We start from the raw sequence: 54,916 nt of genomic DNA on the forward strand, positions 1-54,916 counted from the left end.
TTAAAAGATAAAGAACCACAGTTGTTTTGTTGGACTACAACTCCCATAATCCCTGGCCATTAGCTATGCTGGCGAGGCTTGATGGGTGTTGGAGTCTAATAGCCTCTCCATACGTGCATTATCTGGCTCACCGCACCCTAATAGCTGCGCAGTTTAATTGTCTTCCAATGATTAGAGGGGGTGAAATATCTGCTTGCTTTCTCTGTATCATGCATAAGTCGAGTGTCTTTGACTTAAGAAAACCATACAATAGAGCACAGTGGTTTTCCCGTTACTGGGAGCAGGGTGGGTTGGAAGACACAAAAGACAGAGCGACTTGTGTTCAGATGATTGTCACGTTGTCCTGACTACTCTAGCTGAACGATGGAAGTACTGCATAATAGCAAAAACAAAACAAACAGATGGCACTCCTCCCTCTGTGTGTTTGTATGGTACCAAGGTTGCTGGTAACCATTATGCAACTGGCAAGTGACTCAGAGAAGGTAGCCATCATTTTCCTCCACAGGGCTCGCGTGGGTGTGTATTTCAGTGAAAAATAATAATACCAAAGTCCACCTGCCTTGGAACATCTTTCCTGAGTTTTCCTTTGCATCCAGCTTCCCCTTGTACAGCTGAATCTTAACACATACAGGGGGGACCTGCAACATGATGTTGCAGCATAGAACACTATTGGGTGTTTCAGCCTCTCAGTCATTTCTGTTTCCAAAACGTTGTAGCTCCATTCCCAGGGCTAAGGATGAGCAAATATATAAACTTTTGTTCATGTGTTTCTAATTTTTACAATTTTAAGTTCAGCTCTCCATATTTCCATATCAGTTTGTGCTTTAAAAAAAAACCCTCGTGAAAACTGATTAGCATTTTACTGTATCTCCTAATATACTCATTTATTTTCCCTAATATAAGCCATTTTTGTGTGCTATTGTCCCTAATGACTGCCAGTGATGTGTGGATGGATTTATCTATATCAATCTAAATACATTCTCCAACAGTGGCTGGAAATATGCCTATGAAGCTGGGAACAGAAGATGTCTGCAGCCTCTTCTCCACATCTGGTTGTACTGAGGTAAGCTGCCATTGCAAATTGAGGTTCCATTAAGCTAGCAGAGCCTAAGGCTGGATCTACACTGATCTGTAAAACGCGGTTAATAAAAAAAAGTTACATTGCTCTCAAATGCAATTTCCCATTGACATGTCACTGCTCTACAGCGCCCTCTAGCGTCACATTTTTATAATGCATTTTTGCAGATATAAAAAGCAAAGGACCACCTTCAATTCTAAGCTTTTAATTCAAAGAACGAGAACAAAGCATAAACCACAGTCCCTTGTCAACAGAGGGCTATAAACGCAAGTGACAATGTATGTGTGCAGCATTCAAAGATCTCCTAAGAATATCAAAAGGCCTTGTTACACATTGGTTTAAGTGACACATTTTTGGGGGGTGGGGTGCGGGGGGCAGAGGAGAAACATTTCCAACATTAGATACTGGTATATTGGCAAAATGAGACCGAAGGCAGTGGGGTGAACCTCATCAAAAACACATCATGGACAAAAGAAAGCAGAAATTTCTAAAACCGACTGCTGACGAGGACACTGGGATCCTGTGGAGATACCAAGAGAAACTAAAGATAGCCAGGATATAAGCAGAGGACCAAAGCCCAGGGAGAGGCACCTTCCAGCATCTTAAGCACAAATGATGGAGCTGCCGCAGGGTTGGTACTGCCAGGCAATGGCCAAGGCCCGCATTTTAGTCCCCGACTCTGCTGCTGGTCTTTCTCCTCGCTGTCAGCACTTGTCCTGAGCGAGAGAGCAGCAACAGGATCAAAAAGAAAACTTCCAACATGCAAATAAAAAAGGCTCCCATTTGTGGTTTAGTGCAACCATTTTTGGTTTTAAGGAGAAAAGTGGCGTTTGTGGGTTTTGTTTCCCGAGAAAAACTGGACAGCCAGCAATTCCTGCTTAATGTTATCCCGCTCCCTTTGAAATCCCAGTTTCATAGCTTGCAAGGAGTTCAGGGCTAAGTAACTCAACGGTCCCAGGAAAGACCTCCTTGGAACAGGGCTGGGCTGAGCTTATGAATATTTGAAAGCCTAGAGCGTTTTGTTTGGGGGGGCGGGGACACTGCCCCTATGCATTTCAAGGTGGTGTAGGGAAATTTCAACAGCAGGGTGGAAAACTCATCAGCATGACCCCAGCAGCTCCATGCTGCTGAGCACAGTGTTTAAACCCCAGAATTTATGCTATAAGGTGATGGGAGCTGTTTTGAGGGACGTGAGAATCTATATAGGTTGGCAGCAAAGCGGATTCTAGAGGAGTGCAAGTTCTGTGCATCCCTCCACCCTAAAAAATGTCACCACGCCGCTCCAAAAATAGCCAAAATGCCACACACACAAACAAACTTTTGCGGAGGACCACAAAAGAGAGATGTTTTGCCACAGTTCCTTTGTTGTTGTGACAAATTCATTTACTGCACTTCCGAGCGTCCCCCACAAGAAACAGTCTAGTATGGCCAATCATCTTGCAGAATCAGCAGAATCTACCTATCCCTGCTTGAGTTTCAGGAGCAACTTGGAGCGGGGCGTCACTTATTAGTCTTCAATCCAGTTTACTTAACACTACAGGAAATGGGAGTTCTAAAGACAGCCTCCTTCCATTTTGTGCCCCTCTTGGAATACAACTCGTATCAGCCCCAGCCAGGTTAGCCTATGGTCAGGGATGATGGGAGTTGTAGAGGGCTGAAGATCTCCATTCTAGGAGAAGAAATCAGAGCAGGGGGAGGGTGGGGGGCTGGAAGAGGAGAGGTTTTATTTCCCAGACAGCTGATTGTAGAGCAACGGCACATAGTTGTCCCACTCGGCCTGGTAGCATGTTCCTGCCACGGGGGGCCCCAGCTTATACTTCTTGCGGAAACCTTCCACTTTGAAATTGCCCCGTTTATCCCCGGACCGGTTGCTGAGGATGGGCTCGTTGCATTCCAGCTCCTGGGCTTGCTCGTAGACCAGCCACACGTAGCGATGGAGCCCTGCAGCGTGCGAGAGAGAAAACAAGGGTTGCGCACTTGCGTCAGGAGGAAGCGATCGCGAACCTCCCCTCCATCACACTCAAGTCACAACCATCCAGTAACAAAGTGGATCCCAAAGTGGGTGGTGTCACCCCTGAGGGGGCAAGGGATTACCTGGGGGGGTGCTTAGAGGCAAGGGGAGGCAGGAGGGTGCTGGGAGGTGTAATAGTTTATCAAATTTTGAAAAGCTGGTATCACTGGATCAAGGCCATTAATTCTGCAGAATAAAACTAAATCGTTTGGATTTCGATGAAATGTGCAACTCATTGTTACTGTTTTGAATTTTATTACAGTGGTACCTCGGGTTACATATGCTTCAGGTTACAGACTCCGCTAACCCAGAAATAGTGCTTCAGGTTAAGAACTTTGCTTCAGGATGAGAACAGAAATCATGGTCTGGTGGTGCGGTGGCAGCAGGGGGCCCCATTAACTAAAGTGGTGCTTCAGGTTAAGAACAGTTTCAGGTTAAGAACGGACCTCCGGATCGAATTAAGTACTTAACCCGAGGTACCACTGTGTCTTCCTTAGAGGGTGATGCAAACCACTATTCCGAATAATGCTTTTTAATAGGGTAGGGGGCACTGGCGATGAGTTTATCAAACCAAGGGCCCAACCTTTCAGGGGGGGGGGGAACATGGCAGTAACATATGCACAGGATTCTGATTTTATTTTATTATTTTGCAAATAATTTTTGTTGCATTGTTGTAACAAAATACAGTCGTATCTTGGTTCTCGAAGAAGGCATTCCACAAGGCAGGCACCACTACCAAAGGCCCTCTGCCTGGTTCCATGTAACTTTGCTTCTTGCAGTGAGGGAACAGCAAGAAGGCCTTGAGAGCTGGATCTCAGTGTCTCAGGCTGATTGATGGGGGTGACAGGGCCGAGGCCGTTTAGGGCTTTAAAGGTCAGCACCAACGCTTTACGGAAATGTACTAGGAGCCTGTGTCCTTATGCTCTTCTTTCAGCCATGCAAATTCCTGAAGCAGAATTGTTTAGCTTTGCAGCTTTTCTTCTGCTGTTTCCAACCTGCCCGGATCCAACGGGTCTGCTTTCCCCCGCAAAAGTGCAAGCTGAGTCAAGACACTCAACAGACCTTGCCTTAAAGCAATGGGGCCAGCATTGCTGCTTGCTTACCTGTTCCTTTAGGTGGTCCAGATCCCACGTAGTCCGACAAGACGGTGCCGCTGCTGATGTCATTGCCTTTCATATTGACCACTAGGAAGTGGTGCCACTCCCTAGAGAGATAGAGAGAGAGAGAGCGCGAGCGCGCATACATCTGCCTCAGTTTCCCCAGAGTAAATCTTGCAGGAACACTAAAAAATTAGACCCTCAAAGCAGTTTAGTAAAAACGTAAAATAAAACCGAGAGGAAAAAACCACAAACATACTTTAAAACATACAAAAGTAAAAATACTAAAGAGATTAAAATTAGCTCAAGTTTCTAAGCATCCGGGTGGACTTGTCTCAACAAGGTTTTAGCAGGAGCCAAAAAGAGGGCAGTGAAGGTTGCCTGCTTGATGTCAATAGGCAGGGAGTTCCTATTCTTATACCTAGTCTTATACAGGTCCTGCCAGATGCTGATGAGGCTCTTTCTGATGGCAATCAATCAAGCCTTTACTGCCCTATTACGTCAGGCTTATGCAGGCCATCAAGCAGACATCTAATAGTTAACCCATTTCCAATTTTAGTTTTTTAAAATAGTATTTATTGCTTTGTTTTTATGTATAATGGATGTAAACCACTCTTTTTCATGAATAGCGGCATTGTTCTTATATACAAAATATAAATAAAAGGTCTTTGTCAGGCATTGAAACGGATGGTTCAAATTTTGCAGCGCAGCCACAGACATCTCTGCATACAGGAACAAGTGCTGGGATTTGTCTACTATAGAGGTGAGGTCTGCTTTTCCCTTACCTCCAAGGGAAGACCCCCTGCAACCTCCAGATCACCTATCAATTGCCTCATTTGACCTTGAAAGGTAAGAAATCTTTATATATTATTAAAAACAACAACACACTTCTTTTCTGCAAATCCTGGCTTCCCTTCTGGATCAAATCTGGCATGGAAATTCTGGATCTCACAGCCTGTCCCTCTCACCTGAACTTTGGGTTTTTCCTGCTGGGTGCATCGGGGTCAGTAAGGACCAAAGTGTAGAGCTTTTCTGCACTGCAGTTCTCCCAGTCAATCTTCGTCGGGCGATTCTTGACCTGCCAGAAACAAAACGGCAAGACCTTTAGAACCTATTCAAAAATATAAAAACGAAGACAACACATTCACCATCATCCAGCCAATCAAACCATGCCTTAACCAAAGTCACATTCACACAATACCTTTAAAGCACTATGACGCCAGCAGCAATGGCTCCCCCCACCAAAAAAATCGGGGAACTGTATTTGTTAGGGGTGCCGAGAAATTCAAGGAGGCCCCTATTTGACCCCAAAAAGACTCCTGAATTTTTTTGATATTGATGCTGCATTTTATGTTGTATTTTATGCTGTTTTAAAGTCACATTTTAATCAACGTTTTATATTTGCTTTTAGCCGCCCTGAGCCCAGTTTTTAAACCAGGAAGGGTGGGGTATTATTATTAATAATAATAATAATAATTCTGCTCCCAGAGCTACAGTTCCCAGTGGTTTAACCATCAAATGCTCTTCACTGGGAACTTTGAAAACTGGCAGGGGCCTCCTACAACTCTCAGCACGTTTAACAAACTACAACTCCCAGAAGTCCACAGGGGACAGTTATATACAGTTTTCCTGCAGGGGCACCAAGCACAGGCCTGCAGCTGGGATTCACTTAGTTTAGGGATGAGGATCCTGCAGCCCTCCAGAAGTTGTTAAGAGCTGCAATCCTGTCATTGGACTGACAGGAGTCAGCTGGGGTTGATAGGAGTCAGAAGATCATGTGTTCCCAACTGGGAAAGAGAGAGAGGTAAGGCTGGATTTTATCTAGGGGAACTCAGGGACAGCCCACCTGCCATTGAATATGTGGTCATTCAAAAGTGCACCACTGGGACTGGTGCTTTCTGACAGCAAACATAGGAAGCTGCCTTCCTCCTCCTCCTCCTCCTCCTCCTCCTTCTCCATCTTCTTCTTCTTCTTCTTCTTCTTCTTCTTCTTCTTCTTCTTCTTCTTCTTCTTCAGCTTCCTATGTTTGCTGTCAGAAAATACCAGTCCTGATGGGATACTTACAGAGTATACCTAAAAGAACACTGTAAAAATTTAAATTCTTTGGCAGGTTTGGAGTGACCCCTGCATGACAGTAGGAAATTTTACAAAACCAATACAATTGAGACAATTTAGGAGAGACAATGGAACGTGCGCAGTTGAAAATGCAACTTAGGAACCACAATGGGGCAATCGGAAGTCATAATGGAATCTGTTACGTATGAATCTAAATTTTCTTTTTGGTAATATGAATCGATTTTGGATTGTTTTTGTTGATTTTTTTTCTTTGTAAAATTAACAAAGCATTATTTTTTTTTAAAAAAAAAAACATCATAGGAAGGTGCCTTTTACAGAGTCTGGCCATGGGCCCATCTTTTTCAAGCTTGCCTGCACTGACCGGCAGCTGTTGTCTAGGGTTGCAGGCAGGGTGCTCTCCCAGCCCCACCAGAAGATAGGAGGGATTAGAACTTGCGACCTTCTCCAGGGCCGCAGTCAACTTAGCCGCAAGCAGCAGCAGCTCCGCACCGCTCCCGTTGCCGGTGACGCCTCTCCCGGAGGGTGCAAAGGGCGGCTGGCGCCCGTGCGCTGCTCCCCCTTTGCTGCACGCCAGTCCCGGCACGCGCTCCAGGGGCTCCGGCAGCAGCCTGGCATCGGAGGAGGCGGGGCAGGCCAGACCCGGGCAGGCCGCTTGCAAGTTCCAGCCTCCCTCCTCGTCCTATCCTATTTCAGGCAGATGCCATATTCTCAACGGTTGCATTTTTGGCACAACCCCTCCGCCCCTTAGGGAAAAAAACCAACCCCAAATCTTATCGTCCTGTCTATTCTAAAGGAATCTCTCTCTGAAGCAGCGAACAGATGGATGGCAAATTAAAAAAACCTCACTGTCTTAAAATAAATTGCAGAACTGACGCACACACACCCTTCCAATTGGGATTCCTTTGCCCTCATCCTCAAGTGCACAAATTCCTCGGTGGAAGCAAAAAGCGCTCTGCGCCTTTTCGAAAGCAAGGCGCTTTTAATTCTTAATTTTTATCTGCTTGCAGCGGGTCACCGGCGCTAGACGAGGGAGGCCATGTACCACGCGCGGGCCTTGCTACCTCGCGTGGTTGCAAACGCACGATATATTTTATTTTCTGCAAAAGGGGGAGGTCCCACTGCGCACCTAGCAGCCGTTTTCTTGGGTGATCTCGACCCAAGGAGAGACGGACGCATGCAAAAAAAAAAAAAAAAGCAGGCGCCGCTTTTCGCGTTGAAGGGGGAAGGCAGGGCAATTGTAGCCATTGTGCAAAAGGTTGGAGGAGCGCCTTGCATCTTGGGGTGTGTGTGTGTGCGCAATTTCTTTGCACGGGAAGGGATTGTGGCGGGAGTGGATTACCTGGGTGGGAGTGAGGACTTTGCCCAGCTCGTCGATCTCCACCGACCCGTAGTTGACCGAAAGAGGAACCGCCGGCTTCTCATCCACCTCCAAGAGTTCTAGGGATACGTCCCAGTCAGAAAGATCTACCGCCATCTTCGCAAAAAGAAAACACCCAGAAAGCCGCTTGATCTCTCCCGGGCAAAGATCGCGCGCGCAAGCCCCCTATCTCCCGTCTGAGCAAGAGAATCTGGTGCTAGATGAGTGACAGCGACCTCCTGTAATCCTAGAGGAGGCGGGACCTATCTGTCTCATGCCCATTGGCTCTTGGTAGAGGGAGGGGTGTGCCGGTGGGGGGGTGTTCTTTGGAGAGGAGGGGTCGAAGCCTCTGGAAATGTCATAGAGCCGAGATGGGGGTCCTGGCATCCCCAGCCTAATGTGGTCCCCCCCAAGCTCCCCATCCGGCCCTCGAGACCTGTGCCGCCTATAGACTTGAAAGTGCCTGCATGAAAAATAGATATTAAAAGCAGCCACCTAATTAAGGGCCACCTTTTCTAATCAATCAAAATATTATAATCACCTAAAACGCCCTGTTTGCGCAGAAGTGACTTCTTATGCCTTAAGGGGTGCAGTTAAGAGTTCAATGGGGCTTACTTCTGAGTAAATAGAAACAGGATTGCTTTCTAAGGACTGCATTTTTTTAAAAAAAATACTTTTATTAAACACTTTCAACATACCAAATTATCAGTCCAAATAATCAATTACATTATTTCCCCCTCCCCTCCCCCTCCCAGTTCTTCCCTCAGCTCCCCTCTCTCATTTCTTTGCACATGCTGTTCTCTGCATGTTATAAAATTGTACAGATCCTTGCCTTATCTGTCATGTGTTTTGGTGGATGTTTATTCAAAACTTGCCAAGGAGTCCAATTCATTTTGTTGTCTTTTTAGATAGTTGGTGAAAAGTTCCCATTCTTCCTGGAATTGTCCTTGTCCTTGTCCTTGTCACGCAGTTTATATGTCAATTTAGCCAATTCAGCATAGCTCATCACTTTTTCTTGCCACTGTTCTTCCGTTGGGATTTCCTCATTCTTCCATCCTTGTGCACTAAGGTCTGCAATTAGAGGGATCAGGTGAAAAAGAGAGGGTGGGACTTCTGCACCTTTAATAGTTGGTTAGAAGAGGGAATTCGGTTTTCTATGCAGCAATTAAAGGTGCAGGAGCCCCAAACTATTTTTCATTTGGTCACCCTGGCTGCAATCCAGAACCCACTTACCTGGGAGCAAGTCCCACTGAACAGAATGAGGCTAACTTCTGAGCTACAATTTCCAGAGATGTAATCTTTAAGGTGTCACAAGTCCCTTTGCCATTTCCACTTCTGAGCAGACAATGATGCAGAGGATATTTTGGCCACTCAATGAAGTCTGGGATTCCTAGCATAAAAAGAATATCAACATTATTGATGTACCCGTTGCATTGATGTCCTGCATTTCCACAAAAGAGCTTACATGGTCCTCTTTGGGCTAGCTAGGACAAGAGTTGATTAGCCCAAGGGAACCCAGTGAGCTTCTGGGCTGAGCAGGGATTCGAATCAAGACTTCTGCAGCCCTAGTCTGACTCAGTTGCCATCGTTCCAGGCACCATCAGTCTTTTGCAAAACAAAGAGCACAACAAAACCTTAAATATCTACAGTGCAATCCTAATCATGTCTGCTCAGAAGTAAGTCCTACTGAATTCAGTTAAGCTTATTCCCAGGTAAGTAGGGTTATTATTACGTTCATTTTCTTCAGGCACACCATCTATGGGGGAGCTTGCGGGGGGGGGGGAGACCTCCCCAATTTTCAATGAGGGGAGTGGGCCCCCTCCATATTCTGCAGCTGGGTGGGTCCTGTTGGGCTTTTCGGAGGGTGTGACGAGCCCTGTTGAATGGGCGCCAGGCCTCCCTGATGTTCAGTAGAACCCGGTGCACCTCGTTTTGTTATTCTCCCTTCACCACAAGGTGGCAGGACAGGTCACGGGAATTTCAAAGCACAGTACAGTGGTACCTCGGGTTAAGTACTTAATTCGTTCCGGAGGTCCGTTCTTAACCTGAAACTGTTCTTAGCCTGAAGCACCACTTTAGCTAATGGGGCCTCCCGCTGCCGCCACACAATTTCTATTCTCATCCTGAAGCAAAGTTCTTAACCCAAGGTACTATTTCTGGGTTAGCAGAGTCTGTAACCTGAAGCATATGTAACCTGAAGCGTCTGTAACCCGAGGTACCACTGTAATAAAATCAGATAAATAATTTTCAACTTGGATTGCCAGACTGAGTTATTTTCTGGACCACCGCATTACGTTTCAAAGTAATTTAGTATTTGATGTGTTATTGTAATGATGCATTGATTTGCATTTTCGTGGTTCTGTTGTCAGCCATTTTGAGCTTGTTTTGCGGCATATACACTTAAATAAGAAAAAGAGAGAACATTTTGCTGCTGTTAGCTCACTTCTGGGCCTGTCGCTTGTTCTCACCTCTTCACTCCCTGTTCCTATTCCACACATACACATGCCCGCTATACTTTCCTTCTGGAAGGAGCTTTGCCTCACTGTTTTTATATCCTGTTTCCTTCTGTATCTGGTGGAGGCTGGTCCATTAGGGCGAATGAGGCCCTGCCCTACCAATCTGTGGCTGCCTCCTGCCGGCTTCCACCTGCCTGCCTACTTTACTAACAACCAGCCCAGTGGGTGGCCCTGTCAGCTTCCTCCTCCTCCGTCTTAGTGCTGCCCCTGCAAAATTCAACAGGAAGGAGGATGGGGACAAAACTAGAATATGTTGGCTCCACCAATCATTTGATCTGGCGCCACCTACTGTCGGGCTCCCTGCCTTCCACCCTACCAGTCCCAAAGGGCACCAGCCACAACAACTCTGCCTAAGAATGTGGAGTACCACTGGGCTATGTGGCTTGAGGCGGATTCCTATGAGGGTGGTGCTGTGGTCTAAACCACTGAGCCTCCTGGGCTTGCCAATCGGAAGGTTGGTGGTTCAAATCTGCATGACGGGGTGAGCTCCCGTTGCTCTGTTCCAGCTCCTGCCAACCTAGCAGTTCGAAAGCATACCAGCGCAAGTAGCTAAATAGGTACTGCTGTGGCAGGAAGGTAAATGGCGTTTCCGTGCACTCTGGACCTTGTCATGGTGTCCCATTGTGCCAAAAGTGGTTTAGTCCTGCTGGCCCCGTGACTTGGAAAAGCTGTCTGTGGACAAACGCTGGCTCTCTTGGCCTGAAAAGCGAGATGAGTGCTGCACCCTATAGTCACCTTTGACTGGACTTAACCATTCAGGTCCTTTACCTTTACCTATGTAGCCTCTGAAGAGGAGAGACCATGCCTAATAATTTGTCTGGGACACCTTAATCCAAGGATGGAGAGCCAAGGGCTTACCAGGTATTTAATGGACTCCAATTCCCATCAACCCCAGCCAGCATGACTAATATTAAGGAATTATGGGGGCTGCTACAGATGCGGGGCTTGGGGCAAACTTTGAGGGGATAGGCAATGGAGTGGGTGCGGTGTAAAAGGAGGGAGTTTGGCCAGGTGTGGGGGAAGGCGGTTTGGCAGATGGCGAGCAGAGCGGGCAGGAGTGATGGCCCTTAGAATATGCATATGTTTTAGGACCCTCCTTATGCTTCTGATTCCAAATGGTTTAAGCAGGTTTTCATATAGGATTTTTCTGCCCTGGGACTTTATGGTGAAAGGTGGCAAATAATAATAATAATAATAATAATAATAATAATAATAATAATAATAATAGGTAAGGACAGTAAATGGGAGGTGCCTGCAGGCCTCTACATACATGCTGCTTTTAGGAAGCAAGTGGTGCCAATTTGTATGTTCGCTCACACCCTAAAAAATAGACAGGCAAAGGGAGATCCTGGAAACTGAGCGTATTTGCACACTCACGCGCACACACAATTCTATATTGCTCCATCCTCACACATGTTGAAAAATGGTTCCAAAACAAGTCTTCTGCCCCAAAGTGTTTGCACAACTGGGATGTGGGTGAGCAGGAGGCACTTGTTCTCCATTCCCCCAACTTAACTTTAAACACAGCAGCTATTTTCTCAACCTTGAAGATGGCAAAATAAACAAAAACCCTATTAAACACAGGGTCTCCAAAACAGGTATCAAGTCTTTATACCTTTTGAGCTCGGAATGTTTCCTGGATGTCGTCTTCCTTGGTTTGGATTTCATCTGGCGGCCTTTTCCTCCTTCCTAGTCTTTCTTGAGCCATCTCCCCCTGCTGACCCCTCACTTTCTTCTGACTTTCCTTGCTTGATACATCAATCATCCTCAAGACGTTGATCTCTGTGGCATCGTCTAGGTGATGGCTTTTTCTCCTGCATTTATTCCTTCCCTTCTTTGGCTTTTCTCTCCTATTCCTCTCCTTCCTTTTCCGGTAGTCTGTTACCGACTGTGCTGCGATGAGAAGCTCCTGGAAGTTTTAAGCATGGAGAACCGCACACAATCGGCTGCATTCCTTATTCGTCCAGCTCCTCTTAGTTGTAAACACCCTGCACCGCTCTTTGTTTATTGCTGCTCAAAATGGTAGGTTTCTCCTGGTTATCTTGCATCTCATAGGTTGCCAAGCTCCTCCTCTGACACCTCTGGGTTGGCCTGTCTTCCCAGTGGACCTGTGGGCGAGGATGTTTGCAGAGAATGGTGCTACTACAACTTTCCCTCTCTGTGGGTGTGTTATGGGTGTGTACAGTTGTTGCTGATATCTTTGCTTAATGGCATCTGTTCTGTTTTCAGTTTCTGGGGAGCATAATCCTTCCTCTGTGATGGGGAGGAAACTCCCTTTAGGAAGCCTTTCCAAATGCACTCCCGTAGAAAGTGGGGAAATACTATATGTTCAGTGGATTATAATTAACTTGTGCAACAAAAGGTTGGTTGCTTGGTACGTGGGGAGGAGCAGCTGTGACAGGTGGCACAGCCAGGTGTGGAAACAAAGTCCTACAGGGATGGAGGAGAAACGAGATTCAGTGGGCATTTAAAGTCAAAACCTATCTGATCCACATTTTCCGAAACACGATAAAAACTCAGCCATTTTTCAAAATTTGCACCGAATTTTGCAAGGCAGATCTTCAGCTAAGTAACATATACAAAAATGCATATGCTAATGTAAGGTTTCCATAGAACTGCATCTATTAGTGAAAACAACACACACAATTGCATTATACTTGGGGAAGTTGCTTTGCAATCGTGTGGCTATTAGGCAAAACTGCAAACAAAACTGCTATTTAGGGGAAATTTTCATTCATACGCTGATGAATTTTCATAGGGACATCTTTTTTTAAAAAAAGTCACAAAATGATGTTGGAATGAAGAGAACTGAAGACTGGAAAAATGTGAATCCTAGGAATTGTGGAGTTGGAAAGGACACCAAGGGTCATCTAGTCGAACCCCCTGCAATGCTGAAAAAAACTGAAATCAACAGATTCACCTCTCTTACAAGGCAGCCACAAACTCTCGTGGCAGAATCACTCTTAGATGAATCTTCACCCCTCCACTTCTCTTGCTCTCTTATATGCACTTGAATTTTGGACCTACCTTTTGCAAAAAATTATCAAGGTATTTTATTTACTTAAAATTTACTTATTTACTTAAAACCTATTTGCTGTTGTAATGATTACCAGAATAAGCGTTAGTGCAGATGGCTGCAGCACGATAGCTGCCAGGAGTGAGATCAGAGGTCTGTGCTGGTTCACAATCTGCTACCGAGCCAAGTTCAGGTTTTGTTACTCTTAGCGTAAAAAGCCCTTAAAAACTTGGGACCAGTGTACCTACGAGATCACCTTAATCTACATATGCCCACTTGACCACTTTGATCTGCAGAATTGGCTCTGCTACAGGGGCCACATATGGAGGTCCAGCGCCGAGGGCCTTCTGGCGGTTCCCTCATTGGGAGAAGCAAAGCTACAGGAAACCAGGCAGAGGGCCTTCTTGGTAGTGGCGCCCGCCCTGTGGAACGCCCTTCCAGCAGATGTCAAAGCGATAAAACAACTACCTGACATTCAGAAGACATCTTAAGGCAGCCCTGTTCAGGGAAGTTTTTAACGTGTGATATTTTATTGTATTTTTGCTTTCTATGGAAGCCGCCCAGAGTGGCTGGGGAGGCCCAACCAGATGGGTGGGGTATAAATAATAAATTATTATTATTATTAGTACCCCTTCCGTATTTGTAAGAACTAAATCGTTTGGTGTGGCAGTCCCTACACTTTGGAACTCCCTGCCTATTGAGATCAAGCAGGCGCCTTCGTTGCAGCTCTTTTCGACGCCTGCTAAAAAACATTCCTGTTTAGGCAAGCCTTCCCAGATGCTTACAGAGTTGAGGTAATTTTAATCCCTTTTAGTATTTTCACTTTTCTATGTTTTAAAAGTAGGCTTGTGTTTCTTGACTGTACTGTTTTATCTTTTGTAAATAGTTTTGAGGTTGTTGTTTTTTCCAATTAAATTTTATGAAATATAAATAAAAACAAAAGGAGCCACCAGCTCCTTCGTCCCTTCCAATAAAATTTGACGGGTCCACCCCCCCCTCAGTCGATGGGCATTGTTATTCAAATGGTGTGCGTATGCCACATATTCTGATCAATTATGCACAGCAGGGCTTACCCGGGCACTCCAATATTTTATTCAAGTCTGTGCCAGATTACCAAATGGGCAGAATAAACACTGGCCTATGGGCCCCATGAGTTTTGGGGGGCCCGTGACAACGGATTAAAATAATATTGACTTGATCTTGAAATTGGTTTATTAAAATTGTGACAACCGATTAAAATAATATTGATATTGAAATTGTTGGTTGGTAAAACCAAAAACGTATTAGGAGATCATTTGCGAGTCCCCCCCCCCCGATTTCGACTGCCTAGGGGCCTCCACGGGGTTTAATCTGGCACTGATTCGAGTTGCCCCCGCCCCCTGCGTGTGTGTATTTATGATTTATTTTTTCATCTAATAAATTGCACGGGGTTGGACTAGATGACCCTTGGGTCCCTTCCAGCTCTATGATGCTGGGATCTAATAAATTGCATGCCGGCCTTCACCCGAAGATCGAAGGGGGTTCACGACATAAAAGCGTCAGATGAAGCGCACATCGGAGTTCCCCAGTAGCTTCGTCCTTCTCCAGAGCCGACGCTAGGCGGAGAAATGGAGCCGAGCATCGCAGCCTCTTGCAAAGGGGGTCAAGGCCCGGATCCGCCCACGACGGGGCGGGGAAGCCGCCGAAGGTCTCCCCCGCCTCCCTTCTCCGTCCCTCCCCATCGCAGTCTCCGGGGCACCGCCGGGTCGCTTCGGCTGCTGCAGCCGAGGCTGCCATGGCGTGTGGATTGGCCGCCAGACTCCTCTCCTCCTTCTCGTTGATCCTCTGCTTGGGTCGAGGCATCGCTGCAGGTCGGTATGCGAGGTCCGGGCTTGGGCGCACGTGGGGACGGGGCCATCCGTGTCCCGCCGCGGGGCTTGTTTTGCGCGTTTGTTGGGCGCGCCCAGGGAATGTGAGAGGTGCCTGAAACAAACAGCCCGAGACACCTTCCCTACTTCCGAAGTTACTAGTGGGGTCAGGGGGATAAGTAGGTTCCCCACTATTAGTAGCCTAATATCAAGGGTGCTGGTTGCAAAAATGTTAAATACAGCATTAAAACAATTGACATCGCCCCCCCCCCCGCCCACTTCAGCTGGTAGCAGATTTAAGGGCAGTGGCCCTTTATTTTTTAAAAATAAAAAAAACTTCCCTCATCTTCCCCCCCAATTTGCAGTTGTAACAGAAGCTAAGAGGAAAAAAAGGAAAAAAGAAATAGGGCACTAGCTCTGTTCTGGCCCTGCCAACGATCTGAAACCACTTTATAGTTACTTATAACTATATAATAAACCCCGCTTCCTTCTGAAGTGTTTCAAGTGTGATATGCAATCATACGATACATAATTTGATATTGTTGTGTATACTGATGATTTGTCATCTAGATTGCCCTGGTGGCTTGCAGTCAGTTAAAAGCAATGATTTGTAAATAAAACAAACAGTGGTACAAATTCACCTAATGCTCAACGCTGGACTGTAGGAACTATCCATAAACAAAGTAATTGCTTTTGTATAATCATTATCATCATCATCATCTAGCTCAGTCATGCTCCCCCGCTCCTAGATTCCACCTTCTTGAGTTCATTGCAACAACCAAGTATGTAAGAACATATACAGTCCTGTACTTAAAAGTACTTGCCATTGGATTTAGCAGGACTTCTGCCTGAGTAGATTTGGGATTGTGCTGTTTTTTCCTAACCTCACTGCCTGCCAAAAATGAAGATAAATAACTGAACAAACTTGATCATATCTCCAGTAGCCTCTCTGTGTGTGTGTGTGTGTGAGAGAGAGAGAGAGAGGGAGAGAGTTTAATATCTATATTCTCCATTTCTGCCAAATAATGATCAAGGTAGTTTACAGTAAAAAGGAAAATGCGGTAGGTAAAAATTAAAATTAAAATCCAAAGTTATAACCAACAAACTGACCCAGATCTCTGCAGTAAGGGCAAATTTCTGCTCACGGCACCCCGCATTTATTGACCGTCAAAACACTGGCAATAACTGGCTCCTGTTAATTGGAATTGTTTTTGGTCTGTTGTTTTTAACTTTGGGGCTGCTGCTGTTGTTTTTTTAAATACAGTATTAATAAACAGCAGTGGTTGGAGAGAAATCCAGATCAGATTTAGGGGGTGCATGGGGTAGGATAGGGAGTGAAGCTCTATTGCGCATTAAAACACAATATGAACAACAGTTTAAAAGCACCTTTACAATCGCAGAAATAAGGTGGGTTCCCCAAATGTACTTCTCTAGTGTCAAAGGCCAGGGGTAAAAGGTTGCATCTCCAACATCCTCTGACAGCTGCATGATGAGGGTTCCAGATGCATCTCTGTGGGGAAGAAGTTCCACAACTCGGGGGACGCCACGAGAAGGCCCTCATTTAGGCACCAATTCACTCCAAGATTTTGAGGGCGGTTGAACTACCAAGCGGCCCCCTCTGCTGATCTTAGCACCGAGCGGGTTTGTAGGGAAGGGGGTGGTCTTTCAGGTATTTGGGGCCTGAGTCGTGTAGGGCTTTAGGCACTAACATGTGCACCTTGAATTGGGCCTGGGAATGAACGGGCAACCTGCTGTAAAACAGGGGTTATGCGAGATCTCGAAGGAACCCCAGCCAGCAATCTGGCTGCTGCGTTTTGGACCTGCTTAGCATTACTTTGGAGATGAGTCATCGTCCGCCTGGTCCTTTGAATCCACGTAGGCAGCAGGGTGGACGCTTTATAAATGTGAAATGATGGTTTGGCAGTCGTAGGGCAGCAGTCCAAGGAACAGTAATGGGTCTGCTGTGTTGAAAGATGGTGCCAGACAGAAATCGAACAGCACGATAAACGAGTGCCCTGAGATGATTGTGCTGAGGAAAGGAATGGGCGAATGCAAAGTCACGTTTCAGTGGAAACCTTCTCCACCCATAAGAAGTGTTTGGATGGAGAAGACCCAGGAACCATTTTGGCCTGTATCCTGTTCCTCACACTGGCCAAGAAGTCTACAATCTGTGTCTCCTTTGTTGTTTGCCCTCAACACCTTTGCTTGTTTGTTTATTTAGAGCATTTACTCCCCACCCGTTAGAGTGAGGAAACAACTCCCTGTGTGACTTACAAAAAACAGTTCCAAGATGGTCCTTGTTCTCAAACTCAGGATCTTCAAGAAAATAAAATAGAAACATGGCGCACAAGGAAAAAAGGAAGGGGAGGGAGGAGGATGAAGCCAGCTCAAGCACAAGTTCTTCAAGTTATAATTCAATAATAATAATAATAATAATAATAATAATAATAATAATAATGGTAATTTATTTATACCCTGCCACTCTGGGTGACTTCCAACAAAATATTAAAAATACAATAAAACATAAAACATTAAAAACTTTCCTAAACAGGGCTGCCTTCAGATGTCTTCTCAAAGCCAGATAGTTGTTTATTTCCTTGACACCTGACAGGAGGGTGTTCCACAGGGCGGGCGCCACCACCGAGAAGGCCCTCTGCCTGGTTCCCTGTAACTTCACTTCTTGCAGTGAGGGAACCACTGGAGCTGGACCTCAGTGTCTGGGCTGAACGATGGAGGTGGAGACGCTCCTTCAGGTATACTGACAAGTATAAAGACACCGCTGGACTCCATCCCTCCTCAGCCTCAGCCAGCATGGCCAATGGTCAGGGATGATGTGAGCTGGAGCCCTCCAAATCTCTGGGGAGGGCCACAGTCTCCCCTCCCTTCTGGTGTTACAGCTATCCCTGTCTTGCAAGATGGTAGAGCTGGTTTCTACCTTTTCCTGCTGCTTGAGCTCCTCAGAGGAAACCGTGGCATACAAATGTAGGAAACAAATACGCCACTGCTTTGCATGAAGGTATGCAGTGATTTTTCTTTCCCCTTTGGCCACTCACAGGGACGGAGGAGGTGGTGGTTGGGGAGGTGGAAGGAAACGTCACCCTCGTGTGCCGGAATGTGTCTCCGCGAGCGGTCAAGGTGGAATGGTTTCATGGGGACCCGGGAAAGATCCCCATCCTCTTCTCGTCGGACGGCAGCCTCCCTTCCGACGCTCGCTTCTCCCTGGTGAGGAACAGCTCCTTCCACATCTCAGGCTTGCGGCTGCAGGACGAAGGCAACTATACCTGCAGAGAGGTCCTGAACGAGACAGACCACAGACACAGGATTCAGTTGCTTGTTGCCAGTAAGTTGCTGTCTTCCTTCTTTGCTTGGCTTTTTCTCTTTATTATTTTATAATAATTTTTATTTGAGTAAAAAAAAGTAAAAAGTAAATGTACAACAAAATCAATTGCAAATCCATTTAAAGAGATTGCTCTGAATCTCAAGACCTCCCCCATCCCTTCCATGAGTCCTAATATCAACATTTACAACTGCATATCAATCCGTTATCCACGTTTTTTAATCCATCTGAGTTATCCATAGTTTTTGTTAACTTACAAGTGAGATTAAAACCCTGCTAATGTTTTCATTTGCTTACAATGGTCTCCTAAATAAATTATAAATTTTCCCATTCTTTTTTAAAGTTCTTGTCTTCTTGGTTCCTGAGCTTTCCAGTTAATTTTGCCGTTTTGGCATAGTCCATCAACTTGGTTTGCCATTCTTCCCTGGTCGGGACTGTTTCTTCTTTCAGTCTCTGGGCTAATAACATACATGCGGCTGTTGTCACATACATAAACATACTTTTCTGATCCTTTGGTATCTCAGTAGCTATAATTCCTAATAAAAAAGCTTCAGGTTTTTTAACAAATGCTATTTTAAACATTTTTTTTCATTTCATTATATATCTCCCAGAAAGTTTTTATTACCTCACACGACCACCACATATGGTAAAAGGTACTTTCTTTTCTTTACATTTCAAGCAGATATTTGTGCTTGTTCTATACGTTTTTGCTAACTTAAAGGTAAAGGTACCCCTGACCGTTAGGTCCAGTCACAGACAACTCTGGGGTTGCGCGCTCATCTTCCTCTATAGGCCAAGGGAGCCGGCGTTTCTCCACAGACAGCTTCCAGGTCATGTGGCCAGCATGACTAAGCAGCTTCTGGTGAACCAGAGCAGCGCACGGAAACGCCATTTACCTTCCTGCTGGAGTGGTACCTATTTATCTACTTGCACTTTGATGTGCTTTTGAACTGCTAGGTGGGCAGGAGCTGGGACCGAACAATGGGAGCTCACCCCGTCGTGAGGATTCGAACTGCTGACCTTCCAATTGGCAACCCCCAGGCTCTGTGGTTTAACCCACAGCGCCACCCGTATGAGTCAAATACCACCTGTACATCATTTTCATATAATTTTCTTTCAGCGTACAACATGTCGTGAATTTTAAATCTGTTTTCCAATTTGTTGGCATTTCTTGCTCTTCAGCCAGCTCAGGGGTAGATTGCATGGTGTTCTCCATTTGTTTTTGGATTACAAGTCCCATAATTCCCAACTTGGTTGTGTTAGATCGGGGTGTTGTAGCACAACAAAATCAGGAGGCCGCTGTGTTGACTTACTGAGGCTACATTTCTTCAGGCAGCGCTGATAGATTGATTACATTTCTATGTCTCTTTTCATTCAAATGAATGAAAGTGGCTAACAAACAATAAATAACAATAACAAGATGGAACATAACAGGACATCACAGTGGTACCTCTAGTTACGAACTTAATTTGTTCCGGAGGTTCATTCTTAACCTGAAACTGTTCTTAACTAAAGGCGTGCTTTCGCTAATAGGGCACACAATTTCCGTTCTCATCCTGGGGCAAAGTTCTCAACTCAAGGTAACTCTTCCAGGTTAGCGGAGATTGTAACCTGAAGCGTTTGTAACCTGAGGCCTTTGTAACTTGAGGTACCACTGTATATGATTAACAAATCAATACAGCATTTATAATCTATAAAATGATATTAACAAAATTAATAAATTAGCAACTAAAGAGTGAACTAAGCACTGTTAAGTTCATACACACACTCGCCACACGCCCATGACTCATAAACTTTCACTCCATTTATTAAAATACACAGGATGCCTGTGGCAGCAACTCCCTTCTGAATGCTCCTCGGGCTGGAGGTGGGGCAGCCCAAATGAAACCAACCACCCCCTGATGGCAAACACGAGTCTCTCTTCCCTCAGGGATCTTCCTCTGGAAACAGCTCCTTTTTGAAGGCTCCTGGGGTTGAAGGGTAGGACAAGGCAGGTGGGGAAAGCCATTACCTTCTAGACAACACGGTTTCTCACCTCTCAGGAGGGGAGAGGGCTCTTGTGCTTGGGTCCTGCTTGAGGTTTTCCTACGGGCATCCGGGGGGGGGGCACCATGAGAAGAGCTTGCTAGATGGACCATTGGCCTGGTCTCACAGGCTCTTCTTGCATTCTTCAAGCAGCTTGCTTGCTTGACCAAATGGTCTTTGTGGTAATATAGGAAGATAGGTCAGATGATTTGTTTTTATCAGATTATGTTTGTACAGTGGTACCTCTGGTTGCAAACGGGATCTGTTCTGGAGCAGAACGTCTGCGTGTGCCACAATTCGCCACTTCTGCGCATGCGCGTGATGTCATTTTGAGCATCTGCGCATGCGTGAGCGGCGAAACCCGGAAGTAACCCTTTCCAGTATTCCGGGTCGCCGCGGAACGCAACCTGAAAACGCTCAACCTGAAGCAAACACAACACGAGGTTTGACTGCATACATGTTGGTAACCACCCAGAATGGCTGGGGCAACCCAGTCAGATGTGCAGGATGCAAACAACAACAACAATTTTAATAATTATTATTACTACTATTACTATTATGATTCCAATGGCCAGCAGCCTCTTTTGCCCAGGAGATGACTAGATTGCTCCAGGAAGGTCTGGTATGCAGCCCTTGCAGAACAGATACCCATTGCAACTTCACAATGACCTCTCCTCCTCATCCTTCCTCAGCAAAGTCCCCCTAGCTGCCACCCCCCTCGTGGGAGCTCTGGTATTTTCTTACTAACTGGTTCACCGCCTCCTTACTTTCTGGCTTCGTTCCCTGCACAGCAGCCTTTTTGCTTTTGAGGTGTGCTTTGTTGGTCATCGCGAAGCATGAGCGAGCTGAACAGAGGGTGGCACCTTTTTCGTTGCAGGACGTTACAGCTCCAAAAGGCTGCGACCTTGAGGCTGGGGGCCAGCAAGGGGAAGCGTGTCAGTGCAGGCTGGACCGAAGTCCACATATCTGCCATGCAGGGAGGGACAGGGAGAGGGCTGCTTGCCTTGTTTCCAAAGCCCTGATGAACCACTGCAGCAAAACTGGAAATTGCTGAACCTTCAGGAATCTTTGCAGATGGAAGCTGGCATCCCCTTTTAGGGCAGAGCGGCTCTTTTGCATGTGGGGTGTTTGTGTGTATTGACCCTCTCCCCACCCCACATATTTCCTTTTTTCCCCTTCAATTTTTTTTATTAGTTTTCACAATATTATAAACAAACAAACAAACACACAAGACAAGCAAACATAAACCATAGCCTTATTGAAAATTACACTTATTAATTTTGTTAAGTGACTTCCTCGCTTCCCCTTGGTTGAATTTCATTGCATGCCCTTTTAACGGTTTTCCAAATCCCAATTCTTATGAAATTTAACTTAAACATTAACATCCTTAAATCTTCACCTTATGGAATTAAACATCGTAATTCATCACTTAACAGAAATAAAATCCTAAGCCAATTAAGTATCTGCAAGCTATTTTCAGTTAATTTAACTTAACAAATTTAACTATATAATCATTAAATTTATTCCACTCTTCCTGATACTCCTCCTCCTTCTGGTCGCGGACTCTTCCGGTTTGGTCGGCTAGCTCCACCCCACATATTTCCAGCTAAAAGGAGCAGGATTTGGGAGACAGCTGCTTCCTATATTCCTTTGTCTCTAGCCTGCATGTGGGGCAAACCCCTCCTCCCCGCCTCTCAGCAGCAAAACTCACTGGGGGAGATCAGTGGTGGAACAGCTGCTTGGGATGCCAGCACAGCCAGTTCTGAGGCTGACGGACCAGTGGGTTGACTCTCTGTAAGGCAGCCCCCTATGCTCCTGTTTAATCCTTAATTGGAGCCATGAGGACTAGAATCCTGCTTTATTTCTAGGGAAAGCAGAGTGCAAGAGTACCTGCTTGGTCACTGGCATCTGCAGGCAGGGCCCTGGGGAAAGACTTCTGACTGAAACCCTGGACAGCTGCTCTCAGGCGATGCAGTCAATACTAAGCTTTAAAGGATTTTTTTTTAAATTGTGGATGGGAAGGCTATCAATGGTCAACAATTAATCATATTCTAATTTTACAGCATCTTGCCTGGAAATATTCCACCCCAAAGGGTGGCCAGCTCTGTGTGGCATTCATTGACCTAAAGGCAGCATTCGATAGTATCCCCAGGAGCATCCTCTGGGAAAAACTCACCCGCTGGGGCATCGACAGAAGGCTTCTCTGGCTAATAATCAAACTCCATGAGAACTCAGCGGCCAGAGTGAGATTCACCCCGGAGGGTGATCTCACGAATTCAATTCCCATTAACAGGTGTCCGACAGGGTTGTATATTGGCTCCACTCCTGTTAATTTGTTTGTAAGTGACATGAGGACTCCCCTAATAGAGGCCCAAGAAAGGATTCATGCACCCCGCCTAGCACTTTATCGCTGCCCCTTGTTACTATATGCGGATGACGCAGTCATTCTTTCTTTTTCCAGAGTAGGTCTCAGGAGGGCCCTAAACTTTTTGGATCATACTGTAACGCAAATTCCCTTACAATTAATTATGGAAAATCTAAGATCCTGATTTTCTCAAAGAGCCGGAAACTCCATAATTGGAGAATTGATGGGAGAGTCATCAAACAAGTCTATAGATTCCAATATTTGGGAGTTTGGTTACAACATAACCTCAGATGGAAGGCCCATGTAGCCTATGTTACAAATAGAGCCAAAGCTATCTCCTTGGCAATCTTGCGATTCTTCTTCACCGATGGGGCCCTTCATATCCCATCGGCGTTGAAAGTCTTCAAGGCCAAGGTGATCCCGACAATTGCTTATGCCATCTCAATTTGGGGGACTTTTGCCAACCTATCTCACCTGGAGGTCATTCAAAATCAGTTTTTAAGAGGGATATTGAAACTGCCCAACTGTGTACAGCATTACGCATGGAGCTTAATATTGTGTCCCTGGAAAATGCTCTGTGGAAGCACATACTTTGTCACTGGTTATCTCTATGGCACAATCTCCCAAACTTGTACTTGATACAATGTATGTGGAGAGATGATTTCCAGAGCCCATGGGTAAAAAATTTTCAGCTAAAAATAACGGCAATGGGAATCTCCCCATCCAAATTACTAGAGCAGGACATAGTCCCAGCTAAAAGAACAGTAACCTGTAAGCTAGAGGAGATGGACTTGCAGCAGAAAATGGTCTTGGGCAATGGTACCTGCTCACCTCTAAATCTTGGTTTATTACCCCTCTTAAGGCTCCCAAACTATTTGAATTCCTTAACTTCCTCAGCTCATAGATATGCCTTTGTAAAGGCAAGATTCAACACCTTCCCATCGAACGTGCTGAGAAATAGATTCTCCAATGGACAGATATCGCTCTTATGTGATTGTAATTGTGGGGCACCGGAATCATTGCATCACATAATTTTTGACTGTGCTTTCCACTTACCGGCCAGGAGCAAGTTTCTTGCACAATATCTTAAGGGAATTGCCGATGATACGACTGAAGCCAAACTGAGATATCTACTAATTGATGATGACCCCCTAAAATCACTCATGGTTGCCAGATTCCTGATCAGCGTCCTACCCCTAAAGAAGAGAAACGGTCTCCTGTGTGATTCGGATAACCCCTTTAAACCATGATCTATGTTTTAGGCGATACCACCATTGATATCCTTGATTAATTTATGAGCAGAGGGCGATGTATAGGTTACAAATTTATTGTAATGTATGATGGTGGTCTTTGTTTTTGTTTTGCTTCGGTTACTGTTTGTCTTTGTAAGTTTTGGCGATTTTAAATTTGGAGGTTTAAGTATAATATGTTGGTATGGGAAACTGTCGTGTAACGGGCCAATGGCCATAATAAAGATCAATCCAATCCAATCCAAGGCTATCAATGGCTGCTAGCCACAGTGGCTATGCTCTAACTCCACTGCCTGAGTTGTGGGTTTGAGTCCTGCATTGGGCAAAATATTCCCGCATTGCAGGGGGGTTGGACAAGATGACACTCAGGGTCCCTTCCAATTCTATGATTCTATGATTAATTTAGTTGTTTGCCTTCACAGCCCAGTGGAGGGAGAGCAAGGTCTGGGTTCAGGACCACGGACAGTGCCCTTTACAGCCAAGGTCAAACATCCAAGGTTTCTCAGAAAAGTCCTGGAAGATCTGGCTGAGTTTTACAAAATTTATTTGCAGAGGGTAATATGGACTTGAGAGATAATCCCCTGATAGGATACTTATTGGCAGCTGTAGGAATCCCTTGATAAAATTCATTCCAGAATAAAGTACCTTGCATTCCCACAAGACATAGGAAGCTGCCCCCTTTGTTCCCACAACCTCTCCAACAATTTGTTGGAAGCAATATGAGATAGTTAAACAGTTTTTAAAAGTATAGTCATACCTTGGATCCCAAACGTCTGGTAAGTCAAATGTTTTGGCTCCTGAACACTGCAAATCTGGAAGTCAGTGTTCTGGTTTGTGAACGTTCTTTGGAACCTGAATGTCCAGCACGGCTTCTGATTGGCTGCACGAGCTTCCTGCTGCCAATTGGAAGCTGTGCCTTGGTTTCTGAACATTTTGGAAGTCAAACAGACTCCATTTGACTTCTGATGTACCACTGTATATCCTTTTTCTTTTTTTTAAGTACCTGTCTCTTTCACCTGCTTTCCAGGTGGCCCCACCAAGGTGGATGTCAACATTGGTCCTGCCACAGCGCTACCAAATGGCACCCTCTACGCCCAGAGACACGGGACCCTCAACTTCTCCTGCACCAGCGACTCCCGCCCAACCTCTGCGACCAAATGGGATTTCTCCCAGTCTGGCTCCGGGCAGGAGCCCTTCACGGAAGTCAACAGCTCCCTGAGCTACTTTACCCTCTACAATTTGTCGCCCAGCTTGCAAGGAAATTACTCGTGCTCGGCAACTAACCTGCTCAGCCACCGGCAGCAGACCGTCACCCGTGAACTCCTGATCTACTGTACGTATACTAATAGGAAACGTTTGCATAGGGTCATTGCAGAGTTTGGCCTTAAAAGCACTCAGTACAGTGGCCTGCATCCCATAGAACATGATGGCCCAGCTAAACATTGTGATACATCAATATATCACAATGTCTGAAATAAGGATGGAACTATGTAGAGGCAAACAGTACGGCCAGGCAATATCTGGTTTTCAGCATCGTGATATATCACCAGCTAAACGTTGTGATATTCTGATATATCACAATGTCTGAAATAAAGATGGAGCTATGTGGAGGCATGGGCTGGCTTGATGGTTTTCCCCACTGTGATTTTTTGCACAGCGCATACCCACCCACACCATGATTTGTGATCAATGCTTTTTTTTCTGGAAAAAAGGTGGGGAAAATCACAACAAAATAAGCTTGTTTGTTGCAGGCCCAGTCACCGTGCTCCCTGCCCTGCCGGCAGTGGCTAAACGTAATATGTGATGAATAAATTGAAGCAGAAAATGATCTGGGTTTGAAATGGCTACAACTTTATTAATTACAGATATAGGGTGGATTTTTGGCTCAGGCATTGGGTGTATATCCATTCCAGCTTCCACCCCACCCCCCCAGACAAAAAATAATTATTTGATTTTTAAAAGGTTAGGGAACTCGGTTTCCCCTGAGTTCCTGCTCAAAAAACCCCCATTTGCGATACATTGCCAGGTCAAAAACTGTGAAACCAATATTATGGTATGGACTTCAAACCAGTTTTGGAGGCTATATCAATATATCACCCAGCCCTAGCAGGGAATTGCCCTTTCTTGGAACCCTGGAGGGTTGCTGCCAGTCCATACGGACAATAGGGAAGTCTCCTAGGACAGGAGAAGTGATTCAATGGCAGGACATCTGCTTTGCATGCAGAAGGTCTTGCGTTCCTCTCCAGGTAGGACTGGGAGAGAGGCCCTGCCTGATTAGCTACATAAGAACAAATTGCATGTTGACGCAAAATAAGAATGGATAAATATGAAGAAATCTGGAAAGAATATTTAAGCGATAAGGCGGATAGTAGTAGGAAGTAGAGGGAGGAGAGAGAGGTGGGAAAATATTGTTTTGAAAGGTGTAGTCATAAGCATATCAGTGTATCCAAATCTGAATTAAATTGTGTTATTACTGTTGTTATGGTTTTTGTTGTACAGTGGTAAAGGTAAAGGGACCCCTGACCATTAGGTCCAGTCGTGACCGACTCTGGGGTTGCGGCGCTCATCTCTCTTTATTGGCCGAGGGAGCCGGCGTACAGCTTCCAGGTCATGTGGCCAGCATGATTAAGCCGCTTCTGGTGAACCAGAGCAGCGCATGGAAACACCATTTACCTTCCCACCGGAGCAGTACCTGTTTATCTACTTGCAATTTGACGTGCTTTCAAACTGCTAGGTTGGCAGGAGCAGGGACCGAGCAACGGGAGCTCACCCCGTCGCGGGGATTTGAACTGCCGACCTTCCGATCAGCAAGTCCTAGACTCTGTGGTTCAACCCACTGTGCCACTCGCATCCCTTTGTACAGTGGTACCTCAGGTTAAAGACGCTTCAGGTTACAGATGATTCAGGTTACAGACACTGCTAACCCAGAAATAGTACCTTGGGTTAAGAACTTTGCTTCAGGATGAGAACAGAAATTGTGCTCTGGCGGTGCAGCGGCAGCAGGAGGCCCCATTAGCTAAAGTGGTGCTTCAGGTTAAGATCAGTTTCAGGTTAAGAACGGACCTCCAGAACAAATTAAGTTCTTAACCCAAGGTACCACTATATGTGTTTTTTGCGGTTGATGTTTGTATCAAAAAATTGATTAAATAAATTAAAGGGGGGGGGCTGCCTGGAAAGCTGCAGCCAGTGTCGATGGTACTGAGCTTAGATGAAGCAGCGGTCTCAGCATAAGGCAGCTTCCTCTGCGCCAGGAAGGAAAGCAGATACTGGACCACTGAGCTCGCCAAGTAAGCTGAGGGCAGCTTCCTATGCACCCCCCAGGCCTTCAGTTTAACCACAACACCACCCACCTAACCTCTGAAGGCAGGGGTGCTGCCGTGGACCCCCCAGTGATGATCTCCGTGGGCTGTCAAGTTCAGGGTCAAAGATGGCGTTTTCTCGTATATCCTGATCCTAAACTGCTTAGGCCTTGAAACAGTATTATGAGGCCCCTGAGGGAAGTCTGTTATGAAACGAAAGCATAGGGTGGGTGAAAGCAGAGTGAAAAGAGGGTGGGCTTCTGCTTCTCTCTCTTTCCATCTCTCTCCCCAACACCCCCTTTTCTCTCCCTCCCTCTCTCTCTCTCTCCCCCCAACACCCCCTTTTCTCTCTCTCTCTCTCTCTCTCTCTCTCTCTCTCTCTCTCTCTCTCTCTCCTTGACACCCCTCCTCTCTCATTCTCTCTCTCCCCAATACTCCATTTTCTCTTTCACCGTGGCTCCCCACCCAGTGCCAGGAAAGGGACAGATTGCTCTTGCTGGAGGTCTTGATGGGGGGAAAAACCCCACCTAAAGTCTGTTGCAACCGGCTGCCTTAGTCACCAACAACGTTGAGTGACGCCCGAGGATTCTCTAAAAGCAAAATTTTATTTCTTGCATGAAAGGTTACTGCAAGCGATCAGGGAAGCGACCGGAGACAGAACCCAGATCTCTGTTTACACACAGTTTTGATAGTCGTATAGATTAGACCTGCCAGACACCCAGTGATAAGAGTCTTAACCGCAAAGGCTGATGTTTCCACACTTCATCTAGCTAGGCATTTTTCCTGTTTATACCCCTGTTTTAAAGGTCATGGCCTTAAAATTTTCCTTTACACACACCCCTTGTGGTTTGCACTTTTTCTGTCCCTCAAGCTTGCATGATTTCAGCACGAATACAAGGAGAATACAGTTGTACCTCGGGTTAAAAACTTAACTCACTGCCGCACGATTTCTGTTCTCATCCTGAAGCAAAGTTCTTAACCCGAGGTACTATATCTGGGTTAGCGGAGTCTGTAACCTGAAGCGTTTGTAACCCGAGGTATCCTGCCCTCCCCAGCCGAAGCCGGGCTCAGGGCAGCTAACAACAATAAAATAACACAACATTCTAAAATCATTTCATTATAAAATTAATTCAAATTAATCTGCATCTTGGTTTTTGAACAGTTCCGGGAGTCGGACGGACTCTGTTTGAGAACCAAGGTATGACTGTATAGATATAATTTGCGGAAGAGAAGGTGAATGTTTGGTCTCCTTGGCTCTGCCCTTTACCCAGCTTCACCTAGAGAGCCCGCCCTGCCCATCCCTTATTACAATAATGCACACAGGAATCTTATTTGTTTTGCCTGTGGAGCTTTCGTGTTGAAAAACAGGTTCTGGGGCTAAGCCCAGGGAGGAGGCAGCTCAGTTCAGCTCTTCCATTCTGCCGTCTGCCTTATTTCTCACATGACCTGTCCAAAGCCTCTGAAAGTCATTCTGGGTTAATAACATTTTTTTAATGGGTTGCAAGAATTAAGAAAAACAATCCTGAACTTTTGCAGACATCCAGACCTTTTGGGTGGCTTGAGGTTAAATCACATCCTATGCTTCGGACAGCTGACCGTGTTTTCATGCTGGATTTTCACTGCATATCTTGGGGTTTCAGCTGGGTGCATGCATGTGCTATTTTGTTTTGGAGGTTACTACAAAAACAAAACAAGAAATCGTACCCCACATTTTAACAGGCAGTGTTAAGGAGAGAGCTGAATATCTTCAGTTCTGATTTCATGTCAAAATTCTGAGGCAGGTTGCAGAAACAGCAGAGCAGAAAAAATGGAAGGGGGGGGATACCAATTGTAAAAAAGCATATTAAACCATCCAAACAGTGTGCTATGGATCTGACATAGATTCAGATGTTCTGCTTAACTGCCTTCCAATGGCCCATCCAGCTCAGCACAGTGGTACCTCGGGTTAAGTACTGAATTCGTTCCGGAGGTCCGTACTTAACTTGAAACTGTTCTTAACCTGAAGCACCACTTTAGCTAATGGGGACTCCTGCTGCTGCCGCGCTGCCGGAGCCCGATTTCTGTTCTCATCCTGAAGCAAAGTTCTTAACCTGAAACACTATTTCTGGGTTAGCAGAGTCTGTAACCTGAAGCGTATGTAACCCAAGGTACCACTGTACCTCAGAAGTCGAACAGAATCCGTTTCGGAAGTCCATTCAACTTCCAAAACATTCGGAAACCAAAGCGCGGCTTCTGCAGCCAATCGGAAGCCCCGTCGGACATTCGGGTTCCAAAGAACGTTTGCAAACTGGAACACTCACTTCAGGGTTTGCAGCATTCAGGAGCCAAAACGTGAAGCTTATGTAACCCAAGGTACCACTGTATTGCCTACACTGACTGGCAGCAGCTCTCCAGGGTTTCAGGCAGGGAGTCTTCCCCCCCAGCCCTACTGGGAGATGCCACCGGGGATTAAAGCTGTCCTGCAAAGCAAATGCTCTACCGCTGAGCTGTGACCTGTAAGGTTTTAAAGATTGCAGAACACCTCCACCTGTTAGTCTGGTGAATTTCTATGCCTTCCTCAGACCCTCCGCCATCAGTGCCTCGATGCTGGGCTCAAACCTCTGCAGAAGGCTCTGGAGGGGTGCAGCTCCTTTGCAGCTGGACCGGGGGTTATCCGCACCCCACACTTCAATGGACCAATCTGGGGAACCTGAGCCGGGACAGTAACGTGGCGGGCATTATGGACACCAATGTGGCCACTTTGAATGGCTCGCCTCTGCTCTCTGGGAAGGAGTTTGTGTGCCACGGGATCCACCTATTGCAGCAGACCAGCCAGGCCTGCACCGTGAAGCTGGGTGAGTCAACAGACTGATAAAACCCTATTTTAAAGCCATCCCAAGTTGACCATCACTGCCTCCTGTGTTTGCCTTCCTTGCTTTCTGACACACCTGTTTCATCACTCTTTCCCCTCCTTCCTTGTGTTTCCTCTGGTTTAGAGGCCCCTTCGCTTGTGTCCGACCCCATGAGGAGCTGCTTCGTAGGGGGAGCCACCAGGATGACGTGTCAGGCCAGCGCCGGAAACCCCCCTGCCAATATTTCCTGGCTGCGCAACGTCTCCCGGACCCAGACGGAGATCCGTTCCGGCGGGAGGTTTCTGGTCAGCCAAAAGGGCAACGTCTCCACTCTGGTCATCCAGAACTGTTCTCACGGCGCGGACAGCGGTTTGTACATTTGCAAGGTTGAGAACCCCCTGGGGCTGAAGGAGGCGTATGTTTACCTCACCGTGATTGGTAAGCAGATAACCTTTAAAATGGCAGGCCACTGGTATGCTAAGGAACGAGGCAGGGTGAAGGTTGTGCCAGTAACAGGGTGGGTGGGAAATGCTTTATTTATTCATTCTTTCTTTTAGAGCATTTGTACCCTCTGCTTTGGCCCAGAAGGAGCACAGAGTGTCTTAAGAACAATAAACTAAAACAGTGTTTCCCAAACCTGGATCTCCAGGTGTTTTTGGATTACAACTTCCATCATCCCTAGTTAGCAAGACCAGTGGCCAGGAATGATGGGAGCTGTAGTCCAAAAGCAGCTGGAGAAACCCTGAACTGAAAACAAGGCAGGGCCTCCACAACCACCCATAATACTAGAACTGTGGGCTGTCCAGGGAAGCTCAACATTGAGGGCAGACGAAAGAAACACAGCACATAGTTAAACAGGGTATTTGCTCCCACAGTGTAGAATGATGGCCTCCAACTTGGATGGTTTTCAAAAGATTATTAGGCACATTCACAATGGAGAAGGCTGCCAATGGCCATGTTCTGCCTCCACGGTCGGAAGCAGGCAGTTTGCCCCTGGATACCAGCTGCTGGGAGTCACACGTGGGGAAGAATGTTATTTCTCTCAGGTCCTGTTTGTGGGTTGGCCATTGTGAGAACAGGGTGGTGCACTAGGTGGGCCTTGGGCCTAATCCAGCAGGTCACTTCTTAAGAAGTCTTCTTGGCAGTTTTTGTTTCTTAAAAGAGTCTAGAACCTGAGAAGTAATATGAGGGAAAGGCAACGTTGTACTACTGAATTTTGGAAAGGGATAAGATAAAGGGAGACAATAATAATAAATAATAATAATTTTATTACTTATACCCTGTCCATCTGGCTTGGTTGCCCCAGGAGAGAATAAACTCTGCCCCATTTGGGTAAATAAACTCTGCCTCATTGGCCCATGAGGTTGAAATCAGAGGTTGAAAGGAGCAGCATTTTGGAAGCTGCTTTGTGATGCTCCTTTCAATTATTATTATTATTATTGACAAGGATTGATTGATTATATTGGTATTAATAATGTTATCAATAATAATTACTACCTGTTTATTTCTCCAGAGTTTTCTAATTTTTTAAAAAAATTCTTACACTCTTGTGGTATTTGCCGTTGGGTTGCTGTGCAAGCGTCCCTGAGACATTTAATTGACAGTGAGTTATTTATTTTAAATGAAGATGTTAAATAGGCCAGAACTGCTATTTCACTGCTTTTCTTCCCACCCCCCCAAACCATTCCTCCTGCCACAGAGCCAGTGAACATCGCAGGCATAGTGGGTGCAATTGTGGTCCTTTTGCTGCTGGGTGTTCTAGTCCTCTCTGGAGTCCTCTTATACGCTGGACCCCGTTGGTGCCCAAAAGGTAAGAAACAGATAGCTCTAATAACCCTTCCAGGTGACAATTTTTTTAAAAAAAAACCAAACTATGAAAATTGCAACTCCCATCATCCCTGACCATTGGCCATGCTGGCAGGGGCTGATGGAAATTGTAGCTCAACAACATCTGGAGGGTCATAGGTGCCCCCCCTCCTGGGCTAAAACTTGCTACAGGGGTATTTGAACAGTGTGCAGGCACCTTTTAGTGGTGAAGTGGAGAGCAGTCAAAGATGTGGCCTTTTCAGTGATGGCACCCCAGTTTATGAAACTCCACTTAAGGCAGGATTGAAATCTGTGCATTGAATCTCTTCATTCCAGTACCAAAATCTGGGCTCTCTACAGTGGTGCCCCGCAAGACGAACGCCTCGCAAGACGGAAAACCCACTAGACGAAAGGGTTTTCCATTTTGGAGGCGCTTCACAAAACGACTTTCCCTATGGGCTTGCTTCGCAAGACGAAAGCCCATAGGGAAATCTCCGGGACAGCGGGGAAGCGCAGCGCGTCTTCCCCACTGTCCTCGGACCTCCTCCGAAGGCTGGCGGTGGGGCGGAGAGACCTCCTCCCGCCGCCAGCCTTCGGAAGGCTGCTCCGAAGGCTGGCAGCGGGAGGAGGTCTCTCCGCCCCACCGCCAGCCTTCGGAAGGCTGCTCCGAAGGCTGGTGGTGGGGCAGAGAGACCTTCTCTCCGCGCCAGCCTTCGGATGGCTGTCCTGAAGACTTGCGGTGGGAGGAGGGTTTTCCTTCCTACCGCCAACTTTCAGAATGCTGTTCTGAATGTTGGCGTGGGGAGGAAAAACCCTCCTCCCACCTCAAGCCCCGGGAACAGAGGAGAAGCGCTGCGCGCCTTCCCCTCTGTTCCCGTACCTGTCCTGAAGGCTTGCGGTGGGGAGAAAAGCCCTTCTCCGCACCGCCAGCCTGGCAAGCGGTCTCCATAGGAACGCATTAATTGATTTTCAATGCATTCCTATGGGAAACCGTGCTTCGCAAGACGAAAAACTCGCAAGAAGAAAAAACTTGCGGAACGAATTAATTTTGTCTTGCAAGGCACCACTGAATTTTATTTTACATGATACCCAGTCGGCGGCTTTCAGCACACGTGCATATACAAGAAAAAGATTTAACAAAAGCCACCGTATCTCCTGTGATTTGGGTTTTCTTGGATTGAGCCAGAATTGTAGAAACACCACAAGTTTAATGTAGCGAAACACAAGCTCTATGCCCTTCGACATCACATCAGATGCATATTGTACATTCTGAGCAAGTGCATGTTTACCCATGGATCTCAAACTGTCTCCTCTTCTTTCTTTTCTCTCTCTCTTTTCCAGCCAACATGCTCAGGTGAGTGTCTCCTTAAGTGGGCAAGTCCTAACCAGCATCGCTTGTTTTGTATGCAAGTTCAATCCCTGGCTTCTCTTAATTAGAACAGTGATGGGGAACTATTTTTCCACAGCCAGAGGGCCACATTGCCTTCTTGGCAACCACCTAGGGGCTGCATACCAGCGGTGGGCATGGTCAGAGGCAAACTGGGCAGAGTACCGTATTTTTTGCTCTATAAGACTCACTTTTCTCCTCCTAAAAAGTAAGGGGAAATATGTGTGCGTCTTATGGAGCGATTGCAGGCTGTGCAGCTATCCCAGAAGCCAGAACAGCAAGAGGGATTGCTGCTTTCACTGCACAGCGATCCCTCTTGTTGTTCTGGCTTCTGAGATTCAGAATATTTTTTTTCTTGTATTCCTCCTCCAAAAACTAGGTGTGTCTTGTGGTCTGGTGCGTCTTATAGAGCGGAAAATACGGTATGTGAAGCTGTCCAGACAGTTGGCACATCCGGCCCTGCACTGTCTGCACCAGGGATGGGGAACCTCGTTGGGCAACTTTCCAGGGGCCACAAACCCCTTTTGGGAGGGACAAAAGTAGACGGAACAGGAAACATACATTTTGCCACAGTATAGTAAGCTAGTACAGTTGTATCTTGGATCTGGAACGCCTTGGTACTTGGACGTTTTGGCTCCTGAACGCTGCAAACCTGAAGTGAGTGTTCCAGTTTGCAAACGTTCTTTGGAACCCGAATGTCCGACGGGGCTTCCGATTGGCTGCAGGAGTTTCCTGCAGCCAATCAGAAGCCGCGCTTTGGTTTCCGAATGTTTTGGAAGTTGAATGGCCTTCCGGAACGGATTCTGTTCGACTTCTGAGGTACAGTGGTACCTCGGGTTACATACGCTTCAGGTTACATACGCTTCAGGTTACAGACTCCGCTAACCCAGAAATAGTACCTCAGGTTAAGAACTTTGATTCAGGATGAGAACAGAAATCGTGCTCTGGTGGTGCGGCAGCAGCGGGAGGCCCCATTAGCTAAAGTGGTGCTTCAGGTTAAGAACAGTTTCAGGTTAAGTACGGACCTCCGGAACGAATTAAGTACTTAACCTGAGGTACCACTGTACCACTGTATCTGCGTCCAAACCCACCTCTCTATCCTCCATCCAGCAAGCAAGAGGCATTATGGGTGATTAAGCCCATGTTCCAGCCAGGCAGAACAGAAGCCCTTGAAGTTGTGAGCCAGGGCAGGGAGGGGTGTGGCTGGGGAAAATCTCAAGGGCCACATTGAGATGCCTGGGGGCCTGCATTCAGCCCCAAGCTCTGAGGTTCACCGGTGCTGAGTTAAAAGAGTTAGGTAGCAGGCTGTGGCAAGGACCTTTCACTGCTTGAGCTACTGCTAGTTGGAGTCACAAATGTGGAGCTGGATGGACAAATGGGCAGCTGACATGCCTGGGGTGTTTTTTGGTGGCCAGGTCTACCCATTGAATCGTGTGGGGGTTTTCCCAACCCTCTCTCAGAACAGATTCAGAGGAGACTTGGGGAAGGGGAGAAATCTCCATTGTGCTAGCCAGAGTCCTTGCAATGGCTTCTGCTAACACATGGACTTTTTTTAGTGGTCCAGTCTACCTGGTGAAATGCATTATTCAACAGAGGCATCTGTACTGATGGGAAAAAACCTCTACCAAGAACCCCATCCCCAGGTTGCAATATAGCTGCACAACAACCCCAGCAGAAGCGGATTTAGGGGAGTGCAACTGGTTTGGTCGCACTGGGTGCAGAGCCTCAGGGTGGCATAGGGGCCACCACAAATATAATGCAGAAGAAGAGGAGTTTGGATTTGATATCCCGCCTTTCACTCCCTTTAAGGAGTCTCAAAGCGGCTAACATTCTCCTTTCCCTTCCTCCCCCACAACAAACACTCTGTGAGGTGAGTGGGGCTGAGAGACTTCAAAGAAGTGTGACTGGCCCAAGGTCACCCAGCAGCTGCATGTGGAGGAGCGGGGAAGCGAACCCAGTTCCCCAGATTACGAGACTACCGCTCTTAACCACTACACCAGTGTTTTTCAACCTTTTTTGGGCAAAGGCACACTTGTTTCATGAAAAAAATCACGAGGCACACCACCATTAGAAAATGTTTAATATTTTTTTCTTTAATGGCAAACAATAACGTTGCGGACCATTCTCTGCTCAGCGGGGATCGATCCGCTGATCCCCGCTGAGCCGGCGGATGACAGCTCTGTCTCCACACTGTGTGCGGAAAGGGAGATATCAGAGCCCCGCTGCTCTCTATGGGGAATCGGATGAGAGTGGACCGCCTGTCCGCTCTCATCCGATCCCATCCGATCTGATCCCCACCCAGGACGGATGGAAAATAGGGTGGACACAGTCCGGCGCCCGCCTAGTGGGTGAAAATTTGACATTTTTAAAAAAAATCTTTCGATTTTTTTCAATTTTTCCCACGGCACACCAGGCAACATCTCACGGCACACTATTGTGCCGCGGAACAGTGGTTGAAAAACACTGCACTACACCACACTGGCTCTCGACGCAGAATGGAGGGTGAGAGGCAGGGGGTGCCGAATTTTGGCATCGCACAGGGCACCATTGAAATCTGAAACCCCAAGGTCTGCCACAGACCCCAGTCCATTTCCTTCTGCTGCAAGGGATAAACCCTGGGAGCTGTTCGCAGATGCAGTTGAGAGGGCAGATGGTGTAAAATTCCTTGCCTGTTGAAGAGGAGGAGGCGGCAGGGAAAGGTCCCGCTGACTGTTCTCTTAACTTTCCATCCTTCTGACTGCCGTAGGAATCGAGATGCAAGTGATATCCTTGTGCTGATGGATTCGGAGGAAGAGGATCCGCTGTCGGAAGCAGCCGGGGAGCCCACTTCAGATCAGGGGGCTGCCCTGGCTAATGGAGGGTCTGCCATGCCTCACCAAAGTAAGCTGTGAACCTTTGCTTAATTTCTTTATTAGCAGACCATTACAGAATTTTATAGTGATTGACAATTATGCCCGGTAGATAACATTAATAAAAATGCACAGTAATGCAGCTAAAAACCACAGAATTAGAATTCTAGACAAGAAGCAAATAATAATAATAATAATAATAATATATTATATTATATTATATTATATTATATTATATTATATTATATTATATTATATTATATTATATTATATTATATTATATTATATTATATTAATATTAAATAATAATAATATTATTTATACCCCGCCCATCTGGCTGAGTTTCGCCAGCCACTCTGGGCGGCTTCCAATCAAGTGTTAAAAACAATACAGCATTAAATATTAAAAACTTCCCTAAACAGGGCTGCCTTCAGATGCTGTCTGTCTCTGGGCATCTGTTTGAGAGTCAAAGGGGTGGCCCTCGGGGGGTGAAGTCAAGCCGCTGTGTTAGCAGCACCAAAGTCTTGGTCTCGCTGATGTAATCCAAAGGAAAGCAGAGCAATGTGTTTGGCACCAGCTGGGTTGCAGGAGTTGCCAGAAGGAGGCGTACAAGACGCCATCCAACCGTCTTCGGGACTCTGCTCCAGATTTGTGCAGGGTTTACTCTTTAGCCTTTTCTTCTCCCAAAGTTTTCCCACAAGGCAGCGGAGGTTTAGAATCAGTGTCTTCCTTCTCCTAGATGGGCTCGCTTCCCAAGTTGACGAGCCCCATCTGCCCCTCGCTTCCCTCTATTGCACATGCAGAAACCACCTTCTGGACCATTGGACCCACTATTGGTCTCTCATGCTCAATCTGCCAGAGCCTGTCTTCCTATACAAAGCAGCACATGCATGTGAATGTGTGTATGTGTATATGTGTGTACGTACAAATGTACGTATGTACACACACACACACACACACAGTATATATGTTGTCCAAATTCATCAACCGGTTAAAAGAGATGGCACACAAATTGTTACCAGGCTTTTATTTACCTTCTTCGGGATTAAAATACCAAACAGGTAAAATGCAAAAGAAGTCCCAGAGGTGGTGTTCAGCCAGGCAGGTTAAACTAACAGGATATTTATAGTAACTGGGAGGGGGATCTGGCCACCAGCCAGCCCAATCATATGTTCCTAATTAAAAGGCCCAATTGACACCTGCCTCTGCTGAGAAACCAATTCAACACACACACACAGACACAGCAATCATAAGAGGTCTAATAAGCACAGCTATAATCAAAAACTTTGCCTCTTGCTCTGTGTCAAGCTTGTTGGAACCCTGTAGCAAAATGATCATTAGGGTCCTAGAGGTGCAGCCAGGGAGGGACTGTATAATGGGATATATAAATGGTTTTAAAACAGGGTAGATAAAAATCAATGATTTTTTTTTTTAAAACAGATTTTAAAAATTGAAATCAGATTATTTTGATTTAAATCGGATTTTTTTTTAAAATTTAAATCAGATTTTTAAAATAAAATGCTTTTGGAAGAAAAATCTTTTTAAAGATAGTTTTCTATTTAAGTTACATTATAGTCTAAAGGCTATTCATCAGGAAATAAGGATTTGTTTTAAGTTTTTCATGTGTGCTAAAACTTAGTCTAAGTTGTTTTTTTAATAAAAAAGTTTAACTACATCAGTTAACAAACATGGATATATATGCTATATTGTTATTGTTTTAGTTAAATAAATTGTTTAAATTGTTATTTTTCTCCTTCCAATAAAGTACTGCAGAAAAGTTGTCCAAATACAAACAATTATTTCATAATTACCTGTCTTTGTATTTCTAATACAAATCAGTAATTTTTGATATAACTGTAAAAACTACTATGAAAATTTATTATTCCAAAAATGAAACCTTCATCTGGTTGTAAATATTAAGATTATACCAGCAAGAACTAGTCTTTCTGTAAAAAAATGATTTAAATCAAGTCTTACTGACTAGTGATTTAAATAGTGATTTAAGTCAATTTGATTTAAATCAAACCCACCCTGTTTTAAACTGTTTTTAATACTGCGTTTTAAGGTTGTAACCTGCACTGGTACCTTAGGGCAAAGGACAGGTAATAAATAATTAAACAAACAATTTATTTATTACATTTATATACCCCCTTTCCCTCCAAGGAGCTCAAGGAAGGCGGGGTACACCTGTCTCCCCTTCCTCATTTTTTTTCTTAGCAACAACCCCTGTGTGAGGTAGGTCAGGCTGAGAGGCAGCGACTGGCCCGCCCCAAAGTCACTCAGTAAGCTTCATGGCTGAGTGGGGATTTGAACCCTAGTCCAGGTCCTAGCCCAACACACTAACCATTACTGGCTCTTTCCTAGCCCCTCAACTGAAGCTACAGGAGAAAAGGGCATGCAAGACAGACAACTCCTCAGCCTTGTCACAGGGGCAGCACCTATTGTATCTGCTACCTGATATATCAGAGGGGAGAACATAAAAACTTGCTAGAGGGAACAGACTCTCCAAGTGTCCCTATTTTCCAGAGACATCCCTGATTTAGAGAAGCCATCCCGGTTTCTGATTTGATCCCAGAACAGTGGCGTAGCGTGGGTTGTCAGCACCCTGGGCAAGGCAAGTAATTTGCGCCCCCTAACCGTGGATTTGTGCCCCTAACCCCCAGATGTTGCGCCCGGTGCGGCCGGCCCCCCCTGCACCCCCACGCTACGCCACTGTCCCAGACTGTCCCACTTTTCCTCAGGACGTCCCTATTTTCATTGGAGAAATGTTGGCGGGTGCAGAGTTATCCTACCCCCGAGCCATCTGAAGGCAATCCTGTATAGTGAAGGTTTTTTTAATGTTTAATTTTATATATATATTTATATATACGTTGGAAGCTGCCCAGAGTGACTGGGGCAACCCAGAAAAATGTGTGGGGTATAAATAGTAAATTTATCATTGTGGGATGGGACGTCCCTATTTTCACCAGAGAAATGTTGGAGGGTATGAGACAAAGTCTTCCTATATATTTAGGAATAGTTTACCACCCCCAGAATAGCATTACAAGGGAGGTATGGTCACCCCAGTGCATGATGGGTTGAGAATTCCAGTGCAGTTCCTTGAAGCTCTCAGAAATCTGTAACCAAAAGCCTCTGTTTATTAACCATCTCTTCAGATCCATGGTTCACAGTTACAAGGGTGGTAGATCTGCTGAGGTAACTGTGAACCTTCACAGCCTGAGTCATGCCTTTAGTGGGCTGCTATGTGCTGTTTTTGCCGTCGCTGCCTCTAGTAGTATTACGGATCATAATTAAAACATGCAGTAAATCTTACAGCGATGGCGTGACTCTGGAAAAGGATCGAGAAATAGCAATCAACCTTATTGCAGTTGCAAAGAGCATGATAGCTAAAAATTGGAGGGAGAAAAGTTTATCTCCTACTGTACGTAAATGGTTTTTTTTGGGGGGGGAAGGTCTATAGTAACATAGATTAAGTTAAGGATAGAGATAGGGATGATAAGGAAAACTGGAAGACACAATGAGAGGTAAAGGAGGTGCTGTGGGATTGGTGGAAGTCAATGTTTCTTTTTCTTTTTAGTGTTTATATTATTAATTTGTAAGATTTGGTTTTTTTGTATGCTTGTTTTTTGTTTTGTGTATTGTTATTTTTTGTTGTTTTTGTTGTGTGGAGAATACTAATAAAATTAATAATTTTAAAATAATAATTAAAAAGTTAATTATAAAAGAATACATATAACCCAGAGATATGCAACCTTTTTGAGCCCACGGCTCCCTTGACAAACTGCATTCTTTCTGTGACACCTCTGTGGGGCTCAGGAGTCCAGTTATGTCACCCCTTGCCTGCAGAGCTGGCAGCCTCTCAGCCTTTTCCGAACACCCTCCCTTGTGGAACGTTCCCTCAGCCTCCTCTCCTCTCCCCTCTCCTTGGGAGTCCTCTGGGCAGCTCTTGCTGCCACCCCTGGTCTCTGAGCTTCCTCCCCCTGCCCCAAAGAGAGGTGCCTCCTCACACTGCCCCACAGGGGTCTGGGAAGAGGATGCCCCCAGCCTTAATGGTCCAATGGACACAGATCAAAGGTGAACATGAGGCTAGCAGCTTACCTTGGAAGGCAGCAGTGGCAACAGTGGGTGCTGCCAGCCAGCATGGTGGAAAGGCTCTCCTTCAGTATCGGGTACTCAGCTCCCAGGCAGGCCCTGCACACAGCAATCACAAGGAATCCAGAACAGTCCCTGCCTGGCCTCCCACTTGTCTGTTCATTCCCAACAACAAGGGCTGGTGCACTGGCTGGCTGGGCTTCCTCACCCATTTGCTTGCTTATTCTGAGGCCGCCTCAGATCCTGGCAACCAGCACCCCCAACCAGTCCCAGAAGCACCATTCGCCTGCGGAGCTTGTAGCCAGGGCTGCTGCAACAAACAGCTGTGCAAGCCTTTGGGAGGCAGAGATGTGAGAGGGCATCAGAGGAGGGAGGGAAGGAAAGAAGGACAGAGACCAGTGTTGCCCATGGCACCCATGACCATCATTCAAGGCACCCCAGGGTGCCATGGCACACTGGTTGAAAACCACTGCCATAACCTAATAGGTTTTTTGGGGGGAAATGGGCATTTTTTGTAATTTTTTGTAGTACAATAAGTCTAATGATAATGTTTGTGCTGCTTTCCACTTGTTGTAATGGGGTGATTATTTCTTTAATGGTGTTTTGGTTCATTTTATGGAATCTAAATTAAATTTACTTATTTTTTAAAAAGCCAGCATGCAGTAAACTGATCCTATGAAAACAACCCAGCCATTAAAACAGGAAGCTTGGGGCAAGAGCTGAAGGTGATGTGCTGGTGCAATTTTGACTCCCTTGTGCTTTGTTTCAGGCCCCCAAGCAGACGTGCCTAGTGAAAGTTCCTTGGAGGACACCAACAGTGAAACCAGGTCCAAAATGTAGAGGGAGCTCTCTTCATTGTTGCCTTTCCGTGTGTGCTAGGAACCAAAGCTTCACCGCAGTGTAACTCTGCTCTGATCCTGACCGGGGAGAAGGAAGAAGTTCACTCGGCAGCCAGATCATTCTCAGAGGCCTTCTTCATCCCGTCTTGATCATGCCCTTCCACATTTTTCATAATTCTCCCGCCTGCTCTTTCTTCCTCCCTCTGTCGTCCTTTAAAGAAAAAAAGACTGAGCTTGAAACTTAATGGCAGCGATACAGGAAATGTGCAGGGAGGGGGCAGGAGCAGGGCAGTTTCCTTCCTTAGGAGCAAGAGGGAAAGATCCAGGCTGTGTTAGGAAGGAGCTTTGCTGGGCAAGAGATCCTCCAGGGCAGATTGAAGGGCTGGAGGGAGGGGGTTGTCTTGAACCCAGTTCAGTTTGCCCAGCTCGGCATGAAAATGAATTGGGTTCTTCTGATCCTTGTCCATGACTACGGGCAGGATTCTTGCATTGCAGGGGGTTGGAAGAGATGAGCCTTGAGGTCCCTTTGAGCTCTACAATTCTGTGATTCATTGGCTTGCGTATTTACAGCAAAGTGGAGGCAGCTGGCACAACGATGCTTCCTCTGTGGCCTTAAGCAAGCTGAATGTACCCCTCTTAACCCCTTCTCTTCTGGGATTCTCTTTTGGGAAGGGCTTGTAGCTCAGGGACTATAGGATCTGCCTTGCATGCAGGAGGTCCCTGGTTCAGTCCCTGGCATCTCCAGTTGGGACTGGAATAAGACTCCCTGTCTGGAGAGCTGCCAGTCAGTGTAGGCAATACTGAGCTCGATGGACAAGTGACTGTTTTCCTGTGTCTTTTAGAGAAAGAGCTGTAGCTCAGTGGAAGAGCATGCAGCAGGCCCCTGGCTCAATCGCAAACAGCATCTCCATGTAGCTAAGAGAGACTAAATCCTGGAGAACCACTGCTGGTCTGTTTAGGCATGATTCTGCATAAGGCTGCCTCCTGTGTTGGGTTTTCAGCAGTAAATGAATTTCATGTTTAGGTGCAATGTAAACCTGAAAGGGTACCAGGCTGCTGTGAGCTGCTGAGTGGTACAATAAAGCAAGCCCTATGAAGAAAGAATGAAGTCTGTAGGCTTCTCAGATCTCCTTTGTAGAATCCTAAGATCCGAAAGCATTAGATGCCCTGGTCTAAAAACACTAGATAGGAATCTTATTTATGTCTTTCAGACAAAATCTGGGGATGTCATGAATCTGGGTTATGCCAGTGGAGGCCTTACCCGATAAAACACTGAATGTAGTTAATATGAAATAAATATTGTGCCCTATTGCTGCATAAGCCCATTCTGCAGATGGGTTAAAAACCCCCAATGATGTTGTCAGTTCATGGTAGCTGCAGTCCTCCAGGACGGTTTCCTGAGTAAGCACAACTGAAGCAAATGGGAGCCATCTAGGAGTACAGATCAGCTCACACTCATTTCGGTGGGGCCTGTTTGAGTAGACTGTGCCCCCTTTCCAAAATCAATTTTCCAGCCCATCCAGGTATTTGTGTGTTTGTGTGTGCCACAGGCTGGCTTGGGCTGTGGGGGTTGGTAAGCTGCTCGCTTAAGAAATAATTGTTACCTGGAGGCAACAGCTGGTCTTAAACTCAATTCCAAAGAGTTGTAGAAACAGATTTTTCTTCTGGAGAACCTAACTGTGGAGGTGATCTTTTGCTTATGGAATAAAAATGTGTATTTTGCATCCAATGTGTTTGTACATTTTTTAACTTAAGTAAGAGAGGTCTGGATATCTGTCCCCACATTTTGGATAGCCAGGGCAGTTTATTCCTGGTTTGCTATCTAATGACGTAAGAACGTAAACATTGGTATCTGCACCTGCAAAAGTTCTGGGATGGTCATATTTGCTTTGCAATCAATGCAGACCCTGCAACTTCCAGCTGTAACTTTTTCCACTGCAAGCATTCTGGGTTTTTCTGTGTCCACATTTTGTGGCACTATAGCGTAAAAGTGCCCCTCCAGGCAGCAAGAATTTGGGAACATGTGAGGAAGCATCGCAGAAGAACTAAAGAAGCTGAATGATATGTGGACAGTCCTGTACCATACATGCATAATTTTATTTGCATGCTGCTTTTCCACAGTTCAAACCATGCTCAAGGCAGCTTACAACATGGGAAAAAAATATAACTACTTCAGGACAAAAGTAGTCATAAACAATAAATTGAACATTAAAAAAATCCGAAACCAAACTGATTAATTTCCACATAAATCACAACAAAATCTAAAAGGAAGATAGAAAAAACCAACAGCCACAACCCTCCTCCAACAACAACACCCCCCCCCCAACAATATCCTGGCTCAATCAACCTCTAATACACCATTACCACCTCAATGATATGTTGAAGACCATACACAAAACCAGTCTGTAGAGACCCCAAAATGCTTTCTGGAGTGCATGATTGAATGTGGCTTCCTTCAGCAGTTTATTATTTTGTGGTGTAGCGGTTAGAGCATGGGTAGACAAACTAAGGCCCGGGGACCAGATCCGGCCCAATCGCCTTCTAAATCTGGCCCGCAGACGGTCCGGGAATCAGCGTGTTTTTACATGAGTAGAATGTGTTCTTTTATTTAAAATGCATCTCTGGGTTATTTGTGAGTCATAGGAATTTGTTCATCCCCCCCCCCCCAAAAAAAAATATAGTCCGGCCGCCCACAAGGTCTGAGGGACAGTGGGCTGGCCCCCTGCTGAAAAAGTTTGCTGACCCCTGGGTTAGAGTGTCGGACTAGGACTGGGTGATCTTGGGTCAGTCACTGCCTCTCAGCCTAACATGCCTCACAGGGTTGTGGTGGAGCAGGGAGGAGAGACACCTGCACCACCTTGAGCTCCGTGTTAATCACGTCCTTAATATCTTGTTGAGAGCCCTCAGCCAGTTGTCATGTGACTTTTCTTCTCCTGGATCTGCATAAGGTAAAGGGACCCCTGACTATTAGGTCCAGTCGTGACTGACTTTGGGGTTGCGGCGCTCATCTCGCTTTATTGGCCAAGGGAGCCGGCGTACAGCTTCCGGGTCATGTGGCCAGTATGACTAAGCCGCTTCTGGTGAACCAGAGCAGCGCACAGAAACGCCGTTTACCTTCCCGCCAGAGCGGTACCTATTTACTTGCACTTTGATGTGCTTTTGAACTGCTAGGTTGGCAGGAGTTTTCTCCAGGTGTCTCCCCAATTGTTCATTGCATTTATGTGCCATCTTTTCCTCCAAGGAGTCCCAAGTGCCCCCCTCACTTCTTGTTCATCCCCACAACAACCCTGTGAGGTAGGTTAAGCTAAGAAACAATGACTGGTCCAAAGTTTTTAGTGATGACATGTTGCAGGAAGCACCAGCCCTCTGGAGGGGCCAATATACCCACAGATTTAAGCAGATAGAAACCTGCAGCGCTACTCATTCATTGACTTGGAAGCCGGCCACATTAAACTCGAGTCTGATCCGTGCGCTGCAGCCAGAGAAAGAAGGCGAGAGGCTGCAAGCCGCGTCAACGCAAAGCATTTTTATTCTGAGTAAATTTCCCGAGGAGAACCCATCCATCAGCTGAAACGCATCTCTCTTAAAATGTATTAATTGCGCTCTCTCTCTCTCTCTCTCTCTCTCTCTATATGTGTGTGTGTGTGTGTGTGTGTACCAGGGCGGGTTACAGCATTTAAAACACAATAATAAAAGAGTCACCGACCGTCCAGGCGCGCCTCGCCTTTCAGTGGGTGGTGCGCCCAGGGCGCAAAGAGGAAAGGCGCGGCGGCGGCGGCGGCGTAAGGGGGGGCAATCGTGGACCTAAAGGGCGCCCCCTCCCACGCGCTTGGATAGGAATGTCTCCCCCGCGCGCCCCTCCCCACAGAGCAGTGTTGTCACGTGACTGGTGACGGCCGTCGGAACTGGAAGAGGAAACCTCCACCTTGTCGCCGGGATCGGCCGCTTCCGATGCGGTCCGGATGGAGGCGCCTCCGGGGGAGCCTGGACAGCAGCGGCTGCTGCGGGAGCCACCGCCGGCGGAGAGGGAAGCGGCGGAGGGTGAGCGGGCTCGGCGGGCGATCGCACGCGTGTTATGCCGCCTTTGTGAAATCCCCAACCGCCGGGGGGGGGGGGTTTGGCTTTGGTGGGTGGGAAAGGGAGAGAGAGAAAGTGAGAGGAAAAAGCAGCCGCGGCTCCCTCCCCGCCCCGTCCAACATTTCGCCGCCGAGAAATGGGGACCTGGTGGCATCTCCGTTCTCACGCCCAGGTGTATTACCCGGGAGTCAGTCCTGTTCATTTAACTCAGTGGGGCTTACTTCTGAGTAGGCATGTCCAGATTCGCGCTGTACAAAAAGCACCCAATGAGCGCGTCTCAAGAGGAGCCGTCCAAAGTCAGATCAGCTGGGCAGCGTTCAGACCTGCGCAACTAACGCAAACTGGTATAGTGTAATGGAGCGCCGGACTTGGGACCTGGGAGGCCAGGGTTCAAATCCCCATAGATCCAGGAAGCGCCCTGGGTGATCTTGAGCTTGTCACCCGTTTCTCAGCTTGACGCACCTCACAGGGCTGCTGGGAGGATGGGATGGGTAGGGGAGAACTCTGAACACCACCTTAAGCAACTGGGAGGAAGGGGAGGATATAAAGGTAATTAAAGTGAATTGTTTATTGAGTCAAACGCTTCAGCTGCGAAAGGTGCATTTTGAACTTCTGAAAGGACAGTTGCTCCATAGGAACCTGCCCGAGTGAGACCAGTGCCCCCATCAAGCTCAGTGCTGTCTACACTGACTGGCAGCACCTCAGCCTCTCCAGGATTTGGGAGGTCTTGAAATGGACAGCGAACAGCCAACATTTATTAATAGCAGAATTTATAAACTGCTCTTCACTGTATGTTTTCAATCCCAGAGCAGGTAACAAAGTTATAAAAATAGAGGAAAAGCACCCAGTGTGGTGTAGTGGTTAGACTAGGACCTGGAAGAAGTGGGTTCAAATCCCCTCTCAGCTTAATCTACTTCACAGGGTTGCTGTGAGGATTAAATGAGGAGGGAGAGAACCATGTGTAACCACTTTTTTGGATCTTTGAGGAAAAAGTTGAGATAGCCCAACAAAGGAAGAATGGATACAAAAACTTATGGAATATGCAGAAATGGCAAAACTTACCAGAAGAATAAGAAATCAAGATAACAAACTTTTTTATAAAAGAATAGAAATGGTTTAGTGAATATTTACAGATAAATTGCGAACAGATGAAAACACTAGCAGTTTCATAAGAGTTTCATATTTAAAGTAGATAATTAAATGAGCAAATTAAATAAATTTGGATATGCAGAAAGAGGGGGAAGGAAGTCAGAATTTGAAATGTTAATTCGATTGTAAAACTAATGAAATGTATAAGCTTGAAAAGTATAAATAAAAACTTTTTTTAAAAAAAGTTGAGATAGAAATGCAATAAATATGCAATAAACACAGCCAATAAATGACGAAACAATTCTGTCATCGGGGAAGCAAAAATTAATATTTCCAATTTAGCCAAATCCCTAGGTTAAAAACAAGCAGGGCATTCAAACAGATGAAGCAACCAGTGGTTTTAATGACAATTCTCACCCCGTGTTTCACATTTATTTATTTTATTTTATTTTATTTCATTTTATTTTTTTATTTTTTTATTTTGGCAGCCCACTTCCTCTCTGTCTCTCACACAAAGAGGGCCCCACTCTGTGCCAACTTACTTCGCAGCCCCCTGGAGTAACTCAGTGTCTTTCTCCCCTCCCTCTCCATTCCTTCCATCTCTCACCCTGGGGTGGTGGTATGAGATGTTGCCTACAAGCATCCACAGCAAGGACCCTCCACCCCTTTCCTGCAGCAGCAACAGAGCAAAAACCATACCCCCCCCAAAAAAAAATAGTGGGTGGGAGGGCAATAATCCACAGGTGGCATTTCTCTCCCCTTCCCGGTCCTGAGGCCTCAAGAGCTGCCAGTTAGGGCTGTTCAGATGGATTTGCTGGCCTTCCCCCCCCCCCCCAAATCTCTCTTCTCCTTACCAGCTAGCGCATACACAGCGTTCAGGGTCCTCCAGGGTCCAGCGGGTAATGATGGAAGCTTTCTCTCTCCCCCTTTGTGTCTTCTGCCTTAGGAGAGCCCATTCTCTTGGCCGAGCTGAAGCCAGGGCAGCCTCAGCAATACGACTGGAAATCCAGCTGCGAGACGTGGAGCGTGGCCTTTTCCCCGGACGGCACGTGGTTTGCCTGGTCTCAGGGCCACTGCATTGTCAAGCTGCTCCCATGGCCTTTGGAGGGAACCCAGCAGTGAGTAGCCACCTGGACACTATCTGCAGGGTTGGGGTGGGGGCGGGTGGTGGTGATCTGGAGCTACTTTTGGCTCTCCAGCTGTTGTTTCTTTGCTAGGTGAAGCCCCTATCTACATTATACATTTAAAGCAGCATTGTTTCACTTTAAACAATCATGGCTCCCCTCCCCCCGTGCCCCCCCAGATTCCTGGAAGTATAGTCTGTTAAGGTTGCCTATTCATGTCAGGGCCCAGTTTCAGGTGCTTAAAGCCATAAACAACTCATCATTAAGAAAGGCAGAGAGGGACTTTAGGTTGTTCCACCCCCCACCCCCGAAGCTCATGGGGCTGGCAACCCCGGGAGAGGGCCTTCTCTGTGGCAGCCCCTAAGTCAGGGGCCAGCAAACTTTTTCAGCAGGGGGTCGGTCCACTGTCCCTCAGACATTGTAGGGGGCCGGACTATATTTTGAAGGGGAAAAAATGAACGAATTCCTATGCCCCACAAATAACTCAGAGATGCATTTTAAATAAAAGCACACATTCTACTCATGTAAAAACATGCTGATTCCCGGACCGTCCGCCGGCCGGATTGAGAAGGCGATTAGGCTGCATCCAGCCCCCAGGCCTTAGTTTACCTACCCATGCCCTAAGTTGTGAAACTCCTTCCTCACAGAGGTGCATCTCGCACCCTTCATTATATAGTCTTTGGTGAATGCTGGAGGCAAGCCTCTTTGTGCTGGCTTCTTTTATTTTTAGGACCCACTTGATTTCTGTGGGTGTCAGTTGTTTTTTAAACTGTTCTTAATATTGTGCTTTAATTGTTGTAACCTGCCCTGGGACCTTAGGGTGGGTTATGTTACTGGGAGTTGTTAGGAGACCCTATTCTCACACAGCTACAGTTCCCAGCAGGGCTGGAATTGGTAATACGTTGCCCTGAGCGAGGACAAAATTTGGCAACACTGCCCACCCCCCAAATTTTATACTATTTTCACAATAATTCCTTTTAGTACAGTTGCTCTTTTATGGATCTTCTCAGTAGGTACCTATATAAATAAAGATATTATTATTATTATTATTATTATTATTATTATTATTAATTTTGTGCCCCCTCAGTTTGGTGCCCTGGGCAATTTCCCTGCACCGCCCTAAATCTGGCACTGTTCCCAGAATTATTCCCTGGGAAGAGGGATCACCCATTAAACCACTTTTGAAATTGTAGCTCTGGGAGGTGAATGCGGGTCTCCTAAGAACTCTCATCCCCTCTTAATGAACTACACTTCCCAGGATTCTTTGGGGGAAGCCATGACTGTTTAAAGTGCAGCTCTAACTGCATTGTGCAGACGGGGCCTATGCTGGACTTGTAAGCTCCTTGGGAACAGAGACCACTACTGCCTTAGGTGACCTGCCTGCCTGCTCCCCACAGGAACTGCAAAGCTTCGGAGTGCACGAAAGCCGAGGCCAGGGGCCGTGGCAGGGCCAAGGAGAAGACGCTGGAGTGTGGGCAGATCGTCTGGGGCTTGGCCTTCAGCTCCTGGCTCCCTTCCCGTTCAAGGAAACACATCCTGTGGGCGCCGAGTTCTGCGTGTTTGATCCTCGCCACTGGCCTGAATGACGGGCAAATCAAAGTCTGGGAGGTGCAGACAGGTAACCTGGCTTTGTTCTTCTCTGCTGGAAAAATCGGTGGTCTTTGCATCGCAGGGGGTTGGACTAGATGACCCTTGGTGTACCTTCCAAGTCTGCAATTGTAGGAGTCTACGATCACTCCCCTTTAGCCCATAATGTCTACTGAAGCTGCCACCCATTCTTATCAGCTTGAGGTCTGAATATGAACATGAGGGAGTGAAGGAAATTGGTCCATGTACCATATTTTTCGCTCTATAAGATGCACCAGACCATAAGACGCACCTAGTTTTTGGAGGAGGAAAACAAGAAAAAAAATATTCTGAATCCCAGAAGCCAGAACAGCAAGAGGGATCGCTGTGCAGTGAAAGCAGCGATCCCTCTTGCTGTTCTGGCTTCTGGGATAGCTGTGCAGCCTGCATTCGCTCCATAAGACGCACACACATTTCCCCTTACTTTTTAGGAGGGAAAAAGTGAGTCTTACAGAGCAAAAAATACGGTATGTCTCTCCCCCTGGCACAGTCCCCTCTCCTCTCCCCATACCTGAAAGCGCTGGGAATGGTCATTAGGAGTTTTGGAGCAAGGTGTGCACCAGTATGCTGATGACGGCCAGCTCTGTTTCTCCGTAACTTCTGAAGCAGGAGAAGCTGAATCAGCTCTGGATAAATCATGTGTTGTAAACTGCTTTGATAAATAAACGAGAGCATCAGGGGTCTTGGAACCTATGTCCCTCCTTGCATTTCTACACTCCAGTTCCCATCAGTCCCTGCCAGCGTGGCCAAGGGTGGGGATGATGGGAGTTGTATTCCAGCAGCATCTGGAGAGCTGCAGGTTCCCCACCCCTGAATTACATCCTCTTTAGGCCCATCAAGAGCAATTGACCCATCTTCTTTAGAACAATATGGTTCTGGTTCTGGGGTGGTGGTAATCACGCCTTGCCATCTGCTGCTCCTTCCAGGGCGCTTGCTGTTCAACCTCTCGGGACATCAGGACGTGGTGAGAGACTTGAGCTTTGCGCCCGGTGACAGCCGTTCAATCCTCATCTCCGCCTCGCGTGACAAAACCCTGCGCGTCTGGGACCTGGGTCAAAATGGTAGGAGTGAGCGATGTGGTCCTTTGTCTGGGTCTGGGAAATGGGCATACAGCATAAAGCGCATTTAAACCACATTAGGTAAAGGGTAAAGGGACCCCTAACCATTAGGTCCAGTCGCGGACGACTTTGGGGCTGTGGCGCTCATCTCACTTTATTGGCTGAGGGAGCCGGTGTACAGCTTCCAGGTCATGTGGCCAGCATGACTAAGCCGCTTCTGGCGAACCAGAGCAGCGCACGGAAACGTCGCTTACCTTCCCGCCGGAGCGGTACCTATTTATCTACTTGCACTTTGACGTGCTTTTGAACTGTTAGGTTGGCAGGAGCTGGGACCGAGCAACGGGAGCTCACCCCGTCGCGGGGATTCGAACCGCTGACCTTCTGATCGCCAAGTCCTAGGTCCTGTGGTTTAACCCACAGCGCCACCCACGTCCCTTAAACCACATTGGTTTGCCCCAAAGAATCCTGGGAACTGTGGTTTACCCTTCTCAGCCCCCTTAAACTACAATTCCCACAATTCTTTGGGCAGGGCAGCGGAATGTGCTTTCATTGTATGCTGTGTACGCAGCCCAGGGCAGTTTGGCAGGAGACTTAGTGGCATGGCAATTGGGCATATAGATCACATTTTCAGAGGTGCCTTCTGGGTTATTAATTTTTTTATTACAGGCCTGTAAGCTAAACGCCTTTGCATTTTCCTGCTTCTTTTTAGGCTGGCTGAGAAAAATTGGGAAAAGCAGATTACGCAAGGAGAGCCAAACATGGCCCTCGAGGCCCCTCTGTCTGGCCCCTGGAACTCTCCCTAGGCCATGCCCCTGTCTCCAGACCACTCTGGATCATATCTGTTTTTTCTATGTTGGCTTGTGGGAGTCAATGTGATTTGTCTTCTGCATATAGATGCAATAGGTGACCCTTCGATCTCTACGATTTATGACTCTAATGTGCTAATGCTTTTCTCAATTTCCCCAGGGAAACAACTGAAGGTGCTGTCTGGACACATGCGCTGGGTCTACTGCTGCTGCACCTCCCCTGATGGTCGGATGCTGTGCTCCGCAGCTGGAGAGAAATCGGTGGGTCTTGCCTGAGTGGTGGTGAAGACAGTGAGTGGCCCCTCTGACCCCATAGCAGCAGCAGCAGCAGTCAACCTCTACCTGCGGTGTCTTCTTACCAGGCCATTTTAAAAAGAAACAGGCTCTCCAACAAATTCCCCATCAGATGCGCCGTACTGAGCATACAACAGCAAAATATCTAAGTTCAAGGTCAGGGGTGAGGGTCCTTTTCTGGCCTGAGGACCGCATTCCCTTCTAGACCACATTCTGGGGGCCACACTGGGCAGTAAGTGAAGGCTGTTTTATCCCGGCAGGCCTTTGAGAACAGTCTGGTTTGTTTGTTTTTAAAGTGATTTTTGCCTCCTGTGCAGGCCCTGCTATGGAGTATGGATTCCTACAGCCTCCTCAGGAAACTGGAGGGGCACCAGGGCTGTGTCGTGTCCTGCGCCTTCTCCCCGGACTCTGCGCTTCTTGCGACTGCCTCGTACGACACCTATGTGATCCTCTGGGATCCTTGCACAGGGGAGCAGCTGAAATCCCTCTGGTAAGGGAGTCAGCTATCGGAAGGGGTGCAGGCCTCTGGCTTTGCCAAGGAAGCGGTTGTTTTGGTTGGCACTTGTTGCCTGTCCCACCCCTGTTTGGAGAAGAAAACACCACTCTGCTCCAGGGGAATGCTGGTTTTGACTGACTGAAGGGGAATGCTGAGGCTGATGTTTGGTGTGCAGGGAGAAGTGAGGTGGTCTGGGGTTGTGGCGGGTGTGTCAAAACACCCTCGACTGTTTCTGCAACAGAGTCTCTGTGCCCTAAGCCCTTGAGCTGCCCAGCCAGAATGAAAGAGGAGCTTTTTAGCCACTGAGAAGAAATCTTAGGATCTTAGGAATTGTAGACTTGCAAAGGACCACAAGGGTCTTCTAATCCAGCTCCCTGCAATGCAGAAACCTTTTGCCTTGGGCAATTCATAGTATTTGAAAGCTTTAGTGGGTGCAAAATGAGCCTTCCCAGTAGCACTAACTGGCGATAACACAGCCACCTTGGTATTGCTGAGTAAACCGTAGCAGCACAGGAAACCATGGTTTCTATTCAGACTTGAACTGACCTTTTTAATAAGCTGCAGATCAGCTGTTTCATGCTGGATCTTCCCTTCCAAGTTTCTTTCTTCTGGGATAGCCACCTTCAAAGATGGGTACCAGAATGACCCCTTTAGGTTGAAGGTATCTCTCCTGACTTCTGGAGGGAAACAGACCAACCTTTCCTTTCTTCTGCAGCCATGTTCCGCTGCAGCCGGCCCTGGACCATGACGCCGACTTCCATGCCAGCTCCCTGCGATCGGCCTGCTTCTCACCTGAAGGCCTCTACCTGGCAACAGTGGCAGATGACAGGTGAGTTTCTATTGCCTTCCTGTTCATGGTGCGCTCTTCATGCAAAATGATGGCCATTGGTGACGGCCAGGTACTTTTGTCTGGCTTGGGGGGCCTTCAAGTCAGAACCAAGATGCTTGGGTTAGGGTTGAGAGAAGGGAGAGGCACTATATCTTGTTAAAATGTGTCTTGGTGGTAGTGCACACAGTGTTTGAAATTATCCAGGCACATTTTGCACCTGGCTATTGGCCATTTGTAACCAAGTGAAGACACCTGGGCTCCAGGATGGCTTCTGAAATCACCATCTGGAGGTGCATACCTGGGGATCATCAGATTTTGCCTGTTTTCACACACTAATACCCCATCCTGTATAATTCTATCCGTTATATTTTACCTGCACAATCAGGATGAATTTCAGGAACCAAAATGCTTTTTCTGTGCAGCCTGAGCATGAGCATTGAACAACCTGTTGACTGCTCACAGTTGTGAAGAGCATTCTTACGTTATGAATGGTCCACGTTGCCATAAAAAAAGAGAGCGGTTGAAATAGGCCGATAGATATGTGGACTGTCCCTGGATCAAGTGACTTTTCTTCTTTCAGTTCTCAAAGTTCTTAACTTAGCTCAAGGTTGTCATCTGAACTAGCCAGATGCTTAACTGAGAATCAATCACTGTCAGTCCATCCTTTGAAAAATAAGACTTTCAGGCCATCTTGCCCCAAAATGTCAACTAGACATTCCATTTTGGCGACTGTAATCTTGGTTTTAGGAGCCATTTGGTGCCTAGCTTATATACCTGAGTTTCTAACACTGAGTGGAAATGGCTTGCGTGGAGGATCATAGAATCATAGAATCATAGAGTTGGAAGAGACCACAAGGGCCATCGAGTCCAACCCCCTGCCAAGCAGGAAACACCATCAGAGCACTCCTGACATATGGTTGTCAAGCCTCTGCTTAAAGACCTCCAAAGAAGGAGACTCCACCACACTCCTTGGCAGCAAATTCCACTGTCAGTGGCCACAGTGCTAGAATGGCTACAGCCCACAGGGGCCAACTTTTACCTTCCATTGTTGAAGGCAGTGTATTTCTCTCAATACCAGTTGCTGGGAACTGCAAGTGGGGCGAGATGCGGCACTTGAGTCCTGCTTGGGGGCTTCCCATGGGCACCTGGGTGGCCGCTGTGTGAGGAGGATGCTTGCTTGGCCTTTTGCTTGGCCTTTGGCCTCATCCAAACAGCTAGGATTTTCTGACACTCTCAACAGCAGCAAGTTGCTTCTGGGAAGGCCACGAGGATGCCATGAAAGCCATAGTCTGCCCTGTTGCCTGCCCCCAGTTATCTGTTGTTCCCCACCCCTGATGCAGATAACAACAACAGCAATTTATTATTTATACCCTGCACATCTGGCTGGGTTTTCCTAGCCACTCCAAATATTAAAAACCAAATATTAAAAACATGAAACAGCATTAAACATTAAAAACTTCCCTAAACAGGGCTGCCTTCAAATGTCTTCTAAAAGTAAGATAGTTGCTTATTTCCTTGATATCTGATGGGAGGGCATTCCACAGGGAGGGTGCCACTACCGAGAAGGTCCTCTGCCTGGTTCCCTGTAACCTCACTTCTCACAGTGCAGGAACCGCCAGAAGGCCCTCGGAGCTGGACCTCAGTGTCTGGTTTGAATGGTGGGGGTGGAGACACTCCTTCAAGTATACAGGGTCGAGGCTGTTTAGGGATTTAAAGGTCAGTACCAACACTTTGAACTGTGCTTGGAAATGTACTGGGAGCTAATGTAGGCCTTTCAGGACTGGTGTTGTATGGTCTCGGTGGCCACTCTGTGTCACCAGTCTAGCTGCCACATTTTGGATTAATTGCAGTTTCCGAGTCACCTTCAAAGGTAGCCCCACGTAGAGCGCATTGCAGTAGTCCAAGCAGGAGATTACTAGAGCATGCACCACTCTGGTGAGACAGTTCGCAGGCAGGTAGGGTGTCAGCCTGCGTACCAGATGGAGCTGGTAGACAGCTGCCCTGGACACAGAATTGACCTATGCCTACATGGACAGCTGTGAATCCAAAATGACTCCCAGGCTGCGCACCTGGTCCTTCAGGGGCACAGTTACCCCATTCAGGACCTGGGAGTCCTCCACACCAGCCCGCCCCCTGTCCCGCAAGAATAGTACATCTGTCTTGTCAGGCTTCAACCTCAATCTGTTAGCTGCCATCCATACTCCAACCAACTCCAGACACTCACACAGGACCTTTACTACCTTCACTGGTTCTGATAAGAGAGGTAGAGCTGGGTATCATCCGCATATTGATGAACACCCAGACCAAATCCCTGATCTCTCCCAGCGGCTTCATGTAGGTGTTAAAAAGCTTGGGGGAGAAGATGGAACCCTGAGGCACCTCACAAGTGAAAGCCCAGGGGTATGAACACTCATCCTCCAACACCACTTTCTGGACATG

General features: G+C 46.7%; 3 protein-coding genes across 3 annotated transcripts in view; 2 read left to right on the forward strand and 1 right to left on the reverse strand.

Annotated features, from left to right (window-relative positions):
• Window positions 1-1,267: 1,267 nt before the first annotated feature.
• LOC310834232 (phosphatidylethanolamine-binding protein 1-like) lies at window positions 1,268-12,154 on the reverse strand. Its single transcript, XM_083717778.1, has 5 exons — window positions 11,751-12,154; window positions 7,602-9,009; window positions 5,155-5,264; window positions 4,193-4,293; window positions 1,268-3,019 (listed from the first exon to the last, which is right to left on the reverse strand). The coding sequence occupies exons 2-5, from the start codon at window positions 7,734-7,736 to the stop codon at window positions 2,802-2,804; spliced, it is 564 nt and encodes a 187-aa protein (XP_083573904.1). The 5' UTR covers window positions 7,737-9,009; window positions 11,751-12,154; the 3' UTR covers window positions 1,268-2,801.
• Window positions 12,155-14,841: 2,687 nt separating this feature from the next.
• Window positions 14,842-42,802, forward strand: VSIG10 (V-set and immunoglobulin domain containing 10). The gene is made up of 9 exons (XM_083717381.1): window positions 14,842-15,001; window positions 18,054-18,338; window positions 25,003-25,308; window positions 29,836-30,108; window positions 30,250-30,543; window positions 31,805-31,915; window positions 33,253-33,265; window positions 36,045-36,178; window positions 41,009-42,802. The coding sequence occupies exons 1-9, from the start codon at window positions 14,926-14,928 to the stop codon at window positions 41,077-41,079; spliced, it is 1,563 nt and encodes a 520-aa protein (XP_083573507.1). The 5' UTR covers window positions 14,842-14,925; the 3' UTR covers window positions 41,080-42,802.
• Window positions 42,803-44,979: 2,177 nt separating this feature from the next.
• WSB2 (WD repeat and SOCS box containing 2) overlaps window positions 44,980-54,916 on the forward strand; it is a 12,896-nt gene continuing 2,959 nt past the window's right edge. Inside the window, exons 1-7 of the mRNA XM_083717438.1 lie at window positions 44,980-45,119; window positions 47,191-47,362; window positions 48,766-48,986; window positions 49,921-50,055; window positions 51,019-51,119; window positions 51,470-51,642; window positions 52,364-52,477. Coding sequence (XP_083573564.1) covers window positions 45,041-45,119; window positions 47,191-47,362; window positions 48,766-48,986; window positions 49,921-50,055; window positions 51,019-51,119; window positions 51,470-51,642; window positions 52,364-52,477 — 995 coding nt within the window. The 5' untranslated portion in view covers window positions 44,980-45,040. The remainder of the gene's footprint in view (window positions 45,120-47,190; window positions 47,363-48,765; window positions 48,987-49,920; window positions 50,056-51,018; window positions 51,120-51,469; window positions 51,643-52,363; window positions 52,478-54,916) is intronic.

Source organism: Podarcis gaigeae (assembly GCF_964106915.1).
Source record: "Podarcis gaigeae genome assembly, chromosome: 16".
Lineage (NCBI taxonomy): Eukaryota > Metazoa > Chordata > Lepidosauria > Squamata > Lacertidae > Podarcis > Podarcis gaigeae.

Coding starts and splice junctions, on each gene's coding strand:
- LOC310834232 (XM_083717778.1), bottom strand. CDS start 7,736: ATGGCGGTAGATCTTTCTGACTGGGACGTATCCCTAGAACTCTTGGAG. Junction 5,265..7,601: donor AAGTCCTCACTCCCACCCAG/GTAATCCACTCC, acceptor TGTTTCTGGCAG/GTCAAGAATCGCCCGACGAA. Junction 4,294..5,154: donor AGGAAAAACCCAAAGTTCAG/GTGAGAGGGACA, acceptor CTATCTCTCTAG/GGAGTGGCACCACTTCCTAG.
- VSIG10 (XM_083717381.1), top strand. CDS start 14,926: ATGGCGTGTGGATTGGCCGCCAGACTCCTCTCCTCCTTCTCGTTGATC. Junction 15,002..18,053: donor GGGTCGAGGCATCGCTGCAG/GTCGGTATGCGA, acceptor GGCCACTCACAG/GGACGGAGGAGGTGGTGGTT. Junction 30,109..30,249: donor GGCCTGCACCGTGAAGCTGG/GTGAGTCAACAG, acceptor CCTCTGGTTTAG/AGGCCCCTTCGCTTGTGTCC.